Raw genomic sequence first — 72089 nt, 5'->3', positions numbered from 1 at the left:
GCACTAATAAGGATATACTGTACTCACAATGTGTTCTTGCAGCTTAACAATTTTATTCTTCAAACTGGTTATTTCATATTCTTTCTTTTGATTATCTTGATCTTTTGTCTTCAGGATATCTCCCTCTTCTTGCAATTTCTTTTTTAATTTAGCAGATATACTGTCCATTTCATGTACGGTTTCTTGTAGAGCTGCATTTTTATTCTCTGACTGTTCCTGTTTCATGGCACTGAAATTTTAAAAGATTAATGAACCACGAACTCGGAGGAAAAAATTAATATTATACCTGTACACACACACACACACACATCCATATATATATACTGTGGAACCTCAAGTGACGAGCGCCTCAATCTACGATCATTTCGAATAATGAGCACACCACTCGGCAAAAATTTGTCTCGATTGACGAGCTTTTGCTTGATTAACCCTTTAACTGCGCAACTCGCCTGCAGCCCCATGTCTGGGGTGCGCTACGTGCCTCCAGGTATTTGTATTTTTCACGTTCCATTCAAAACTCCTGCGGCTACGTGGGGTTCACATCAGCTTCCTCAGGGCTCTTGTAAACAGATGCCATCTTTAAAAAAAATCATGGTCCACATTCCCGGGTGTGAGAGCCTCAGTAGTGAGTGAGCAACCAAGGCTGGCGCATGCAGCATGAGCGCACATATTGACGCTCATGCACTGCTGTTCAGCGTGTGACTACAGCATCGCCTAATAATGTCAAAATATATATAAATATAAATTGTAACAGTACAACTACAATTCAAGAATGTAGCACTCAGCGTAGGCAGTTCTAATCGTCTCCAAGACGCTACAGCTTCGACACAGAACTGACTGCAGATTAGGACCGTATCGAGCTACAACGCTCTCCCACATAGAGCTCCGTGACTCCGGCCACACTCAGCTCTCTGCTCTGCTCTAAGCTCTGTCTCAACGTCTACGACACTGCTGCATCCAGGACTACTAAATAAATATGACTCACTAAACACTGTGTATCTAATCTACCCAACAACGTAACAAATGTACGTTACAAATTACACGATTTCAATATTTTTGTTTATTTATTTATATAACAGTTCTTACATTTTTGAACAGCCACTAGCACACATACCGTTTCGGTCAAGTCCTTAATCCTTATTTTAACAAACATACATCACCAGGAAGCAGCCTGTAGCAGTTGTATAACTCCCAGTTACCTATTTACTGCTAGGGAACAAGGGCCTCAGGGTGAAAGAAACTCTGCCCACTTGTTTCCGCCTCCACCGGTGATCAAACCCGGACCCTTAGGACTATGAACACCGAGTGCTGTCCACTCAGCCGTCAGACCCCTTAGTTATTAATGTTTAGAAAAATAGTGTATAGCAATATATAAATGTCATTCAAATTAATTCAAGCATAGTGTTAATCGGACATGCTAAAGATTTAGGCCTACCAGGAAACCCAATGACTTAAGCACTACACTGTTGATTTGATGTTGGGCTTAATGCCTACAAACCACAGTAGTTGGAAAGCATTAATAAAGTTAATAAAGTCGTGACACTTGCTTAATGACCAACCATCGAGTATACTTCAGTTAAGGACATACTCCAGTACTAAAGTAAACTCAAATGTATGTACACCTAGAAGTTGGTATACCTCCAGGTGTATATATATCCCTTATGATCTTACAGTTGTCGTAGTTACCACATCTTGAAATATAATGAGTGAGTGTTGTCGGTGGCTGTGTAAGGTAGTGAGGGTGATGGCAGTTGTCAGTGAGGTGAGTGGAAGCATCAGCTGGGTGTTTACCAGCTCCCACATGCCAGAGACGGCCCCCTCGCCCACACTCTCACCTCCCTCCTTACCTGATCTTCACCTCCGCCTGCAGCTTCTCCACTTCCTGTTGTAAGTCGGCATTTTGTGAAGTCAGTGTCCAATAGTTAAACCCCAAGATAAGGACAATTAAGACTAGACCCACCAAAATAAATGGTGGAGTCCGGCCACTGCCTCTCCGTATCATCTTCACTGCCACACAGCCACTTGCTGCGAATGGCCTGTCAAGCGTCTTATTGCCAATATGTAAACTTATTAACTTTCACATTTGCAGCATTATTGGTTCTTTATAATAGTATTACAATCATGATTCATGAGACAATATAAGCGAGAAGTGGGAATAATGGGGTAATAATGAATACAAAGAATATGAAAGACTAAGCCAGGGCCAGGCAAGAGGTGCGGACACTGTACACAGATGACAACACAAGGTGCCTGGCAACATAATAGTAACAATAGTTTGTTCTTTATCTATTCAACAAGTTTTGTGTCTCCCAGTAGTGCTGATTAATATTAAACAAAGCGCTGCGGAATGATCTTTCAGCATAGTTTGAGTGTTTCTCTTAATCCAAATGCAAAGCAGGCATATTAATAATTCCATTATAAATTACCAAGTCTTTCCATAGTACACTGGGGTATATGCACTCATAGGAATGCCATGTGAAACATTTAAGTCTACCCTGACAGTGACAGGACACTTAGTATGTAGCTTGTTGAAGTCTCCCTAGAGAATGGCGGGGTTTTGTTCACCCATTCACTGTTTGACTTATAACTGTGAACTTGAAATCCTTTAATTATAACTCCCACGCAGCACATTCACTAATTGTATTGGGTGGCACAGGAGCGACCTTGCTTCTTGCGGGGTCGACGCTCGATCGCCGATATTCTAATTAAGTGGCGTAGCACCGTTTCTTCTCCCCATCTCAATATCTCAGCTCTTATTCTATCTTCATATATTCCTTCCAAGTGCTATATAGTATATTGGCTCAGAACTTTCTTCTGTCATCTGATAATTACCTGATAAATGAAAAACCAGCATTTCCACAATATACATATTATATTTATTTTTAAATTTAAATTTTGCCCCAAGCGGCTTTTGACACTATCAGCCACCAAAACTTTCTTCTTAAATTACATCATTATGGAGTCAGAGGTCACTCCCTGCAATACCTCAAATCTTACCTTACTGACAGGCTCCAGTATGTTTCTGTGAATAATTAAATTTCTCCCAGCCTACCCATCAACATTGGTGTTCCTCAGGACAGCATACTTGGCCCTCTCCTCTTTCTCATCTACATTAATGACCTTCCAAATGCCTCCCAACACCTCAAACCAATTCTATTTGCTGACGACACAACCTTCATTTATTCCAGTCCTGACCCCCTTGCTCTTAATGTCACAGTGAATACTGAACTAAATAAAGTCCATCTTTGGCTAACTGTCAGCAAACTCACCCTCAACATTGACAAAGCTTTCTATATTTTGTTTGGCAATAAATCCTCAAATCAAATAAATCTCAGAATAAATAATACCCAAATTTGTAACAAAATAGATGGCAAATTCCTTGGCGTACTCATTGACCACAAACTGAATTTCCAGGGACACATTCTAAATATATAAAAAAAAGTTTCAAAAACTGTTGGCATTCTTTCTAAGATCAGATATTATGTACCTCACCCTGCCCTGGTGACGCTCTATTACTCCCTCATCTATCCTTATCTCAACTATGATATTTGTGCTTGGGGTTCTACTACCCAAAATCATTTACGTCCTCTAATTACTCAACACAAAGCTGCTATTAGGACAATATCCAACTCTGGTCCCAGACATCACTCAGTACCCCTACTCAAATCTCTGAATATGTTGGATATTAAGTCACTGCACATCCTCTCATGTGTATTATATATATAAAAAACGCTGAACTGTAATGCCAATCCTGACCTTAAAAGCTTCATTGAAGGTTGTAACAGAACCCATGAGCACCACATCAGAAACAAATACCTTTTTGATATTCCAAGAGTACGACTTAATCAAACTAGAAATGCTCTACAAATCAAGGGGCCCAGAATGTGGAAAGACCTTCCCAATCATGTTAAAGACTGTACCTCTCTCAACCAGTTTAAGATAAAAACTAAGCACTACCTAATTAACTCCCTGTAACCTACCTTACCCCTATAATGTCAACCCATGTCTGTTATTTTTAATCAATGCTGTTTGTCGACCAAATTGTATTTTTGCTGCTTTTTTTCTGCCATGTTCCCCCCTTTTTTATTTTTATATTTTCTCAACACATTTTATACTTTAATCTCAATTAGTATTAAGTTTTAGTCTTTAGTATTTTTCTTGCCCAAAACGCTTTGCGTAACAGTGGCTTTATAAATCTCCTTTTCTGTTTAGGGTGTGATAGTGAAACTTGGACCAGTTGCAGCCCTTTCTATAACCATTTCATAAATAAATTTATAAGCAAATTGAACAACTTTTAATTTAAAAAGATTATGCCCCCTTTAGGCATTGTATGTACTAGCTCTATCTATAAATTCATCAATATTTGTATCACCCCTTGTATGTATGTACTTTACCTAAATAAACATTTGAATTTTGAATTTGAATTTGAATTTGGAACTAGCTCATCAAGATTGTAACTTACTTAGCTAAATGAACTGTGGGGTTCAGTCCCTGAGCCCATTATGTGCCTCTGTAACCCTTTCCACTACCGCCTACAAGATGGGTATAGGGTGCATAATAAATGAACTAAACTAAACTTATAAAGTTATAAATGAACTGTTGAATGAACAACTTTTACCTCTGCAATGACATTAACACATTATAACTTTGTGCTCGAAAAATAGGTGAACTGGGAAAGGAAATCTTAGATTAAAGAGAACAGAAGTGCTTACATGTACCAAACGCAGCTCAGATGTTTGGAACACTTGTGGCAATTTAAACAGCTGCTACTCTCGAGTTCAGTATTGAGTCACATTGGTGGTTGCTAGTGACACTAGCTCTCCACATATGTCAGTTGCTTAATTTAGAACCTGTACTTGAGGTCGATCTCGAACCCACTGTTGATGTGACGACTTATATTGAATTTTGGAACTAGCTCATCAAGATTGTAACTTGCTTAGCTAAATGAATTGTGGGGTTCAGTCCCTGAGCCCATTATGTGCCTCTGTAACCCTTTCCACTACCGCCCACAAGATGGGTATGGGGTGCATAATAAAGAACTAAACTAACTAACTAGTTATTCAGCAACACTCCATACTGCTAGTTATCGAATCCCCCTTGCTATCACATTAACTTGCTCCTAACTCAATGATCTTGCTATTAGGAAATACACTCAAAATTGCTCTTCAATAAAGCTGGTTTAAGGGTTTATTTAACTTGTCTTAATGGCTGCCCTGTAAGGGGAGGGGGGAGCTTCACAACCCTCTGAGGAGGAGGGGGGGGGGGCTTGACAACTATGTGAGGGGGGGGGGCTTTACAACCATGTGAGGGGGGATGGGGCTTCACAACCCAATGAAGGGAAGGAGGGGGCCTTCCAGCCCGTCCTCCAAACAAAGATCCAAAAGTGATTCCATGCACCCGCCAAACCCCCTGTTTATGAATGAAAAGCGGTTTACACACGACTCACAACTGCTGACGTTCGAACATATCCGGAACAAGTGTTTCACTGACGAATTTTGTTCGAATCACAACGCTATAAATGCTTCACCCACGTACTACAAATACAAATAATCGCCAACAGAACCTAAACACCTAACCTAACCTATCCTATGCCTATATATACACAATATGCTAATATATTATAATATTAATTTACACTTGAGAAAATTCCCGTTTTGAATGAACACCATGTGAAAACTTATGAATGCGTCTGTGGGGTCGACCGCTGAATGTAATGGACTTGAGTCGAGGACGGGTTGAAAATTCAGTACACATCGTCACGTCATCAATGGGTTCGAGATCGCCCACGAGTACGTTTTCTAAATTAAGAAACTGACATATGTGGATACAGCTGCCAGCTACCACTTGTCCTTTGGGGTGGGGGTTCCGCGCCAGCTGGCCTGGCTGATGGGGGGTGCCACGCCGGACCCCCCAAAAGTAGTAAGCTTCACTTCTGGATGTAGACGTAGTTGCATAGCTTAGTTAAAATACCCTAACTCATCTAACACTTAATTATTCACGCCAATGTTTAAGGCTTTTAATGTTTAAAATCACTCTGCTCAAATATGAGTTATGGACACTGCTTGAAAGAAAGCGGAGAAATTTCTGTGGGAAGAAAAAGATATGTTCAGCGGTTTGCGTCAAGTGCTGCGTGCACAACAAGTAGGGGTACTTAAACGCGGGCAGCGGAGGTCACGACTTACGGGCTATTCATGCCCGTGCCACCTCTTGGGATGGCTTAATCTTCGTCAATCAGTCAAGTCACGACCTCTTTTCACTCCTGTGAAAAGGAGGAATGCTCTACAAATCAAGGGACTCAGAATGTGGAATGACCTTCCCAATCATGTCAAAGATTGTACCTCTTTCAACCAGTTTAAGATGAAAACTAAGTACTACCTAATTAACTCCATATAACCTACCTTACTCCTAATGTCAACCCATGTCTTACTATTATTTAAAAAAAAATGCTGTTTGTTGACCAACTTGTATATTGGCTATTTTCTACCATGTTCCCCCTTTTTTATCTTTTATTATTTTTTTTCTTTCAACGCAATTTATACTTTAAGCTCAATTACTATTAAGTTTTAGTCTAAGTGTTTTTCCCCCACCTCACCTTGCCCGAAACGCTTTGTGTACTAGTGGCTTTGGGTATTGTATGTACTACCTCTAACTTTAAATCAAACAATGTTTGAACTGTAACTCTGCAACTATGTATGCACTTTTCCTAGATAAATTATTATTATTATTATTATTATTATTATTATTTTTGAGAAAAAGTGGAAAACTGGGTAGAGCGAATGGTTAGATTCGTTGGTTCTAACCATGATAATGGTTAGAGGTCATCAAGAACCTGCCACGTGAAATCTAAGTAAAGAGAAGACGAGCAAAGAGAAAGATCAAGACAGGAAAGGGTGCGAGTCCGAGAGTCCAAATGCGTGGGCTCACCAGAATTCAGAAGACAGGGAAGAAGAGAGGATAAACGGCTTAAGAAGGCGACCCCGGGTGTTCGTCAGAACATCACCCCAAAGGGAATGACGACAATTCAACGACATGACGACAACCCAACGAATGACGTTGGGTTGTTTGTGGACCTGCGTAAAGCTTTTGACACTGTCAACCACCAAAACCTTCTTCTTAAATTACATCATTATGGAGTCAGAGGACACTCCCTACAATACCTCAAATCCTACCTTACTGACAGGCTCCAATATGTTTCTGTGAATAATACAATTTCTCCCACCCTACCCATCAACATTGGTGTTCCCCAGGGCAGCATACTTGGCCCTCTCCTCTTTCTCATCTACATTAATGACCTTCCAAATGCCTCCCAACACCTCAAACCAATTCTATTTGCTGACGACACAACCTTCATTTACTCCAGTCCTGATCCCCTTGCTCTAAATGCCACAGTAAATACTGAGCTAAATAAAGTCCATCTGTGGCTAACTGCCAACAAACTCACCCTTAACATTGACAAAACCTTTTATATTCTGTTTGGCAATAAATCCTCTAATCAAATAAATCTCAAAATAAACAATACCCAAATTTGTAACAAATTAGATGGCAAATTCCTTGGCATTCTCATTGACCACAAGCTTAATTTCCAGGGACACATTCTAAACATATCAAAAAAAGTTTCAAAAACTGTGGGCATTCTTTCTAAGATCAGATATTATGTACCTCGCCCTGCCCTGGTGACTCTCTATTACTCCCTTATCTATCCATATCTCAACTATGGTATTTGTGCTTGGGGCTCTACTACCCAAAATCATTTACGTCCTCTAATTACTCAACACAAAGCTGCTATTAGGACAATATCCAATTCTGGCCCCAGACATCACTCGGTACCCCTACTTAAATCTCTGAATATGTTAGACATTAAGTCACTGCACATTCTCTCATGTGTATTATACATATATAAAACGCTAAACTATAATGCCAATCCTGATTTCAAAAGCTTCATAGAAGGTTGTATCAGAACCCATGAGCATCACACCAGAAATAAATACAGTTTTGATATTCCTAGAGTACGACTTAATCAAACTAGAAATGCTCTACAAATCAAGGGGCCCAGAATGTGGAATGACCTTCCCAACCATGTTAAAGACTGTACCTCTCTCAACCAGTTTAAGTTAAAAGCGAAGCTATACCTAATAAATTCCCTGTAACCTACCTTACCCTTCTTTTGTCAACCAATGTCTGTTTTTTTCTTTAAAGAGCGCTGTTTGTCGACATAATTGTATTTGTGCTGCTTTTTCATCTATGTTTTCATTTCTTGTTTTCATTCTACTCATTATGTTCAATTAGTATTAAGCTTGTCATTTAAGTTTATCATGCCCGAAACGCTTTGCGTAATAGAGGCTTTAGGCATTGTATGTACTAGCTATACCTATAAGTTAAACAATCCTTGTAAATATTTATTGTATGTATGTACCTTACCTAAATAAAATTGTATTGTATTGTATTGTAATTGAAATCACCCAGCTGTGCTCCGGCAAGGAGTCCAGTAGGTGTTTCAGATCTGGAAGAGAAAGCGGGACACTCGGGGAGAGATAAATGGAACAAACGGTGTACCATTTTCCCACAAAGATACGAGCAGCAGAACAATGGAGAGGCGAAGGAAAATGTAAGGGGACAAAGGGACCATCCGAGCGAATCAAGAAAGCAGAAGAGTTAGGAGCCCCAGCAACAGCTGGAGGGAGAGGGGAAGAGAAAGGAATAGCCACGAAAGCTACCAGAACGAGCACCAAGCATCGGGTCTTGGAGACAGACACAAAGGGGCGAAAACCGTGAAATCAGAAGTTGGAGTTCAAGGAAATTGGCATAATAACCCCGAACGTTCCATTGAAGAATAGACATCGACGAGAAGAGAAAGGACAACAACAGAGAACAAGGAAGAAACAAAGGCGAAAGAGAAACATAGCACGTTAAAGAAGATCAGGGTCAGCAAAGTCAGGGTTAGGGGGCATGGGTAAACTGAGCAAAGACGGAGGGAAGGAAGCGGGAGAACAGACCAGAGGTGGGCGGGCGGGGTCCGGAGGAGGAGGAAGAGGAGGAGACAACGGAGAGGAGCAGTCAAGGACAGCAGCAGGAAGAGGAGTAGAAAGAGGGGAGCGCACCACAGCAAGGGCAGCAACCGAGAGGGAAGCGGGGGCCAAAGAAACCTCCATGGTAGGAACAGGGGGCGCAACCGCCGAAATGGGAGGGGAAGGAGCGAGAGAGTCAGAAGTAGGGGCCGAGGAAGAAAGCGAAGCCTTCTTACCCGCCAGGGAGGAGGAAGGAAAGGAGCCAGGCTTACGCTTCTGACTTAAAGAGACCGGTGTCCCAGCAACTACGTACTGGGCAACAGATTCCAGCGTCTCAACAGGAGAAGCTGAACGAGAGCACACACGACGGCTGTTGGGAGAGCGATGGACATCAGCCCGCACCGACAGGCGGCGGGGAGAGTCAATAGACGGATGGGAAGGAGGATCGGAGGGAGACAAGGAAAAAGACACTGGAGACATGACAGACCGGGCAGAAAGAAGGGGAACCCCAGACAGAGGACCAGGAGGGGGACCCTTGGGACGGAACTCAAAGGAACAGAGGAGGGGGCAGTGGGCGTATCAGGGTCCAAGGCTCTGAAACTGTTGAGAGTCTGAGGAAGGTGGAAAGGATGAGGAGAGGAAGAGCGCAACACGCGAGCATAAGAGACGATAGCATAAGGCGGGAGCCGGCGAACCTGGCGCCTCGCCTCAGGAAAAAACAAACACTCCCGATGCTTCTAGTTGAGGACGGCTGCCTCAAACTTGTAATGTATACACGCACGGGAGAAGGTAGGGTGGGCCTCACCGCAATTGAGGCAGCGAGCCTGAGAAGAAGTGCACTCCGACTTAGAGTGACCTTCGACCCCACACAAAGGACAGAAAGAGACAGTTCCAGAGCAACGGGGGACACCATGCCCAAACCTCCAGCACTTATTACAAAGCCAAGGAGAGGGTAATGTACTCCTGGACAGAGCACCTGGCACCAGCAAGAATGACAGGATGGAAGGGTCCGACCATCAAAAGTAATCTTCACAACCCGATGGGGCTGACGGCGACAACCACGAGGGGGACGAGTAAACGTGTCTACCTGGAGGACAGAATGGCCCTGGGCCTCAAGGATATGCCGAATATCATCATGGCAGTCCTGCAGATTCTGAACACCGGTTGCAACATGGGGCGGGAGGAGAATAGTGCTAACACTGGCATTCAACCGAGCGTTCTTGGAGACCCGAACAGGGGTCTCGCCAAGGCAGGATAAAGCAGCCAAGCGGGAGGCCGCATCCTGAGAAGGAGCAGCAATGACACGTGTACAGAGACGGGTGGGGTTGAAGGTGACAGAGGTATCTACGGAAACAACAAGGTGCCTATGAAGGGAGAAATCGTCAGGAGGCGCAGAATCAAGAGGGAGGAGATCAAAGTATTTGACCCACGAAGCGGGACCAAACAAGGCTTGATATGCATCAGAACGGGAAGGAATCGAGCGAGTGCGTCCATGTCGAGGACGGCGTTGAGAACCCCCAGAGAGAGAGAGAGGGGTTAAAAGGCGCAGTAGTCACAACTAGAGACTGAGCCGTGTCAGGGGACGAGGTAGTCACCACTGGGGGCTTGGGGCTCGACCCAACCACAGAGGAGGGAGGGGAGCCGAGGGGAGTAGTCAGAAAGGCCAAAGGAGGAGCAAGGTCGGGGCCCAATGCAGGATCAAAATAACAGTCGAAAAGTGAGAACCCAGTTCGGTTGCGACCGACACTGGATCCACCACAACAGAACCACGGAGGTTTGGCCGTTCATGTTTAACAAATTTGTTATCTTTTTATTCTAGCATTGTTGAGGCAGTTGATAGTGGTAAGGTTTGCGATGTTGTGTACCTTGACTTTAGCAAAGCTTTTGATACAGTGCCACATGAAAGACTGATTAAAAAGATAGAGTCTCATGGTATTGGGGGTGCTATATTAAGCTGGATTAGGGCATGGCTATACCAAAGAAAACAGAGAGTTAGTATAAATGGAGTCAAGTCAGAGTGGGAAAATGTTGTAAGTGGGGTGCCTCAGGGCTCTGTCCTGGGACCTCTGTTGTTTATAATATATATAAATGATTTAGATTCAGGTTTGAGTAGCAACATTTGCAAATTTGCCGATGATACGAAAATCGGTAGGGGAATTAATTCGGAGGAGGACTCACTATCACTTCAAGTTGATCTAGATAGAGTTTTGAAATGGTCGAAGGATTGGCAGATGCAGTTTAATGCTGATAAATGTAAAGTTCTGAGGTTAGGTAATGATGATAGGGTTACAAGATACGAGCTAGATGGTGTTGAGATTGCGAAGTCGAATTGCGAAAGGGATCTGAGAGTTATGATTAGCAAGAATTTAAAACAAAAGGATCAATGCATAAATGTTCGTAATAAGGCAAATCGGACACTTGGATTTATTAATCGCAGCGTTAATAACAAGACACCTGGTGTGGTTCTCAAGCTATATCTTGCTCTAGTTAGGCCCCATTTAGATTATGCAGTTCAGTTTTGGTCGCCATATTATAGAATGGATATAAATTCACTTGAACGTGTCCAGCGTAGGATGACTAAGTTAATTCCCCAAATTAGAAATCTTTCATATGAAGTTTAACAAAGCTTAATTAACAAAGCTTAAGTTGCATTCACTGGAAAGGCGAAGAGTTAGGGGTGACATGATAGAGGTTTACAAGTGGGTGAATGGACATAACAAAGGGGATATTAATAGGGTATTAAAAGTATCAACACAAGACAGAACACGAAACAATGGGTATAAATTGGATAAGTTTAGATTTAGGAAAGACTTGGGTAAATACTGGTTCAGTAACAGGGTTGTTGATTTGTGGAACCAATTGCCGCGTAACATTGTGGAGGTGGGGTCCCTCGATTGTTTCAAGCATGGGTTGGACATGTATATGAGTGGGATTGGGTGGTTATAAATAGGAGCTGCCTCGTATGGGCCAACAGGCCTTCTGCAGTTGCCTTTGTTCTTATGTTCTTATGTGAAGGATTGGCGAGACATCTGGAACAAACCCTGATGTGGTAAGGGCAGCTCAAGGCACCAGCTACAAGGGAAGACATCTTTACAGCAAATGACCCAGGGAACCACCATACTTATACTCGGCTTTCAATTTGCATTAGACTTGTACTCGGCTGTCAATTTGTTTGTAATCTCTTGGATTGTAAAAACGTTGTAGATAATTTATCTTTTGGTGTGTGGTTTGGTCATCATCCTTTTTGTTACACCCTCAGTTGCCATTGTATTTCCACTCTAAATTATTAGCCCTTCTGATATTTCCATTATAAACACCAACCAGTAATTGACGCTCTTCTATTTTTTCCAACACAATATTAGGTCACCATTTTCCACTGTGTTAAATATGTTCCACTAATTACATAAGAATTTAGATATATTGTAGGTTTAAAAATAATATCATTGTAATTCTTTATTGTAAGTAATTACATCAAATGCCCCCACATATGCTGCAATTTACAAAACACTTGAAATGACTACAAAATAAAGGTGTGGTCCACATGAACAGCAAAATATGTATCCACTATATTTAAACAGGCAGGTAATAGATTCTGGTTCAAAGTCAGGCACTGAGATTAGTTAATCACTCAGTGCTGCCATATTTTGAATCCAGTGTGTAAATTCTAGTTATGATTGAATAACATGGTATGAATTTTCAATATGATAGTATTGTTTATATATTTAAGCCTGCAAATATAGCTATATCGTACAATATATCTGTAAATGACATATTGCAGTCAATGCATCTATATAATTTTTGGGTATTAATTGTAGCTAAACAGTGTCATAATAAGTACCTTTCCCTACATCACAGAAAATTTTGTGCACAGACATGACTAGATTTAACTATCACAAACAAATAATTGGCATGCATCATGTCCAGTGCAATTCACACAAAGTTCCTTTAATTGTACAGTACCTACAGAACATCTAAAAGATTACTTAATTTCTTTAATTCTCACAATGTCATCCTGCAAATGAAAAATAAAAGTTTTGGGCTAAACAAAATTTTGAAATGTGTTTTGGATTCTGTCACATATAAAACAAATTTGAGTAAATACAGTACTGTATATTTGTGCTGATATGTGCTTCAGTCCTTAATGCAACTGGGGCTTGTAGGCATATTGGCTCGGGACACAATGAATGACAAAAGAAAAAAAATTATGTGTATAAATTACACTGTTCTATACTTTCCTAATGTTATAATTATTAGTCTTAGATTTAACAATTTTTGGCATAAGTGGCAAATTAAACATATCATGGTGCCATCTCAGCCTATTCTTGACAATACAGCACGGTATTTAAAAACGTTTATAACATTTTAAAATTTGTCCCTATATTTAGATAAAATTCTTAAATCCAAAGCATTTACAAAGTTTAATGTAGTCACTATTTGTTTAAATGGAATATAATTTCAATATTTTGTTATTCAAATAGTCAATATATACTGTATTAAAATTCAATACTGTAGTGTGACACAATGGGTGACATGCACTCATGTCAAAGTTATGAGATACCCAAAGGTTAACTCATGTCATGAAGTTAACTTGACCTCACTCAAGTTAAGGCCAACACTGTTAGGGTGAGTGCTTGGACAGCCTTACCATTGGGTAGGGGGCCTTGATAAGCTGAAGGCTACCAATCTAACAATGGTAAATAGAGAGAGAAAAAAAGTGCCGAGACTTCCTGAGCATTTTGTCCCACCAAACCAAAATATAAACATCAATTAATTAACAGCTGACTTCAATGACAACTTGGCAATGTAGCACTCATTTTGCCAATAAGGCATTTATTTATTTAATTTATTTATTCACCTCAACTGCTGGAGAAGAAAAGTACAATACAGTCATATTAAGAATGTCATATGACAATATGTTCATATGCAACAAATGCAGCATCAATAACATACCCATGTCTCTTAAAATATAAATTCAATTCATACAATTTGGTATTATCAACATATTCTCTCGTTCTTCACAGGAAAGAGGAGCTTTGTGACATATCAAACATTAGATTCACTGCAAAATGACAGCAAACTTCTCTTAATATTTGTTCACTGATCCTAATCTGTATTCACATGTGTAACATTTGCCACTACTTCAGTCAAAGATAGTTTGTTCCTTTATAAACCATGCAGTTTACAGATTTATTCTATAACAAATAAGATTATACTGCACTGGAAACAAATTTAAATGAATCACAGTAATAAATACAGGTATAAGAATATCCTGTATACTTAGATCCAAGATCTTGCTAGTCTAGATGAATGCATTAAATTTGTGATGAGAATACTGTACTCTAGCCAACAGTTTATGCAAATGAATATTTAATTGGACTTACAACACAATGTAAATTTCTTTTTTAGAAAACTGACATATTATTTTTAAAACATTTAATCGAGCTAACAAATTTAAATTCTAATTTTGTATGTGCTGATCTTGCTACAACAGCTTGACATTTTCTTTATTAATATACAGTAGTCATCTATGAGGCAAAAGTACTACTAAAAATAAGCTTAAATGTTAGGAAAATTAAATTCCATGACAGCATGTGTAACATTTGTAATCAAGTTTCACATTCTCGATACTGTTCTTAAATTTTCCTGCAATGCTAATGACTATGAACCCCAGTGATTATGTGGGGGTTATCATCATACTGGCATCGAAGAAAAACTACTGTATATTCTTCATTTTATGTAACTTGGCACTTCACTTCAAAAGTTTTAAAAAAGCTAACATCAGAGCTTTGGTAATGATATTCTGTATAAATATGCAAAATGTAACTTGTTTTACTGAATACAGGTTTATGGATTTTCATTGTATTTTAATTGTTCAAGTACCAAAGATATGGTCTATATCATTAAAGCCTATGTCTAATAGAACAGTACTCATTTTCCGTTAAAAGTTTGCAAAAACACATTCAAAACATTTTGAAAGCCTACTACTACCTGTCAAACTAACAATGAATGAAATCAATGCTTACACTTTTACAGCATAGCAAAATTAAAATTCTGGCAAACCTTTTTAAATAGCAGTGAATTTTATCTATCGCATAAAAATAATGATGATAATGATGAGATGACAGACATCATCTGCGACATGAGATGTCTCGCCATAGGTTGAGTAACGTACTCAACCTATGTCTTCAAGGGATAACCTGGTTAATATTTGCACTTGTGATGTTTACATCCAGAAAAGTTATCCTTCTGAAAGTGACTTCTTGTATAAATAAGATTGTAAAACTGGAAATTTATAAACTTGGGCTGTTAAAAGTATTCAAAAATAGTACAAAATTTAATTTCTATCATTTTAGTCATTAGATATTTTTTTGTGTGAGGTTTGGAATTTATTCCAAATTCTTTTGTCCTACCACAGGGTTAGAAACTGGTGCCCTTGGTTGCATGTGAAATGGCATAGACAACTACACTACAAAACCCAAAATTCCTCAGCTTTTAACATGTTACATACCAAGACTGCTTTTGTAACAAGGACATAGTCTTGTCATATAGTTTATTAATTCAGAAGCTCACAGTGTTTGGGCAATTCTTGGAAGAAATTTACTCAAATACAAAATAATGATACTGTAATATTTAAAAGTAGAAATTTTGGCGAAAAAGACAGAAAGCATATTTAAGACGTTAAGACGGGCAATCAACAAATCATTTTAAATTGAACTTTACAAATAATAATATTTAACTGCAGTATGGTGTAACCTCTAAAATTGAGATCTCTCTCAAAATGTATACATGACAAAAAATAGTCTTCATATCAGAATACATTTAAAATTCAGATTTTAATTTTGATTAGTGCAAATACTGCCCAGATTGAATATACATTTGTCAGTAATTTCTTGCAGATGATATTTATTAATTTTTGTGCAATTCTTGTGTTAAGTAGAAAAAAATAATATAATCTTTCACCTGTGCTGGCAATGTTTACTCAAGAATTTGTATGCATTTTTCAAAATTTAAAAAAGTTTAGTCATAGTATTTTCTATGCCCAAGCTGGGTATTTGGTTATATATCACATGTTTAACAATTTGCCCCACCACCCACCCACACAACATTCTCTCCCTCTGTCTCTCCAACACTCATACTACCACACAATTCAAAGTACAGTATTATAATGTGCTCAATAATTGTATTAATAAATTTAAGTACAGTACTCATTCTTTTTATTTTGATTGAAAGTTTTAGATTATGTCCTGCAATTAGGTAATTATATTTCAATAAATGAGAACTCTTACTTTTCAAATACCAGTACAGTACAATAAAGATTTGAGTAACATTCACATTTGTTACAACAACACTGGATTGATTCTCCATAGTCTAGAAGATAACTCGTATGATTGCATTAAACAACACTAAGTGAAGTTCCTTTCAAAGGGTTTAACTCGAGTGACGTAGTGAGCACTTGTTTCCTCCCAACACGCTGGGAGGGAAATATATTGGAAACATGTAAATACTGAAGTTTTCTATTGGTAAACTACTTTTTTATAAGTATTATTCCCTTGGAATGTTTAAGGACTGAAACCTAACATGATAAATTCTGATACAATACTGTTTTTACTGGCACCTTACACACACAACAATGAAGCAGACTATCAATATCAATTCAATATGCAGTACCAAAAAATAAATATTGATATTATTAATTGTGCATAGCCTAGTCATGGCCTTAATTAAATACATGACTGCACATTACTGATAATAGAATCTGAGCTCATGAAAATCGCTTCAATTTTTAAGTAATAAAATAATAAATAATTGCTATATATAGAATATACCGTACTACTAAAATATGTACGTACCAGTATGCATGCATGTATGTATGTGTGCACATGCATGCATGTATATTACATAAATATATTTTATTTTTCACTCGTACAATGATGTGTATTCATGGGAAAACCTGTCTTCAAGCCAAATACCTGTAGTGTAATTAAACCATCAAAACAATGCTAACTATCATACATGTGTTTGTATGAACCAAGAATCAAAATGTCAAACTGTTTTGTTTAGATTTGTTAGAACCTTCATAAATGTACGTCTTAGTATGGAGGGACAGAGGAACGAGGACGGGCTACGTGAGCAATTAACCGCTACATGAAAATGGATGTCATATTTGTTTAGTCTGCAATATTTTGATTTTGTTAGGTGTTGTAATGACTAGTCAAATTTAACATTAAAATACAGTATATAAAAATAAGATATGGCAGTAACTATTAGTCATCAAAGGCACCAAAAAGAGAAGACTGAAGAAAAAATGACTACTTAATAGCTAAAATTCAAAGTACATATAGCATTACCAAACATCTAGTGCGTATGTATTCATTTACATTAGGAATGTTCCTAGGCTATTTGAGCTTAATATATCTCAAACCACTTTAGTGATAAAATATACACTTTAAAATAACATTTCACAAAATTTTAACGAATTTATAAATATTTATTATTGTTTTATAATGCTTGTAGTTGTGTATGAATATTAAATAAAACAAAAACACAATGGAGTCTAGCATCTAAAACAAAAACCAAGATTGAAAAACATGCAAAATCTAAGGTTTTAAAAGAACTGTATTGTACTGCATTAAATGAAAAAAATTAAACAAAAATGTACCATCAATACAAATAATTTTAGTACAAGTACTTTATTTTTCTTGTAATGTCAGAAAAATTTAGGATTTAAAAGAAAATGGCTCGTATCACTCAAAATCCCATGCATACTTCTGTGTAATCTCAATAGAATGGACTACTATACATAATCCAAGTCATACAATGTTTAAAACACGATAAAAGTTACTGAACTTCAATTGTGTATCCAGGTGAACCTTGTTTAACATTGCCCTAGTTAATGCCATTTTGTTTTTACATTAGAAAAAATAAATATATAAATTTAACATCAGGTAGGCAAAACGAGTTCTCCTTAAGTATGTCAACATAAGAGTGAGAAAATGGTGTGTAAACCTATAATACTTGTAGAAAACAAAGTACAGTACAGTATATGAATGCTAACTTAAATAGTCTGCAAACAGCATTTATACTGTAATAATAGTATAAATAATAGAACAAAACACAGTATTTTTCATGGTTTTTGTCAAGATTTGCCACATTTGATGTGAAATTGTTTAGTTAGCTCACACAGTTGGTTTTGAAGAAGTTGATGAAGATGACATACAGGAAATACTTGATTCACACACACACACAGCCAATGAGGAACTGATTCTGCTTGGCAAAATGTGAGCAGAAGTGAAGAAGACACTCAGTCTGAGACAACACAAGTTAAAAAAAGAATATTTTTAATCAAAAGTTTTCCATGCACTTGACAAACTCTCAGCTGCCATAACTGAAAATGATCCTGACAGAACGTAGCTGTACAGTATGCAAGAATTGACAATTTAGTATTGACTGTTACAAGGAAATTCATAAACAGAAGAAAAAACCTGCCATTCAGAGGACATTAGATGTTTTAGTCAAGAAAAAAGATCAGCAGAAGAAAGAAGACAATAAAGGACAGAAGAAGAATACAACCTGCCATGATGAGGATCAAGAAGATGAAAAGGGCAAAAAAAATGAACATAAAGAAGAGAACAATAATAATGATGATCATGAACAGAAAGATGTGCAGATTACATTTGAACCAGATGAACCAAAGCACATGCTTCAATCAGACAAATAATCCCACAACGGCCACACCACTCACCCTACATATTAGTAGTAATAAACAATTTATTGTGTTGGAGGACAGGCAGCCAGTGTATATACACATGCTAAGCTTATGTCGTAGTTTCCCCCTTAATGGTCAAATTACTGATCCTCCCCAGGACACAACCCCACAACTAGCTAACTCCTGGGTGCCAATTTACTGCTAGGTGAACAAGGGCATTAGGTGATAGAAAGTGCACCCAACCATTCCTGTCCCACCCAGGAGTCATTTAAGTCAAGTCCTAAATATGGTATTGTAACATTTTATAAATGAAGTTTACAATTAAATCATGTTTTTGTTTAATTTTACTACCTTTTTGAACAATACCAAAATGCTATGGTGAGAAAATGACCAATCATCATCTTTCTTAATACCCTAGGGATGTAACCCTTGTTTATATCACTTCGGTTTCACTTAATGTGATTTCAGTTAAAGCCACAGTTTTCAAGAACCTAATCCTGACATTAAATACATACATGTGAACCTCATTTAATTTTGTTTTACTCCAAATTATATCAATTGTATATGCACACATTAATAATATTCAAAGTGGAGAAGTTACTAAAATTCTCTATATTTGTCTTTTATCTTTGTCTCACTTATATAAAAATGATGAAAACTATTTTTCAATAGTCAACACACTGATCCCCCAACACACTATCGGAATACAATTCAATTTTGAAATGAGTGCCGACTTGCACAGACACTTGGTCAAAAGTTCTCTCTTTGTTCACAGAATTGTAGATTGTTGGAACAATTTATGAGAGGTGGTCATGAATGCCAAAACCATCAGCAGTTTCAATGCATCATATAACAAAGATTATAAGGAACCTAGGGTATGGAAAGGGGTTGAAGACCTTAAGGAGAAAGATCTAGGGGTGGTTTTTGTAAGCTGCCATCAAGAACACTGTAAGAGGAGCTTAAGCAAGACCTTGCCAATTTCAGAATCAGTTAAATTCTTGTACAGTACGGAAAAGTGCTAACAAAATTCATGACATTCCACAGACCCTAATGATAAAATGCAGCATTTGTGTGGTGAAGAAGAGGAGGAGGAGGAAGAAGAAGAAAAGGCAAAACGCTTACCACTTGTTGAATTTGTAATAACCACTCTAAGTCAACATGTCAGGATATCAACAAAACATAATTGATAATAATGAACCAGCAAGACTTGACCCGATATTCACTCTGAACTAGTCAGACGCAAGGGAAGCCAATTTGGAAGCTCCTCTGGGAATTAGTATAAGTATATGGTGGAAGTAGGAATGAACTGTTCTGGGAAGAGATCAGGAGGTAAAGACTGGCATGCTGAGGGTGAAAATATGAATAGACGAGATAATTTATATTAGGAATAACATAGGAAACAAAAAACTCAAGTGAGAAGACTGTTCAAGACAGGATGGACTACCTTACATACAAAGTATCAAGAAGCAGTCAAGTTTTTGCCTTATATTTATGTTGTTTTGATGTAGTTCCAAGGATCAACATCCATGTGGCTCAGTCTCTGACCAGGGGCCAGATTCACGGAGCAGTTGAGCAAGTACTTACGAACGTGTACATCTTTCCTCAATCTTTGACAGCTTTGGTTACATTTATTGAACAGTTTACAAGCATTGAACCTTCCCAATCAACTGTTGTTATTTTTATAAACAGGCACCTGGTGTTTCAGAGCTCAATAACTGTTTAATAATTATAAACAAAGCCACCAGATTTAAAATAGATGCATAGGTTTATAAGTGCTTGCATAACTGCTTCGTGAATCCGGCCCCAGGCCTCTGTTATTGTTTGCCAGGAGAGTGCCCTTCCTTATCATCATCATGTAATTGTACTTCTGGGGGTTCCCTCTCTTCTCTGTTTACAGACAGGTTTAGTGGGGTTGTGCACTGCATGACAGCTACTGGAAACCAACTCGTTATCCTTTGCTACAGATGACATGCGTTTGTATGGTCAGGTGTCGAGCATTTTTTTCTTGAATAAAGTGTTCGAGTGTTGAATTCTTCAAGTTCAAAGCCGTTCGACTACTGAGGTATCACTATATATGTAAATGATCTCCCAGAGGGAATAGACTCCATCCTCTTATGTTTGTTGACACAAATATTATGAGGAGGATTAAAATGATGGAAGATTTCAAGATATTACAAGATGAACTGGACAAACTGAAAGATGGTAGAAGTGTCTAGTTGTCTATTAATTTAACTCAAGCAAATGCAAAATAATGAAGTATGCAGGAAACATGAAGCTGAACACAATACAATATGGTAGGTTGGCAAACATAACACTAAGTTACTGGAATATAGAGGAGTCAGGGAAGACATAATTACTACATAAAAATACTCTGGGAAAGAGACAGGCAAACTATTTGAGATGGGTAGTAAATAAGGGGACACAGGTGAAAACGAAGTCCTTAAATGGGCCCAACACTCACAAAATAAAAACAACTCATAATAGTAATGTAAACAAATCTGATGTTCTAAGAAGTGAAATGGTGGTGGTATACTTCATATGCAGCTTCAAATGCCAGAGTCCATAAGTTGATAGCCAGGACTCAGGGGCTGAAGTTGAGCCCTAGCAAACACAAAGAGGCGATTGAAGAAGGCTTCAAACATTTGATGGGGGAACACTTTTTTGAGACACCCACGAATGGTACAACTGGGAATGTTAAGACAAAGAACTCAGAAGAAATGGAAGATAAGTTTGCCAACAAATACTGTACAACACTATTTGGACAAATTAAATTGTGAAAAAAATGGAAAAATCAAGTGACAAATAGATCTAGTATTTACAGCATACCCAAGTGTAGCTACAGGGAGAGAGCCATGCTCATGGTGTCCTATCTTCCCTATAATCTTTGTCCAATGATGCTTTAAAGCTTTTAATGGTTTGCACACATCACCCTCTCATCTTTATTATTCCCTCCACCTACCACTCCATTTGCGAGAGTGTACAGTTTGTATGCATGTTTTTTGGCACCTATATTTTCTCGGCTTGAATTTACAGCTCTTGTTTTCAATGTGGCAAATACAAAAATTCATCCCTATCAATTTTGTACATGGTGATCTTCTCACTTCTTTTTCTTTGGCCCACTAGTGTGGACATTAGTGTACATGAGGGTAAGTTATATTGATGCAAAACTAAACAGGTCACAGCAGGACAAAACTGTGCATAAATGGTGTTGGCTCCTGTGTTCAGGGATGTCTGGCAAAGTAGTCAATTATCCTTAAATGTTGATGACAAATTTATTAGTAAATAAAAAGTTGCATGAAAATATTTGTAATGAAAACTACAAAAATAGGGAAAATATGAACTGCAATACAACGCATTATTTTTTTTGCTTACAAATGCATGGCAGTTATAGCATGTGGAGTTTGCATGTGATTTGGAGTGTTGAGGGGTGTTTTCTTTCAAATAAACTTGTAAAAGCTTTAGAATTTGGGGCATTTTTTTAATTTATAATTTTTTAATTTACATGCTTAACTGTAATATGTCTGGAATATCAAAATATTGTATGACAATAACAGTAAAACTTAAATCTGTAATTGCAAAGAGTAGAAATATTGTGCATCACAGAAGCATTGATTTTGACATCTTCCAGACAGTTGTTCCATACAAGTTGTTCCCTTTGTTATATAAGTGATGGAGATTATAACAAACAAATATATATTTGTGTGAATGTACAGTATGTATGTATATGCAGTACGTATGTATTGTAATAATGATTATCAGAGAATGAATATAACAAATGCAAAAATTAAAAATCTTCCCAATAAAGTCTCCATTGACACCCTTAAACTATCACCTTTCTTCTGGAAATTTCAAGTATCTGCCACAAAATTTAAATTAAAGTAATGCTTATTACTGCTGAATTCAGTTCTCCTATTACAACTTAACTTTGTATTATTGTCACTCATTGAACATCAGCCTGTGCTTTGCACATCAGGAAACTTTAGCATTTTGTGCAGCACCTGCGAAGCATCTTGCATTCAGGAACTGATGCAGGTCACAAGACAAACTCTGATACAAACCTGTAACTTCTTCTCAAATATGTATAAAAATAGTTTCATTCATAGCTTGTGTTAGTAAACCATCTTAAAGCTTGTGATTATCATGAATGTGTTTTAAATATTTTAAATGTCAACACTTATGTTAATACACCTAAATCTATTATATAATATATTAAAGATAAATATTTAGACAAAAAATATGTAATATAATATTCAAAATATTTAGCCATGATTTTAAACACTATCATTTTTGGGTTAATAAACTAATATATCTCAAGCCACTTTCAAAACAACCTTCAAATATTTTCATCATAATGGCCACATTTACAATTTATGATTTTTTAACTAAATCTATTTTGCAGTTTCCAAATACTGGGAGTTATGAATATTACACACTCAGGAAAGCTCACAGCTTGCAACATTGTAGTTGTCAACATAGCCAATGAAGCAAATAGATTATTAGCTAGGAATGACTGATCCTCAATTAAACAAATATTCATGACTGTAGCAATGTAGAACATCACTGATTGTAGACTAGTGCAGTAGCAAGTGAGATGACTGTGCGGTCCAACCATGTGACTGCTCGTGGAATGAGATATCCGCCATCATAATAACCAAGATGACCTCCATGTTCCGTTTCAATGTACAACGAATTCTTGTGGGTGTCTGGAAAAGGTACATTCAATGTATGTATTTCATCTTCCTATCATAACAACACCTCTTAATTAATGTTGCCATATTTTGCATTTAATAATAATACATTACTAATTATTATTAAATATTATCGATATATATATATATATATATATATATATATATATATATATATATATATATATATATATATATATATATATATATATATATATATATATATATATATATATATACACACACATACACACTGTACAAATGTAATTTTTAAAGAAATTAAGCAAATATGGTTTGGTTACCCATGGTTGGGGACAGGAAGCCTGTTAGGCTCATCAAGGCCCCCATAAGCTCCTGACCAACTACTAACCTACCCCCGGGATGCAATCCACAACAGTTGTATAAACTTCTGGATACAGTGCCTATTTACTGAAATGTGAACAGAGGAATCAGATTAAACAAACTGTTGGCCAAATCCTTCTGGCCTTTAGTGTGAATCAAACATGGGGGACCTTTTGACTTTTAGCCGACTGCACTGACTATCACTAAGAAACTGTGGCGCCAGTAATGATGAAGGATATACTGTAGGCTACTTTATGTTCAAATTTTTAGCTTTAGTGCTATTATAATGGTAGTGGAACCTCTAGTGACGAGCAGCTCCATCTACGAGCATTTTGAGTAACGAGCGAGCCACTCGCCGAAAATTTGTCTCGACTGACAAGCTTCCGCTCCATAAATGAGAAAACCATATGGTGCTTCCTAGCGTTCCCACTGGTTCTCACAAATTCTCAGACGCCTCCGACGATGCAAATTAATGATTTTTTTTTTTAAGATGCTAATGATGCTGGGATGTAAAAGGGTGACTGCTGTAATGTTTCAAAGCATTGATTTTTTTGTTAGAAATTAATTTAAAAAAAAAATTAAAATTTTGAAAAAAAAAGAACAAATGTCAAAAGGTTCGTTCAGTGTATGTCAGGTAGGCTGCTCCATTTTCTATAAAAAATGAAAAAAATGAAAAAAGAAAAAATGTCAAAGGTTCCTTCAGTGTATGTCAGGTAGGCTGCTTCATTATTTAAAAAATTGACTATCATATTGATGTTTTTTGGTGGTGGAATGGATTAATTTTATTTCCATTAATTTAAATGGGGAAATTCGTTTAGAAAGGCGAGCATTTCACATGACGAGCTCGGTGCCGGAACGGATTAAATTCGTTAATCGAGGCTCCTCTGTACATTTACACTGACAAGTATTTAATACTGACGATAACAGCAAACAAATGAAATAATCAGGATGAAATAAGACATTCCACCTGGTGTAACAATGTTTACATAATGTTAATAAGTCATTTCCTTGTTTCTGCTTTAAACTGGTCAAGAAATGCCATGTAAATAACGAATCCTAAATTTTGGAATGACCTCCCTGTACTGGCATTACATTTTCAATTTTATCTAAATACTATGAAGGCAATAATTTTACCCACTTTTGTTAGGGTAATAAACACAGTATATATATATCCATATATATATATATATATATATATATATATATATATATATATATATATATATATATATATATATATATATATATATATATATATATAGTACTTACTGACAAAAGCTTGTGGAATGGCGAGCATATCTGGATGCACAAGAGGATCATCCTTGGCATTAATGAACACAATAGGAACATGGACATTGTGCATGTAATTTGCACAGCTGTCATTTCGATACAGTTCTTCTGCACTTCGAAAACCATGGATTCTCCTGTAAATACAATTTTTCATATTTTGAACAATTTTCACAGCAGTTTTATCATAAATTTTATATGTTTATACTTGATACTAAAGATAAATGGCATACTGTATATTTGATTCATAAATATTAAAATATATTAACTTGCATCATATACCACAATGAATTTTTGAACTTGCCATTTACCAACTAAAATTTTAACCCAAACATTTAAAACCTTCAGTTTGGTGTCTTATTTTTATATATTTATTTATATATAATTATATATATACTGTATATATAATTATATATATATAATTATATATATATATATATATATATATATATATATATATATATATATATATATATATATATATATATTTATAATACTATATATATATAATATTATATATATATAATATTATATATATATATATATATATATATATATATATATATATATATATATATATATATGCGAACAAGCCTGAATGGTCCCCAGGACAATATGCAACTGAAAACTCACACCCCAGAAGTGACTCGAACCCATACTCCCAGAAGCAACGCAACTGGTATGTACAAGACGCCTTAATCCACTTGACCATCACGACCGGACATAATGAGGTGATAGCCGAGGCTATTTGAACCACCCCACCGCCGGCACTCGGATAGTAATCTTGGGCATAGCATTTTACCAAATCACCTCATTCTTTGGGGCACACGTGAGGAACACAAAAGTTCCCTTTGTGTTCCTCACGTGTGCCCCAAAGAATGAGGTGATTTGGTAAAATGCTATGCCCAAGATTACTATCCGAGTGCCGGCGGTGGGGTGGTTCAAATAGCCTCGGCTATCACCTCATTATGTCCGGTCGTGATGGTCAAGTGGATTAAGGCGTCTTGTACATACCAGTTGCGTTGCTTCTGGGAGTATGGGTTCGAGTCACTTCTGGGGTGTGAGTTTTCAGTTATATATATATATATATATATATATATATATATATATATATATATATATATATATATATATATATATATATATATATATATATATATATATATATAGTACTTACTGACAAAAGTCAGTAAGTACAAAGTCAGTAGTCAGTAAGTACTTTATAACAAATAAAGCCGCTGTAGGTATGATTGGAAACTTCATATTTTGATTGGGTTTGCTAACTCAAGTGTATGTGGGACACAAGGAGCATTTTTGTTTCCTAGAACTGATAAAAAAAAATATACAGTATATATATATATATATATATATATATATATATATATATATATATATATATATATATATATATATATATATATATATATATATACATGTACTGTATATTTTATATATATATATATATACTGTATATTTTTTACTGTATATTTTATATATATATATATATACTCTATATTTAAAAAAAAATATACAGTATATATATATATATATATATATATATATATATATATATACTGTTTTTTTTTTATCAGTTCTAGGAAACAAAAATGCTCCTTGTGTCCCACATACACTTGAGTTAGCAAACCCAATCAAAATATGAAGTTTCCAATCATACCTACAGCGGCTTTATTTGTTATCAATTTACTTCCTGTTTAACATTATAGTACAGCATATAATAACAGTATTCATAACAACACGGACATTTCAAATAACTATTACGAAAGTATGAGAGTTAGCAGTATTGTTTGAATTAAAAGTTTAGTGTAATTTATAAAATGTGAAATAATGCCTATATGAATTGTTACTGAAATTTGGTTGTCACAGTGCCTATAAATAGTCTTGTAACATTACTAAAATATACAAAGTGTATAGATTATTTTCCCCCACATGTCAAGAATAACTGTAGGCATATTTTCAGCATACCATTCCCAGCAATAATTTCATCCTTCAAATTGTTTGTTACCACTTATTTTCTGCACATTGCTGCTTGGATAAGGACCAAGATGCTCTATCAAGACATTTTCTATTAGCATATAGAGTACAAATGTGAAAATTACAATCTTACTTATGTGCTCATCAAATGAGAATGAGGAACTGAAGGGTTCTGGAATGGTTGGGCACATTTCCCTTTCCCTGATGCCTCTGTTCACCTAACAGTAAAAGGTACCTGAGAGTTAGGTATATTCTGCTGTATATTCCGTCATGGGAAAGGTCGGTAGTTGACCAAGGGGGAACCTTGATGAGACTAAGTATAAGTTTCCTGGCCCTGACAATGGAAAACCAACAAGAAACCATAAACATCTAGTTCTTTTACCAAACTAACAGGCTGAAAACTAGCATTATCAAAATTTACTGTAACATAATTGCTACTCTACCCCCTCTCTGAGATTACCCTTCAAAACCAAATTATGTCTCACTTATATTTAACTTAATTTCTAGCAGTAATCCAAATCCAAACAAAGTAAAAAAACACAACTTCTCTCTACCCACTATCCAGTAATTTTATATAAAATAAAAATATCATTTACTGACCTGGTGTAGACTTCATCCAGTTCTTGCAGTGTAGCAGCCGACATAACTCGCCGTTCATCAATGTTGTATTTGCGCTTCACTTCTTCTGTAAGCAATGCTTCTTTGTGTTTAATAATCACTGATCTCATGTTCTCTGTCATAGAGAAGAGATAGATGCGTGCCAAGTTGTGCCATTCCAGTAAGTACTTGAGGCCTCTGTAGGAATGAATTCTGTATATATTACATGCAAAATTTTTATTTATACTGTAATTAAAGCAGCACAACCACTAATGTTAAAGGACAACCACAATTACCTAATTAAAGGCTGAATGCGAATGTACAATCTGAATGCTAGTTCAACTAAAGTGAACAATTGATATCAGACCTTCTAGTAGTACTGAACAGGTATTTAAAAAATTATCATACATGCACTAAACAATTTGTTTGAAAAATAAAAAAATAAAAAATCCGCTTAAATGTTTGAAAAGATCCTGCACTCACACATAACCTTACTACGTAAGTAATGTACAACTTCCTGAGCTAATAGACATCTTAAACATACGTGTGGCCACATATGAAATCTTTCCAAAACATTCCAGCAACTGATCAGCTTAATGCGTTCATCATAAAATCCTGAAGGTTAATGCAATGAAACCCAAGACAGCTTTAGTCATGTGAAATTTTAACGTGTGCGAAGCATTCTCAACTTACGCAACAGCATCATAACCCTGGCAGATAGCAATGGCTCCAATGATGTTGCTTGGACGGACTCTTGTGGACTCTCCCAGATATTTTGTCACAATGTTTCCTCCCATGCTAAATCCCACTACCAAAAGTTTTGTATCTGGGTAAGACTCTGAAAACTTTGTCAGCATCAAGTGTAGCTCATCTGTTTGACCTGTGGATATTGTAATTATTATCAGCAAAGGGATTTGTATCCCAAGATAAGGGGGCAGAGGAAGCAATCATAATTTCATACAGTATGTACTTTGAATAGCAGAGACTCAAGAGAGCAACAAGATCTCAGAGGAGTCAAAACAAATATAGATAGCTGCAAATGGGTGTGTTTTCATCACATTTTATTGCAGAAAAATATACAAAGGAACTGGAATAAGAATGCAGAAACAACTTAAAGGGCATTACAGTATATGTACTGAATATATATATGTACTATATATTATATATATATATATATATATATATATATATATATATATATATATATATATATATATATATATATATATATATATATTTTATTAAATATGACCGAAAAAGTAAGATTAATAATTCTAACACGAATTTTCTCAATCTTTCGTACATTATGCTTCACTGTTGGAGGTAAATCAAAAATCACTTCTCCAAAATTCATTTTTTATTTCTAGTCTGACGCGACACGGGCGCGTTTCGTAAAACTTATTACATTTTCAAAGACTTCACAAATACACAACTGATTAGAACTTGCGTTTCCCTGATTTTATATCTACATTTGAGTGAGGTGGGAAGGGTGATGTGGCATTACATTTGAGTAAGGTGGGAAGGATGATGTGGCATTAGAGGATATTAATAGGGTATTAAAAGTATCAACACAAGACAGAACACGAAACAATGGATATTGAATAGAAGTGTTTGTAGAAAGCCTATTGGTCCATATTTCTTGATGCTTCTATATTGGAGCGGAGTCTTGAGGTGGGTAGAATATAGTTGTGCAATAATTGGCTGTTGATTGCTGGTGTTGACTTCTTGATGTGTAGTGCCTCGCAAACGTCGAGCCGCCTGCTATCGCTGTATCTATCGATGATTTCTGTGTTGTTTACTAGGATTTCTCTGGCGATGGTTTGGTTATGGGAAGAGATTATATGTTCCTTAATGGAGCCCTGTTGTTTATGCATCGTTAAACGCCTAGAAAGAGATGTTGTTGTCTTGCCTATATACTGGGTTTTTTGGAGCTTACAGTCCCCAAGTGGGCATTTGAAGGCATAGACGACGTTAGTCTCTTTTAAAGCGTTCTGTTTCGTGTCTGGAGAGTTTCTCATGAGTAGGCTGGCCGTTTTTCTGGTTTTATAGTAAATCGTCAGTTGTATCCTCTGATTTTTGTCTGTAGGGATAACGTTTCTATTAACAATATCTTTCAGGACCCTTTCCTCTGTTTTATGAGCTGTGGAAAAGAAGTTCCTGTAAAATAGTCTAATAGGGGGTATAGGTGTTGTGTTAGTTGTCTCTTCGGAGGTTGCATGGCTTTTCACTTTCCTTCTTATGATGTCTTCGATGAAACCATTGGAGAAGCCGTTATTGACTAGAACCTGCCTTACCCTACAGAGTTCTTCGTCGACTTGCTTCCATTCTGAGCTGTGGCTGAGAGCACGGTCGACGTATGCGTTAACAACACTCCTCTTGTACCTGTCAGGGCAGTCGCTGTTGGCACTTAGGCACATTCCTATGTTTGTTTCCTTTGTGTAGACTGCAGTGTGGAAACCTCCGCCCTTTTCCATGACTGTTACATCTAGAAAAGGCAGCTTCCCATCCTTTTCCGTCTCATAAGTGAAACGCAGCACGGAACTCTGCTCAAATGCCTCCTTCAGCTCCTGCAGATGTCTGACATCAGGTACCTGTGTAAAAATGTCGTCAACATACCTGCAGTATATGGCCGGTTTCAAGTTCATGTCGACTAAGACTTTTTGCTCGATGGTACCCATGTAGAAGTTTGCAAACAGGACACCTAGGGGAGAACCCATAGCGACCCCATCTACTTGCTTATACATGTGCCCATCCGGGCTCAAGAAGGGTGCCTCTTTAGTACAAGCTTGGAGTAGTTTCCTCAGAATACTTTCTGGCATGTCAAGAGGAGTACAGGCTGGATCACGATACACTCTGTCGGCTATCATTCCGATTGTCTCGTCCACAGGTACGTTGGTAAACAGCGATTCTACGTCCAACGAGGCTCTTATCCCTGTGGCCCGTGCGCCCCGCAGTAAGTCCACAAATTCCTTTGGAGACTTCAGGCTGAAGGCGCAAGGAACATAAGGAGTCAGCAGGCCGTTGAGTCGCTTCGCCAATCTGTACGTGGGTGTGGGTATCTGGCTAATGATTGGCCGAAGTGGGTTTCCAGGCTTGTGCGTCTTGACATTTCCATACGCATATCCAGGTTTATATTCCCCAATGATCTTTGGCAGGTGGAGTCCGGATTTCTTGGCGTTCACAGTTTCGATCAGTTTGTTGACCTTTGCTTTTAATTCGGCTGTAGTGTCCTTCGTTACCAAAGGGTAACGAAGGGTAAAGTTCCAAAGGGTAACGAAGGACACTACAGCCGAATTAAAAGCAAAGGTCAACAAACTGATCGAAACTGTGAACGCCAAGAAATCCGGACTCCACCTGCCAAAGATCATTGGGGAATATAAACCTGGATATGCGTATGGAAATGTCAAGACGCACAAGCCTGGAAACCCACTTCGGCCAATCATTAGCCAGATACCCACACCCACGTACAGATTGGCGAAGCGACTCAACGGCCTGCTGACTCCTTATGTTCCTTGCGCCTTCAGCCTGAAGTCTCCAAAGGAATTTGTGGACTTACTGCGGGGCGCACGGGCCACAGGGATAAGAGCCTCGTTGGACGTAGAATCGCTGTTTACCAACGTACCTGTGGACGAGACAATCGGAATGATAGCCGACAGAGTGTATCGTGATCCAGCCTGTACTCCTCTTGACATGCCAGAAAGTATTCTGAGGAAACTACTCCAAGCTTGTACTAAAGAGGCACCCTTCTTGAGCCCGGATGGGCACATGTATAAGCAAGTAGATGGGGTCGCTATGGGTTCTCCCCTAGGTGTCCTGTTTGCAAACTTCTACATGGGTACCATCGAGCAAAAAGTCTTAGTCGACATGAACTTGAAACCGGCCATATACTGCAGGTATGTTGACGACATTTTTACACAGGTACCTGATGTCAGACATCTGCAGGAGCTGAAGGAGGCATTTGAGCAGAGTTCCGTGCTGCGTTTCACTTATGAGACGGAAAAGGATGGGAAGCTGCCTTTTCTAGATGTAACAGTCATGGAAAAGGGCGGAGGTTTCCACACTGCAGTCTACACAAAGGAAACAAACATAGGAATGTGCCTAAGTGCCAACAGCGACTGCCCTGACAGGTACAAGAGGAGTGTTGTTAACGCATACGTCGACCGTGCTCTCAGCCACAGCTCAGAATGGAAGCAAGTCGACGAAGAACTCTGTAGGGTAAGGCAGGTTCTAGTCAATAACGGCTTCTCCAATGGTTTCATCGAAGACATCATAAGAAGGAAAGTGAAAAGCCATGCAACCTCCGAAGAGACAACTAACACAACACCTATACCCCCTATTAGACTATTTTACAGGAACTTCTTTTCCACAGCTCATAAAACAGAGGAAAGGGTCCTGAAAGATATTGTTAATAGAAACGTTATCCCTACAGACAAAAATCAGAGGATACAACTGACGATTTACTATAAAACCAGAAAAACGGCCAGCCTACTCATGAGAAACTCTCCAGACACGAAACAGAACGCTTTAAAAGAGACTAACGTCGTCTATGCCTTCAAATGCCCACTTGGGGACTGTAAGCTCCAAAAAACCCAGTATATAGGCAAGACAACAACATCTCTTTCTAGGCGTTTAACGATGCATAAACAACAGGGCTCCATTAAGGAACATATAATCTCTTCCCATAACCAAACCATCGCCAGAGAAATCCTAGTAAACAACACAGAAATCATCGATAGATACAGCGATAGCAGGCGGCTCGACGTTTGCGAGGCACTACACATCAAGAAGTCAACACCAGCAATCAACAGCCAATTATTGCACAACTATATTCTACCCACCTCAAGACTCCGCTCCAATATAGAAGCATCAAGAAATATGGACCAATAGGCTTTCTACAAACACTTCTATTCAATATCCATTGTTTCGTGTTCTGTCTTGTGTTGATACTTTTAATACCCTATTAATATCCTCTAATGCCACATCATCCTTCCCACCTTACTCAAATGTAATGCCACATCACCCTTCCCACCTCACTCAAATGTAGATATAAAATCAGGGAAACGCAAGTTCTAATCAGTTGTGTATTTGTGAAGTCTTTGAAAATGTAATAAGTTTTACGAAACGCGCCCGTGTCGCGTCAGACTAGAAATAAAAAATGAATTTTGGAGAAGTGATTTTTGATTTACCTCCAACAGTGAAGCATAATGTACGAAAGATTGAGAAAATTCGTGTTAGAATTATTAATCTTACTTTTTCGGTCATATTTAATAAAATATGTCTACAGGAAAGACTGCTACCAAAATATACTAATATATATATATATATATATATATATATATATATATATATATATATATATATATATATATATATATATATATATATATATATAATAATAATTTGTAAGTAACCATGCACAATCTATATGTAAGAGAGAATGTCTGTGTATGTGTCTATCCAAAGTGGGAGGCCATATGCTTGGGTATAACCTCACCCAACTTTGCAGAGTGAAGGTCTGGTGTATGGGACAGATGTAGGCCGGTCAGGGTTCCCAGAGCTCAAGAGAACATATAAAACCATTATTTATACATCATTTGTTTGTTTAAATATGCATAATCACGTATTGTATCACGTAAGAAAAATCGTGATAAATTTGGTTATAAATTCAGTCGCAAAAAAAATCGCCAATATTAATGAAAATCCAGATCAGACCCAGAATGATATAATCCAGATTTTGGAAGTGACATTGCATTAGGTTTGAGGTCTTAGACCTGGTACTGGAGCCAGCTTGTTTATTTAGTACCATGCTTTTCCTAGAATGCTATTCACCAATTGTTTTACTTTCAGGTCCCCAACTACTAGGGTTGCAACCAAGCTCGTTCTCACTTGCAAGGTGCTAATTGTGAGATATTGATGCAGCAAGGAAGTGCTAAAAGTAAGTAATTATCAAAAGAAGACACCAATCCGGAGAGACTATGTAAAAAAAAAAAAAAAAAAAAAAAAAAAAAAAAGTGCGGAGAAAGTTTACTTTTTTTCTATGTACTGTAAACGATGTAAAGATAATCCGGTTGCTAGTACAAGAAATTCAGTACATGGAATTTTCAAAGCATTTCAGATGGAATATATCCTGCAAGATTACATTCGTCTAACTGCACAAATGGAGCAATCTGCAAGCCTAATGAACATATTTGATTGAAAACGTGAAATATGTTGGACAAGTTGAAGATTAAAGATAAAAATTGTAATACAATTATAAATCATGATTACAATCATTTTAATGCTTAAAATACCCACTTATAATTTTTTGCAGGGACACATGACATTATGAAGAGCTCTGCAGGAAATCAAAATAAGCTCAAGCACCACTAACCATATCGAAAAATTCTTGGACTTGTTATTTTGAGGTGTGGCAAGACTCCCAGATGATTGAGTACAACACATCGGTAACCTTGGGAACATGCCAGAGATACCAGAGAGCGAACATAAGTACTCTCACTGCTGTTGGCTATACCTGGACACACAGCAATGGTGTAATCCTCTGCAATATAACAAGAGGTAAAAGTATAGTATAGTACTGTAGATGTAAGGTTTTTATTTGTTTTATAGTCTAAAAATGGCAAAGGAAGAGGCCTATTATAATAGTAACACATACAAATTTGAAATAATTTTTGTCTCTTGATAAAATTTAAAATGTTTTCATATTTTTAAACATAAACAATTATTATTTGTTCATAAAATAAATTTAAAATTCCTTATATTTCATTACCATCATTACCTAATTTAACCTATTTTGGGGGTAGGGATGCAGTTACCTAGAGAAGACAAGAGCATTATAGAAAAGTTGGTTAAAGCTATTTAAATGACAGCCATCAATTCACTATACCTTCTTTAGTGTATTCAACTATCACACTTGCACACCATATCTACCCATCATCTAGCCATTACTCTTTCTCCTACCCTTAAAATCACTCATTTATTCAGCTGATCAAAACATCTTTGTTCCAGCTTCTCAGTCTTTTCTCGATGCCATCACTACTTGCAGCATATATCCTAGCACTGTATGTTATATTCAGATATTCCATAAAGGAAACAATTTTCGCCTTTGTTGTTTTAGATTCAGAACAAGAAGTCCCAAGCAGCACCCGCCGCACTTACCTGGCACAGGAGATGTAATTTTCAGCTAGGTTAATGCTTAAATGAGCCCACGCATCTGGCCTTAACCCACCCTTGTTGATTTCAACATGTGTAACAAACATTCAACTGTTACAGTGACATCAACTGTATATCACAGGATTGAGAGCAGTAACACCACCACCACCCATAACTAGCCAATAGCATTAAATGATCTTGGGCATCAGCTATAGCGCTGGACCTCACATTGTGACTCATACAACTCCTAGCTTCAACTCTCTGGTTTATCAGTCTTTAATCCTCAAAACAGTTCCCATTCATGGGGTTTATAATGGGCTTGTGGACGACCTCTAATTTTCCGCTGACTGGCATGAGCTGCAAGTTCGATATGTGATACATTCAGTCTTGCACAGATGGTACATACTGTTCACCATCGTATGGAATCACTCGCTCCAGGTGAAAGTGGCTCCATTTTTCTCTGATCCAGATCCTATTGTATATAACGAAAAATTTCTTGTTTCCAAATGACCGGTTTGGCTCTGTTCCCTCTACTATACCCGGTTTTAAGTTGGCCAAATCTGATCTCATGACTAAAACCCAGTGAAGAACAAATGCATTTCAAGACAAATTTCGTGTACTGTGCACACAATACTTACCATTAAACTGGGAGGGTCCAGTAGGGTCATACACATCCCAGGTGACAGTGGCCCCATCCTCCTGTCGAGCAGCAATGCGTCTTGGCACTACATTGGGACAGTATGTCCGCCCTACTGTGGCATGCACAATTGTCTGCAGGTGTCCGCTGCAGCCCCATAATCTCACTGGAACATACCTGACAAATAGGAAATGTAGATGTTTATCTCTCAGAATGTTTGGTAATATGTTTATTGTTTGTGATGTGTTTATATGTATGTATTAACACGATGTACTGAACGGGGTGAGAATAGCTTAAGCTACCTCATCCCTCTGTGTGTATTTTACCTCAATAAACTTATTTCAATTTCAATACCTGACAAAACAAATTTTTTATTGGTGTACTATACCTTGGAATAAAAAAAAATTGTGTTTGGATTTACCTGAGGGTAATCGTCTTATTTTTACGTATCAGTTAATACGGAGAAGGAAGGTCTAGCTCTACATGCCTCGCTTACTGGCCTTGTTGTTCCCGTTACATTACAATTTAACTATCTTCATGATCAAAATTTTTGTTGAACCTGGCCTTAAAGATGTGGCTTCCACAGCTTCTTTTTTCCTTACATTTATTTTACCCACGTGCATTTCCAGTTTCCACTGATGTCTTAGTAGCATTATTTTTCAGCTTCTAGAGTGTCTGTCAACCTTATCTATTACCCCTTAGTTTATCAAATAATAAACACGTGTTACCCTCATTATAACTCCCTCCCTCCCCTTTGCCTATCACACGAATGTGCTTTGTTGTTGCTGTTTTAGATTCAGCTACTTGGAACAAAAGTTCCAAGCAGCACTATTTACTATTTGTCTCTGCAGAATCGAGCTATTAGCTCTCGGACCCCGCCTTTCTAACCAATCTATTTTTCCTCTATATCTAGTACATAGATACTAGATATAGTATCATGGGCTAGGTGAGCTATGGAGAGCCCGTAGCACTGATATCTCGCGCAGACGAGCGCCGATATCTCGCGCAGACGAGCGCCGATATCTCGCGCAGACGAGCGCCGATATCTCGCGCAGACGAGCGCCGATATCTCGCGCAGACGAGCGCCGATATCTCGCACAGACGAGCGCCGATATCTCGCGCAGACGAGCGCCGATATCTCGCGCAGACGAGCGCCGATATCTCGCGCAGACGAGCGCCGATATCTCGCGCAGACGAGCGAGGGACAGTATTCACGTGCCGATATATGAGCGTGACAGGAATTACAACTTCTTGTACTGTACATCAGTCACACCACCCTAACGCCACAATGTACTTATAGGCACTTAATGTTCCCTCTCCACCCTGGTCATCATTCCTCCCTACACCCTCCATCCCCCACCCCTACCCTCAACCCCTACCCTCCATACCCACCCCCAGATACCTGAGTACCCCCCCCCCTTCCTTACCCAAGTATTTGCACCCTGATTAACCATCCTCTGAAATTGGGATATAATTAATAATGCATTGTGTCGGGGGACAGGCAGCCAGTTTATACATACAGTACCTGTTAGGCTTACATCGAGGGTCCCACCTCCCCCCATCCAGGGTCAAATTACTGACCCCCTCCCCCCTCCAGGGTCAAATTACAGCCCCCCCTCCCGCTCAGGATGTAACTCCACAAGCTGACTAACTCCTGGGGTACCGATTAATACTACGCGAACAGGGCATTACGCGATAGGAAACGCGCCCAAACATTTCTATCCCGCCTGGGACTCGAACCTGGAACTCGACTGTGAATCGAGAACAAACCCGACTATTCTGGAGTATATTTAGCATCACATGGTTAGCTCTTAACACACACAGAACTAACCCGTCATATAATCTATAGTCTAGGGGTAGCCGCATAAATACAAATCTACCGAAATAGGTTAACACAACAAATGCACCCACCGACCTAGTGCTTCTCTCTCTCCAAAATCGATCGCAGTCTCCGCGGGGGACCAAGGTCACCTCGGCCACACAGAGGTAAATGATCAGCACATGTTGCCTCCCTCCTCCTCCTCTCTCTTCTCCCTCCTTCCCCCTCTCTTCTCCCTCCTCTCTCTCTCTCTCTCACCCCCTACCTCCCTCAATGTCACGCACGTGCGTTAGTGGTGCGAGATGAAAACCTCACACTTGTGAAGTCGTCCCTAAGGTCATATCCAGGATTAGTGTTATATATATATATATATATATATATATATATATATATATATATATATATATATATATATATATATATATATATATATATATATATATATATATAATGTGTGTGTGTACATGTATATATGTACATAAGAAATGAATTTAAAATCTCTCCAACTGCTCATATTATTAAGCTTCGTGGGAGGAAGAATTAAGGAAACACCGCTGACGTGTCGCCCCCCCCCTAACAGTAACAATATCATGCATACCAACTCCATTTTTGATATATCGATAATTTTCCAGTGCCTTATGTAAGTACACCCTGGGACATAACTCCTCCATGAGATCATAACACAGACTAAAAGGTAGCGGAAACGATTTATGTCGGTCTCTCATTGTCGATGTCGGCTGGGAACAAGTACAAGTGGCGCCATGGTCAGTCGTCGATGGAGCTTTGATCTGACTACACTAAATCATGCACGATCTGTACGACCGTTGCTGTTTGCTTGGTTACTAGGGTTATAAGCAAGAAATATGCCCACAAACCTTGCATAACAAGTGCATTTAATACATCAAGGGCAGAATGCTGCTTTTTAGAAAGTACTTAGAGGCCCATTACTTTTACAAATACTCAAAAGCAGCAAACTTTGATAAAAGTCAAACGTGTATGAATACAATCTGGCTTCCTGTCTCTCGACACAGTCAATTATTATTAGTAGTTACATAAATAATATGATTTGCAAATGCTTGTGCTGTCACAACATTCAGTGTAAGATGGATAGGAAGACAATTGTCATGTTATCTAGTTGTTTTCAGTTCACACGAGATTTTGCAAAATCTCTCGAGATATCCTAATGGGTTGAAATAAAAACCAATGACCAATCAGGGTACAGCAACTGTGTGCTTCAGCCAATTAGACCATTTCTAGAAAGAGAGCTTAGCAAGAGAGCTAGTTGGTATGGACACAAAACATAAAAGAGGTATGAACAGTGATACAGAATGGATGAAATAGATCTATGGGAAATAGTTTGTGTAGTGGAGCAAGTACACGCTGCCATCTGGCTACACACCTGGTGATGGCGCGCGGGCTGCAGCTAGCCCATGGCGCGCAGGTATGACACACACGATGATTACGGCATCTTCAAGTGTTCAGTCACACAGTTACTGAGCACTGGTGAGCTATAGTTAGCCTTGCATGTGGGGCACAGCAACCCACGCCACCACTACCAAATTAATACGATCACATTACAGCAGATTGACGAAGAAAAGGACCCTCGCGTCAAAATCCACCACTCACTAAAAGCTGCACAACAGGTAGAAGCAGTCAGAAAAGCTAACCAAACCATTGGAATAATCAAGTGTACCATTTGGATTACTGTATCCCAGCATGGAGACCTCATTTTCAGGCCATAGTTGCTCTGGAGAAAGTGCAACACCGGGCAACAAATGTCATTCCAGAGTTAAGTCATCTCTCGCACCAGGAACGGTTGATGGCCACAGGGCTAACACTGCACACCAGGTGATGACCAAACCACACAACAGAAGATGAAGAGACGACGACTTTTCGGTCCATCCTGAACCATTATCAAGTCGAATGCAAGCCAGGCATGACAGGGCGGATCTCACTGAAACGTTTAAAATACGGAACAAGTTGGAGAATGGTGATCCAGACAATTTCTTCAAACGGTCGAGCATCAGAAATATTACAGGAATAACCGTGGACATCTTCAAGAGAAAACTAGATTGTTTGCTTCAAGGAGTGCCGGACCAACCGGGCTGTGATGGGTATGTGGGCCTGCGGGCACCAAGCAATAGCCTGGTGAACCAAACTCTCAAGTCAAATCTGACCCCGGGCCGGGCTTGGGGAGTAGAAGAACTCCCAGAACCCCATCAACCAGGTATCAACCAGGTCAGATGTAACTCAAACAAGGAGCAATGGTTTCAGACTCAAGAAGCTTCAATGTAAGACAGAGAACAGCAGATGTTCTCTTTCACCCACAGGGTTATAAATCCATGGAATCGTCTACCCGCCGAAGCCGTAAATGCCAAAGCTGTTAAGTTGTAAAATCAAGCTATGTTTGTGTAACTGCAATATATAAAGTGTGTAATGTAACTGTAAATATGCTGTTATATTTTTGTTGTGATGTATAGGGTGATCCAGGGCATGGCGGGAGGAGACTCATCTACTGGTGCATGGTGAACTATGGGTAAACCTGTGGCAGCAAGAGGTCAAACCAGGGAACATATTAGTGTGCTTGTGTGTATATTAGTGTGTTATAACAGGTACATGTGTGTGTTACCCTGAGCGGTGGTAAGTCACTGCTTAAAGCAGACCTGTCACACTCACTCCCCCACACACTGGCTGCCTGCCTCAAGCTGCTCTGCTCTTCCTAAACCACCACCCTCAAGTTCTCCCTCACAACACTTGCCAATCTTCCCATCCTCCTTCCGGCTTCACATCACCGTCTTGGACCTACGGAGTCCGACACCTTCCCTCCCCTTCATTGCTCTTATGACACTTTCTACTCACACACAGCGCCGCAAAACACCTTGGAATTAATACCAAAATTTCTTCCCCCTCGACACCCAACCACTTGGGCTGGACGGTAGAGCGACGGTCTCGCTTCTTGCAGGTACGGCGTTCAATTCCCGACCGTCCAAGTGGTCGGACACCCTTCCTGCCTCCGTCCCATCCCAAATCCTTATCCTGATTCCTTCCCAGTGCTTATAGTCGTAATGACTTGGCGCCTTCCCCTGATAATTCCCTTCCCTCCCCCTTCGACATTCCCCCCCCCCCCCAACTATGAGGCATTTCACACCCCTTGATGGCTCGTATGACCTGCAACTCTTATGACTAGTTTACTCTCCAATTATTTGTCTAGCACCGTATAAGTGAAAATTTGTGAGGGTGTATTGAGTGTGTTCCCAGGTAGTCAATACCATTCTATCCGACACACACACACATGTCCGGACATGTGTGTGTGTGTGTCACTGTTGTATTCGCCTACATGGGTGAAGGCCTGGTCGAGGACCGGGCCGCGGGGTCGCTGAGCCCCGAAATCACCTCAAGGTAACCTAGTTGTATTCACCTAGTTGTGCTTGCGGGGGTTGAGCTCTGCTCTTTCGGCCCGCCTCTAAACTGTTACTAACTACTGTCCCCCCCCCACACACCCACCCACCCCCACCCAGGAAGCAGCTCCGTAGCAGCTGACTAACTCCCAGGTACCTATTTACTGCTAGGTAACAGGGGCATTCATGGTGAAAGAAACTTTGCCCATTTGTTTCTGCCTGGTCCGGGAATCGAACCCGGGCCACAGAATTACGAGTCCTGCGCGCTGTCCACTCAGCTACCAGACCCCTTATGTTGTGGAACGAGTAAGAAGACAGTGAGGGGGGGGGGGGAGGCAGGTGGTGGTCTGGTCGTTGTCTCCAGTCACTTGTTATCTATTCAGCGACATTAATAACATGTCTAAGATGTTACAAACCCCAGAAAGGTCTACCGCCACCACTTTATAATCACTCGTTAGGACAGACAAGCGCGCGCAAATTAAAACACTCAAATCAGTATAGGTAGTGACTGATGGGGATAATGAAGACTGGTGAGGACAACTAACTGGTCAGGAAAGTGACTGATGAGGAAAGTGATGAAATACTCCATGGCGGAACTTTTATTCGTTCTCTCAAGCTTTTACGCTCATACGATAAATAAATGTAAAATTTAACTTCATTTATCTCCATTTTTTATACAGTGGAGGACAGAATTGAGACATTACAAGAAATGTGCGATATTATTGGATCGTAATGCCTTGGGCAAAGATCCAGAGAGGGGAACGCGTGCACACGGTACCTGATTGATTGATGAAGATCAAGCCACGCAAGAGGTGGCACGGGCATGAATAGCCTGTAAGTGGTAGATTTGCTTTGGAGTGAATGTGAATGTGATCTTTGGTCCTTAAAGGATATACTGCGTGCTGTGCTCGCATTTAAATCGTCAGTCCTTACTATGTGGCTGCTATCGCGGGGAGGATACTGCTTGACAGTATTTATGAAGGTCCAGAAGCTGCTGGACACCTTTCTTGACCCGAAGAGTGGCAGTGTTGATGGCTTCAGGAAGGTTACTGCAATATTCAGAGACTCTTAAAGTTCTTCTAGTGTCCTTGGGTTGCTTCACATTCCAGGAGATAGTGAAATAGTGGCTTTTCTGTGATTGTTTGGCAGAAGATGCATTCCCACTCGCTGGGCTCACAAACTTCTCAGTTGCATCTGTATTCTAGACGTAGTCTATATAGCCATTACTGTGGATTACTTTCGGGATATTTAACCTGTCTAACCTGGTGGCCTGAAGACACCATATTGCAGAGGGCGAACGTTCTGCTACTCTCTGGTGTAGATGGGCTGTGTTGAGGTGTGAGAGGTTTCTGGTGATAAGTGTTTTTTATGTACTCCAGGCTGGGTTGGATTCTTTTGTGGATCACTGGATGACGAGTTGCCAATTTAGCAGTTTCATCGGCTCTGTCATTTAATGGGATTCCAACGTTGGATGGGATCCAGTTTAGAGTGGAGTCCTTTGCCTTTAACTACTGCTCCTTGATACAAATTTGTGGTAATTATTTCCACGTTGTCTTTCCACTTCTGTTTTCCTAATATTTGAAGAACAGCTTTTGAGTGTGTGTATGACTGCATTTTGAGTGTTTTGTGCAATGCCTGTTGTATGACAAACACCTCAGTTTGGGCTGATGATACTGGTCCTCCCAGTCTCCAATATGCCTGTTCACTGTCCGTGCAAAGAGCAGCGCCAACACACTCATATTCTGTGTCCACCGATTCGTCTGGGAAGACGTGGGTGACTACTGCAATGCTGCTCATTGGCTTTCTATGATGCGCCATATGATTGTTGGATCATAGGCAGCCTTTTTCATCAGACGACCTTCTATTACTGTAGGCTCCCCCCCCCTCCTTATGATACCTGGAGATTACATTACTTATTAACACACGAGGTGAGTGGGAGAGCCCTGAGGGAGCCCAAGCCAGAGGCAGCTACACATCCCGTTATCACCACCACGCACCACACACACACACACACACACACACACACACACACACACACACACACACACACACACACACACACACACACACATCAGTCTCTGTGACACTACCACCCACCAGGGCACTACCTGGTGCCTACCTGCCTACACAACTACCCCATGACACCACCATTAGTATTCATTCGGTAACACAACAACTACCAAAGTCATGCCCTTCCTCACCCTCCCAACCTTGGCTACAGTGTGGCAACAATTACCACCTCCTCGTCAACACCACACCCTCCTAAAACATTAACATATCCACAAGACAAGGAGCTACACTACAGGGAGCTACACTACAGGAGCTACACTAGCTTTCCACTACAGGGAAAGTGAATGTTACTAAACTTAGAAACCCTGAGAACGATGTGCTTCGCAGGCCCTCAAGTTTTATGTTTCAATAGCAGCCTAATGTAATGTTTACTGAAGGACTAACTCCTCGTGCTTGTGTATAGACTACCTGTAAATATCTGCCAACTTGTCTGCTTAAAAGTGTGAAAGATCCATGGATGAAAGAAAACTGTTGGTTGGCATTTTGCCTTTCCTGTCAATGATCTCTGTTATGCTCACGCGCGGACACTAATCTCTTATTTATAGAAACACGGATAGATTTAGTGACGAGGCCATTGGGGAGAGAGGAAGAGCAGTGAGGGAAGGAGAGGAGGAAGACCCGGGTACCCCATCTAGTAGCTTTTAAGACGTACTTGTAAACTGCATTGTTTACAGAAGCAGCTGGCAAAACCCAACCTAACATTGTCAATACATATTTACAAGATCAGATTACTACACACACACACACACACACACACAGGGCTTAAATAAACCCATTAGGAACATAATTTCCTTACACCCGATGCTTCTAGTCACCCTAGCAGCAAATAGGTTCGCTGGAGTGAGGCAACTGTTGTGGCTTCCAGCCTAGAGAAGACTGGTCGTTGGCGTAAGATCCTAGATGACCTTGATGAGCCTATCGGGCTTCCTGTCCCCGAGAGTGAGAAACAATTACACCATTACCAACTATTATGGAATGCGGACCACAAGAGCAGACAACCTTAATACAGTGTTGCTCACGTTAATTGTTCTCCCCCCAGACCACAGAGGTGGGAAACGGGGTAATGTTTATCTCTGTAAGTAACCATTCTTATCTTGGGAGTGACCTGGACCACAGAGGGACGCTGTCATTACTACCTGATCTTCTCTATTTATGGCGCGTGGGGCATCATACCCTTGACAGTGGCCCAACACACTCCTCACACTGTATAAATAAATCACATTAACGTGGATGTATTAATGAGAACATTGATTTTCTCATTGGTACATAACGTTAATGTGATTTCTTTGTGCATTTGAAGTAGAAGTAGTCCAGGATGTAGTCCAGGATGTAGTCCAGGATGTAGTCCAGGAAGTAGTCCAGGAAGTAGTCCAGGATGTAGTCCAGGAAGTAGTCCAGGAAGTAGTCCAGGAAGTAGACTTCCTGAACCACAGGACAAAGTGCATGGCGGCATTATATTCTGATTAGGCTTCAGTGGTAGCCTCAGGAGCCTTAGATGATTCAAGTGAATCCCAGGTTGCAAAGCTTTTGATCGTGTCGTGGTGTAGTGGTCTAAGGCGTTTGCTTGCCAGTACCCAGAACATAGGTTCGAACCCTCCTCACGGGCTCCTACTAATTTTCCAACACTCGCATTATTATTGTGAATAATTCGGTTCGCTGAGTTAATCATAGTTCCCTTCTTGTGTATTAGCTTAAGTTATGAGTACATATCTTACCCATCAACCCCCACTCATAATGAGTCGTATGTCTCATTTTTGAAACCCCCTCCATGTCGGCTCTGGTATTGAATAATAACTCACCGCTACTCAATATAAATGTTGAGTGAGGTAGTGGAAACCTACACCGGGTTGTACAATCACTTCTCTGGCTGTTACAACTTCCGACGACGACCCCATCATACACTCTGGTAATTACCTAGGGTAATCACCTAGGGTAATTACATGCTTGCCATGCTTCCCTGTAGTGCGAGCTGTGTGCAGTCTTGCTGGACCGTGGCGACAAGTGACACCCATTTATATTCATAGTTCTGACACTGGCCCCGAGCTATATTTGACAATGCTCCCCCTTTTGACTTTTCATATTGTTTAATTGTGAAAGATGTCAAATGAGCGTGCGCGCGCGCGCGCGTGTGTGTGTGTGTGTGTGTGTGTGTGTGTGTGTGTGTGTGTGTGTGTGTGTGTGTGTGAGAGAGAGAGAGAGAGAGAGAGAGAGAGAGAGAGAGAGAGAGAGAGAGAGAGAGAGAGAGACAGAGAGACAGAGAGACAGAGAGACACAGAGAGAGAGAGAGAGAGAGAGAGAGAGAGAGAGAGAGAGAGAGAGAGAGAGAGAGAGAGAGAGAGAGAGAGAGAGAGAGAGAGAGAGAGAGAGAGAGAGAGACCGAGAGACCAAAATGGCGACAAGTACACACACTCAAATGGCCTCAGTGTTTGAGAACAAGTGATGAAACTGAGAAAAGGGGAAAACAGATAGACAGAGAACGACAAGGTGTGTGAAGAACTCGACAAGAGATTCCAGGTCTTCACAATAGAACAAGGAGAGGTCCCTGCACTAAATGAGGAGGCAAACCAAGCAACCTTGAAGGAATTTGACCTCACCAGTGAGGTCAAAAGGAATCTGTTGGAGCTGAATGTGACAAAGACTGTTGGGCCTGACAGAATCTCATCATGGATACTAAAAGAGGCAGGACCAAAGATCCGAAGCTCAACCCCCGCAAGCACAGTCATGCACTCGGGACGCACGGTAATGGCGAACCACAAGACGGGCCAGAATCACTCATGAACGTTGGCATGGTACGAGCGCCTACATACAACATTCCTCCCTTCCTGCTGACTGACAATTATTAGTGTTGCTGCTGGTGAGAATTGCATGTGTGTGTTACTTCACGTTGCTTCCTCCGTGAGAGTAGGCCCATGTGTGGCATCATACCCTCTCCCCCTCGCAGCCTCCAGCATCACAGTATTGACCAGACCTGCCGGTCCCAGCCGCCCGCTTACTCCACTACTGCAATACGCGTCTCCCTCACTCCCTCCTGCCTCGCTCTCTTAATTCTCACTCTCCCCTCCCCGCTCTCTTTATTCTCACTCTCCTCCCCTATTCCTCATTTTCTCCCCTAGAGCCCTCTCCGCACCTCTCCCATAGCTCAATAACAAAGCCAAAGTAACTAAACAAGAGATGACAAGTACTGCATGTTGCCAAGACCTGTTTCTGACTGAATGGGTGTAGAGGATAAATATAACAGTATAGGGCGGTGTTATTCGATGCAGGTTCGAATCCTCGTCACGCCCCTTGTGGATTTGTTCAGTATAGGGGTGGTTTTTGCGAGTTGTGGTAGTTGTAGCTAGAATACTGTCTCGGCTTACTGGTGTCACCTCTCACAATTGTCAACCATATCCACACAAGACTTTTCCTTTATGGCATATAGGAATCTTGCTTTTTAATATATCATCAAATATTTCCAAAGAAATCTCAAACATTGAGGCCATTTGAGTGTGTACTTGTCGCCATATTTGGTCGCACACGCACACACACACAGGCTCAGGAATCTGTACACCTGTTGATTGACGGTTGAGAGGCGGGACCAAAGAGCCAGAGCTCAACCCCCGCAAGCGCAATTGGGCGAGTACACACACACACACACACACACACACACACACACACACACACACACACACACACACACACACACACACACACACACACACACACACACCGAGAGAGTATGACTTCACCAACCCTGCCATCCAAATGCAGGTGGCGGGGGATGTGTGTGTAATCATTTAGTTATGTTAGGGTATTATGGACCGTCAGACCGTCCTGTTAGTGGTGGCGGGAATGTTAGTCTCACACACGTTAAACAATTTACATTTGTGCGTGCTTAACAGAGCTTACCTAGTTGTGACTACGACGGATGTTATCAACTGCCTGCCTGCCTGCCACCCTATTTTGTACTACTGTATTTGTGTATGTTATGACCACAATACCCGGTCACTTGGTGGCCCACTGAAGGATCTACACCCACCGAGACAGAGAGAAAGGACAATCAAAGGGTCTTCCAGACTTACACCCCCTAAAGCTCCCCCTAAAGGATGAAGGATGAAGGCAATAATGTTTCGGTTGAGAAGACACGGAGGCTACACGCCCACGCCAGCTACACGGATGCCACGACACATTCCTTCAGCGTGAGGCGGACAAGAAAGTGGAACGACCTGGAGGGTACACGAGAGATTTTCTGCACCCGTAGTTTTAAAAACAGAAGTAGCAATACAACAAAAAAGTGTTCGAGAATCATTCAATTAGACGACGGATAGTTGGATAGAGGGGGGGGGGGGCTGAAGGTCGGTCCTGAGCACTGTTAGGTCAGTACACACGTTTTTATAAATTAAAAAATTGTAAAACCTTTGCTTTATTCAAAAGTAAAACCAAAACGTACCGAATTTCGTAGTCATAGTTTCCTACTTTGTGCTTTAAACTCACACTGTGGGCCTGCGGGCCGCTCCAAGCAACAGCCTAGTGGACCAAACTCACAAGTCAAAAGGCCGGGCTTGGGGAGTAGAAGAACTCCCAGAACCCCATCAACCAGGTATCAACCAGGTAACTGCTTCTTACTACCAACTTCCCCAATATTAGTACCTAAGACATGTTTCTTCACCGGCGTGTTTCTGTCATTTTATATTGTAGTTATACGCTGATGCAAAATTTTGTTACAATGTACCTTTTCATCTAACCTGATATGTTAGATTAAGGACCGGCCCGAAACACTATGTGTTAGTGGCTCTGCATGAATGTAAAAATACGAATCTTATGTAATCTCAACAACCCATTGTACCTTCTTGTAAATAAAAAATATTATTATTAATTAGTATTATGATACACAGACAAAGGAGTGTGGGCGGTGGAAGGGTGGGTGGGTGGTGGAACAAGGCGTAGGGTTAAAACTGAAATAAGTTTATTGAGGTAGGGTGGTGGAAAAATGCAACCTGCTCTCGCACAAGGCAGCACATATATGACTTGTTGCTTATAGTCACTAATTTGCTTATAAATAAGTACATATGCGACATATTCCAAGCCATATTTGGCCATTTGCAAGATATTGACTATAAGCAAGTGCGAGAACGGGTTGAAAAAGGGAACCGTGAAGGTAGAGATAGTACTGAACTACAAATTAGTCTCGTTAATAAGTACAGTTATTAAATTACTGTAGTAATGTTTAAGAGGGCATTCTTTAGCCTACTAAGTGGTGTTGATTAGTTAAAGGTGACTAACAAGTTCATGTACGTTTATTGAGAGAATAAAATGTCTAACGTTGTCAACGTGTCTAACGTTGTCAACGTGTCTAACGTTGTCAACGTGTCTAACGTTGTCAACGTGATTAACGTTGGTGGAGTGTAGCACAGATCTTGTGATTGAAGTTCAGGAGAAAGTGAGAGTTAGCAAGACGGGGAACTGGGAGAGTTTCGGCTCAAGGCTGCAACTACAACACACTCTGCAAGTTCAATAGCATAGCAAGACAGCTCCGTGCCCTGACGACCGTTATATGGTGACAGCTCCGTGCCCTGACGACCGTTATATGGTGACAGCTCCGTGCCCTGACGACCGTTATATGGTGACAGCTCCGTGCCCCTGACGACCGTTATATGGTGACAGCTCCGTGCCCTGACGACCGTTATATGGTGACAGCTCCGTGCCCTGACGACCGTTATATGAAGACAACTCCGTGCCCTGACGACCGTTATATGAAGACAACTCCGTGCCCTGACGACCGTTATATGAAGACAACTCTGTGCCCTGACGACCGTTATATGGTGACAGCTCCGTGCCCTGACGACCGTTATATGAAGACAGCTCCGTGCCCTGACGACCGTTATATGAAGACAGCTCCGTGCCCTGACGACCGTTATATGGTGACAGCTCCGTGCCCTGACGACCGTTATATGAAGACAACTCCGTGCCCTGACGACCGTTATATGAAGACAACTCCGTGCCCTGACGACCGTTATATGAAGACAACTCTGTGCCCTGACGACCGTTATATGGTGACAGCTCCGTGCCCTGACGACCGTTATATGAAGACAGCTCCGTGCCCTGACGACCGTTATATGAAGACAGCTCCGTGCCCTGACGACCGTTATATGAAGACAGCTACGTGCCCTGACGACCGTTATATGAAGACAACTCTGTGCCCTGACGACCGTTATATGGTGACAGCTCCGTGCCCTGACGACCGTTATATGACGACAGCTCCGTGCCCTGACGACCGTTATATGAAGACAGCTCCGTGCCCTGACGACCGTTATATGAAGACAGCTCCGTGCCCTGACGACCGTTATATGAAGACAACTCCGTGCCCTGACGACCGTTATATGAAGACAGCTCCGTGCCCTGACGACCGTTATATGAAGACAACTCCGTGCCCTGACGACCGTTATATGAAGACAACTCCGTGCCCTGACGACCGTTATATGAAGACAACTCCGTGCCCTGACGACCGTTATATGAAGACAACTCCGTGCCCTGACGACCGTTATATGGTGACAGCTCCGTGCCCTGACGACCGTTATATGAAGACAGCTCCGTGCCGTGACGACCGTTATATGAAGACAACTCCGTGCCCTGACGACCGTTATATGAAGACAACTCCGTGCCCTGACGACCGTTATATGAAGACAACTCCGTGCCCTGACGACCGTTATATGAAGACAACTCCGTGCCCTGACGACCGTTATATGAAGACAACTCCGTGCCCTGACGACCGTTATATGAAGACAGCTCCGTGCCCTGATGACCGTTATATGAAGACAGCTCCGTGCCCTGACGACCGTTATATGAAGACAACTCCGTGCCCTGACGACCGTTATATGAAGACAGCTCCGTGCCCTGACGACCGTTATATGAAGACAGCTCCGTGCCCTGACGACCGTTATATGAAGACAGCTCCGTGCCCTGACGACCGTTATATGAAGACAACTCCGTGCCCTGACGACCGTTATATGAAGACAGCTCCGTGCCCTGACGACCGTTATATGAAGACAACTCCGTGCCCTGACGACCGTTATGAAGTTGTGTGTTCAAAATGCGCGTTATTTCGAACACAATTCCTTGATTGGTCGAATGCTTATGATTCTTGAACCATTTATAATGTCCCAAATTTTACTTGAAACACAAACACCGTTTTCTTACAAAAATCTAGCCCTGGCGGTGGCCCCTGAGACATGATAAATTCACGATATAAACATATACTGTACATCAGAGACAAATATGCACGCATGCCATCCTTGACCTAAAACTGCACATCATGCAAGGTAGTTCACATGCCAATGTGTTCAATGTTGTTATAGATTCAGCTACTAGGAACAAGTTCCAAGTAGCACGGGCTATGGTGAGCCCGTAACTTACCTGGCACAGGTGCGGGGCAAGCAGCACGGCCTATGGTGAGCCCGTAGTGGACTTACCTGACACAAGAGCGCGCTAGTTTACCTGAATGACGAACGAGTCTATCTTTCCTTATAAGCACTTGCTTAGTACATGTAGGTTACCCTTAGTGAATACCGTCTTGCCTCCCGTTTTTTGTGGAGGGGGGGGGGGGCCAGGGAAATTCCTGCACGGGTCCTAAGCCTCTGGCTGGCCCTCTAAGTGTTGCTTGTTTCTGTTTTACTTGGGCGGAGTGTGAGTATTTATGACTCGTATGGTCGCTTCGGTAAGATTTTGCTCCATGCGTTTAACAACTTCTGTTCTGTTGAATTTACGCTGAACTCTTATTTGGGTTGTAACTGTGCACTGTTTTAGATAATGTTCCGGTGGTCTCTCGGGCATTTCTCCACAGTGCTGATATTTCCTTTCATCTTCTGGAATTTGCTTACTGTAGGTAATGTATGCACATGACTGTAAAGCTGCCGCCCAGTTGGGTGGGTGTGTGGAACAAGAATAATAACTGTGTGATTCACCATAGATGTAAAGTGCCTTGTATATAGTGACTTGTGAGCCTCTTACTGAATCACTTGTGACACAAAAGATTATTGATGAGTGTATTTGTGTGGGTGATTAAATATGTATGTGTATGTATATATGTATACGTATATTTATATGTACATGTATGTATGAGTATGTGTACATGTATATATAACATTAATAATTTTGTAACTAGCGTCAAAAGATTGTTATTTGCTTAGCTAAACGAACTAGAGGGTTCAGTTCCTGAACCGATTATGTGCCTCTGTAATCCTTTACACCACCGCCCACAGGATGGGTATGGGGTGCATAATAAAGAAATTGAATTGGAACCTATAAGCCTGTTTCCCATGCACATGGGTATCCAAGCCTGATGCGATGTAAGTGTACTTCTGTTGCTCTACTTCTCCCTTTCATCAAACTAAGTGGTTCGTAGTTGGTTGAATTCTTGTACCAACCCGCAGATCTTGATGTTGCAACTGCTGTGTTGTGGTCACTGTACATCTTCTGCATTGCTCTATTTCTAATTACTTTCTTAATCTGTGATAGACTGTGGTATATAAATGTCAACATTTCTTCTCTTAATTGCAAGTTTTGCAGCTTCGTCTACAATGTCATTTCCTATTATTCCCATATGACTTGGCACCCAGTTGATAAGTACCCGACGGCCTTGACGTTTGAGTGTTTGCATTAATGATATGACATTTGTTATCAGATGAATGTTGTCATGTATGTGTTCTTGTTGTATGTCTCCCGTTGACTTGGTGTTTATAATTTTCACCAGTAGCGCAGTGGTAACACTCGCCCCACGCTTCGCCAGCGACTTAACCTAGGTTCCTATCCTGGCCGGAGAGGACAGACTCCTTAAATGTACGCCTTAGGTCACCCAGTAGTGATTGGGTTGTTAAACGATTGGCAGGTCGTATTCCAGGGAAACTAGTAGGAAAGGCTGATCACGAGTTATGAGACGAGACAGCTCTCAGCCTGCTTACAGGATTCTAGCAGTCGTATGTTCCTGTACCCACGTGTATATAAAAAAAAAAAATAACTCGCAGGTATATGCCAGGTTTTTGGAGGAGTTACCGGATCAGCCTGGCTATGACCTGGCCCTCTCCCACTCCGGAGTATGCGCGCCCCTCGGAATTATTATTATTCCAGTGCTAACCAGCTGTGTTGTCCGGTTCCGTGAAGTGTTTATGCCAACCATCGACCTGTGTACGTATCCCCCTAACCCCCCCCCCCGTCATACCTCCCACATGCCTTCCCGCTCGTGTGTGTGCCATCCACACACTACATTACACCCGTCGGATGACTGGGTTGGGGAAGGGGGAGTGGTCTGTATACTATATTGATAGTGAAAGTGAACGAGGTAATTTTTATTGGTATGTTCTCTCTACAATTTGAACTTATCGCCATCTTTTACATGAATTTACCTGAGGGCCTCTAACACTTTAGTGGCCTCGTCGAGGACAGGGAAAAGGGGGAAAGAGAGAGATAAGGGGACAGCCGGGGACCCTTATCTGTCCCCATAGTAGAGCCAAAATATATACAAAATAAATATTCCCTGCAAGACAATGATCAGCGGCCCTTCCCAGGGTCCCAGCAGCAACAGGTGATTTGAATCTGTAGTCAGCAACAGGTGAAGGTTAAGAGGATTAGTGTAGGGAGGGACAGACAGCCCTGCGTGTAGAGGACACACGGCCCTGCGATAGACAGCCCTGCGTGTAGGGAGCACAGACAGCCCTGCGCAAAGGAATCAACACAGAAGCGCGCACAATCAGGTACCCCTGACCCCGCTGGGTCATGTACCCACAGATCACGTGGATGGTGGTGGTACACCTCGTCATCACTGGCCCTCACCAGCACCTATCATTCCAATGATACAGGCATTACGCCCCGTCACTGGCACCTCCCCCCCCCCCTCACCACAGTCCCACACCCACATAATCACCACCTCCCTCACCTCCCCAAGGTCACACATCACGCCCTTCGTCACCAGATCAACTCACCACTTGAGTGGAGGCGCAGTGGTGAAGGTCCGCCGCCCGATAAGAAACGGTTTCATAGACGCGAGTTTAACACAACATTTATCATCATTCGGTTTCACAAAACGCTAATGCGATTAATGTGACCATAAAATAAATACATACATTCGACAAAAAAGTATATAATTCACAGGCACGAATTGACACGTACAAAATTAATATCTTTCGAGCAGAGGATTACGTCATTTACGTCGGTTTCTATGGCAACGACACGCCAAAACAAAAGCCAAACGACACGTGCAAGCGTTCGGGAGCCTTGGTCAATACTGTTGATGGCGGTCTATGCATTATTTCGCGCCACGTCTATTTACTCTTCCTTTACGGGGATGAAATAAATACTTTGTCTACATGCTGGAGAGATCTCAAGGGGTCATCAACCAGCGAGCGCCGCTGGTACAGGCGGCCTGACAAGAATGATAAGTCAAGGTTGGTCACTTTTGGCAACTTTCTTGATAACCATTAAATACCACTGCGCGCTTTCACAAGCCGTATTCATATTTGGCAGCAGTCTAACAAGTTGACGTACATAACACGGACGCAAAGAATGATGCAAGTGTAAAATTTTGACAAATACTTGTACACATAAACAGCAGAAGCAGTACCAACCTGCCCTGCAGCACGCCCCGGGTACCCCAGCGGTGGCCATGGGATCCCACCACCTGTCCCGCCTTTTCCTACCACCTTCCACTTGCTCTCGTGAAACAATCTAAATTCAAATGACCTTGTCTGGTTTGTCCCCCCAGTGTCTAATTTGTATTTTAATCGTCAGACACACACACACATCCTGGGACTTTAATATACACAAACCGCTTTCCAGCAAAAACAAATGGAAATGTATACACTAACACGTGGTGCATAGAGCCGAGCTGGCTGGTCAAGGTAGACACTATAAACACTGGCAGAACACAGTAGCTGTAACGTAAGTTGTTACAGTCACAGTGTAACTCGCGAAGGTGTAGTGTGGGGGTGTAGTCACGGGCGCCAGGTGTAGTGTGGGGGTGTAGTTTTTTAGTGGAATAAACACTCAAAATGTTTAGTGTTAGCATTCCTGACGCTCTCACCTCATTCACAGTGGTGTGTTTACACACAGCAATACCCAGCCGTACCTTGCATCCCCTCCCACGCACACGCTAACAAGGGAAGAGCATATTTAAGGCTTACTGATGAAGCTCAATGGTCTCCAGTGCTCCTAGCTGTCTGTTACACACTCACTGTCTACCCTCCTCCCTCCCTCCCTCCCTCCCTCTCTCGTTCCTCTTCACTAACTCATTCCCCCAATTCCTTCATCTATACATGTCAATATATCTAAGTTTATCTTTCTCACCATACCACTCCGCCTCGTACAAAAATCTCTCACCTTTACTCCTAAATGTCATAAAAAGTTCCTTATCGTGTATGATATCCCCGTATCATATCTTTCTATTGAACAATGCCCCTTTGACAACTTGAAAAGTAAGCCACTTCCCGGCACCTCTCACTCTTGTGGATTCCTTCCCATATTGGTCTCCGAATGCATGATAGAACTGATGAGTTAGCCAAGACTTTTGCTCGTAAAGAGAGAACTGATTACCAACTTGGACTGCCTTTAAGCAGCCTGAGGGCAGCAATATCCCAGGAACATCAACTAAATTTCGGAGACTTGAGGCAAAGTGAAATTCACACCAGTTACTCCATCTATGATCATTCTATTATGCAGGAAGAACCGCACGTCTATGGGTCATCCAATAACGTTAGCAGACTTCTAGATGTTACCACTGCTAGGCTTAGGCTCGGCTACAAGTACCTCTGGGAGTTTGTAACATCTGATGAAGATTTGACTAAATGTAAACTCTGTCAGCAGAACTATTCGCATACTTTGCGTCATATAATGGAATGTGAAAAATATCGTGGAATTTAGAGATAACACCATCAATAGTGTTCAAGAAATATGTAAGTATTTCATTCATAATGATGTGCTGCCCGAAATCTTAGCGAAGTATCCAAAATTTGCTTACTGTAGGTGCAGCATGCACATGACTGTAAAGCTGCCGCCCAGTTGGGTGGGTGTGGAGCAAGACTAGTAACTGTGTGACTCACCATAGATGTAAAGTGCCTTGTATAGTGACTGTTGTGAGCCTCTTGTTGATCACTTGTGACACAAAAGATTATTGATGTGTGTATTTGTGGGGGTGATATGTATGTATATATGTATACATATATGTACATATATGTATGGTATGAGAATGTGTACATGTATATACAACATTAATAATTTTGTAACTAGCGTCAAAATTTTTTTATTTGCTTAGCTAAACGAACTAGAGGGTTCAGTTCCTGAACCGATTATGTGCCTCTGTAATCCTTTACACCACCGCCCACGGGATGGGTATGGGGTGCATAATAAAGAAAATTGACCTCTCACCCATATAACTACTTTGTACTTTACAGTCCTGGTACTGAATGATGTGTGGCGAGTAACTCCAATGATTCGCGAATGTATGTAATGAATTCAACGATTCTTCGCGGCGGGGATCGTATTCCAGGACCTGCCCGAAACGCTACGCGTACTAGTGGCTCTACAAGAATGTAACAACTCTTGTATATATCTCAAAAAAAAAATGTATACCAAGCCATGCGTATATCGTGTACACAGTAAGACAACTATCTACCGCCCCCCCTTCCAATCACGTGTAACAGATAAGTGTCTTGTACAAAACTCTCACCTTTACTCCCAAATGCCGTAAAAGGTTCCTTATCGTGCATGATATCCCCGTATCATATCTCTCTGTTGAACAATGCCCCTTTGACAACTTGAAAGGTAAGCCACTTCCCGGTACCTCTCACCTATGCTACCTTGTCCTGGTACTGAATGGTGTGTGCCGAGTAACTCCAATGACTCACGAATGTACGTGTACAAATCCCATGCGTATATCGTTTACGAAATACACGCAGCTGTCTACCTCCTCTTCCAATCAAGTGTAACCGATAAAAAAAGAACTATGGCGTTTGGTAATAGTATCCCACAAAGATCTCCGAGCAGAGGACGTTTCCCGTGCAGAGAATTTGAACGCGGGCGTTGTACAGTGTCTGGGTCCTGTGTGATGCAGGAGGCCCTTCACGATTAGTAATATTGCCTCCATGCTGCGCTCCTCTCTCTAGTGTGTGTATATAGGTATGTTTCTTGGTATATTGGTAATCCTACGGGTCTCTCGTTGTGTGGATGTGTGGGTGTGCGCACATCACACCTGCACCTCAACTACAAGTGTACATGCACGAATGTATATATTAATGTATATATTAATATATTATATGTATGTATTAATGTATATATTAATATATTATATGTATATATTAATGTATATATTAATATATTATATGTATATATTAATGTATATATTAATTACTATGCTATGTATCCTCACAATCCCAATGTACCTTCTTGTATATAAATAAATAAATAAATAAATATATTACCACCATTACAGTCTAATAATATACCCACGATTCCGAAGGGTCTTGTTAATCCGTTTTATTAAATGAATCGATAAAAAATATAAAAATACTGTACGGTCGTATATATAAAATTCAATTTAATTAAACTGATATGACTACATTGTAACAACAATAAATTACCAAACAAAATATTCAAAATCGCGCCATTTTAAATGACCATGCCACGAGCCACCACCACGAGGTCAATAATTACTGGAACACTGAGTGTGAACCAGTTGCTTCTAGAGAGCGAGAGGACCAGCGGTAATAAATGTAGAGCAGAAATGTTTAGAGCAGCTGAATGTTGAGTCAGAGCGGCCAGCAATGAATAAGTAATGAAATGGTCTGCGCTGCTGATATGTTCCCACAGAGTACAAGGGGGGGGGGTCCTGTAGCACAGTGGTCGACGTCCTCGGCTCATAACCCAGAAACTCCGAGTTCCAATTACCAATTTTGCCAATGATTAGTTGAGCATTTAAGCCTATGTAAAGCAAATTACTTTGATCACATTGCGGGGTTCTGGGTATTGCGCATTTCAGTGTCGAGGTGCCGGGCGACCACTCCCGGCCAGTAACCAGGAGCTACCAACACACCAGTAACCAGGAGCTACCAACACACCAGTAACCAGGAGCTACCAACACACCAGTAACCAGGAGCTACCAACACGCCAGTAACCAGGAGCTACCAACACACCAGTAACCAGGAGCTACCAACACACCAGTAACCAGGAGCTACCAACACACCAGTAACCAGGAGCTACCAACACACCAGTAACCAGGAGCTACCAGTAACCAGGAGCTACCAACACACCAGTAACCAGGAGCTACCAATACACCACTGGCAGCCAGCATTCCGGCACCAACCAGTACACGTGAAAATTAATGCATGACACGAATGTTCTCTAAAATATTTTATTTATCACCCTCGATATCTATAATTTATTAATCTTGATAAGTGATGACTTAACATTTATTCCACTTGGGATTAGGCCTTTAATGCTTAATCTGACACGTTTAGGCCCAGCTTTATTACGATATTATTATTCAGAATTATCTTGAGATTTGTTTATTTTTTTTTTATATATACAAGAGTTGTTACATTCTTGTACAACCACCAGTACGCGTAGCGTTTCGGGCAGGACCTTAATCCAATGGTCCCTGGAATATGATCCCCGGGAAGAATCGTTTAACAACCAGGTACCCATTTTACTGTTGAGTTAAACAGAGGCTACAGTTAAGGATTTGCGCCCAGTAAATCCTCCCCGGCCAGGATACGAACCCAGGACAAAGCTGGTGGAACCCCAGGCGAGCGTCATAACCACTACACCACGGGGGCTGTCTACTTATCTACAAACATCTACGAGAATGTCACAGTAAATTCAGTTGTCCACTGAAAGGTTTGAGGTTTTGGATCTTTTGGAGCTCCTCAGCTTCCGGACAGAAACCGAGGACACAGCCAGCGCTTCCTCTATGGATCGTCAACACCGATGAGCTGAAACTGGAAATTTGCAGCTCTTGGGTCTCTGTTAATGTCAATGAGCCTAGAACCCAATTCTCGGAGAAACCGAGCTTGAGTGGCGCTGCCCAATAAACTCGCCCCACGGGGCAAAATTAAAAAAAATTTAAATTCGCGGCGGGGATCGTATTCCAGGGACCTGCCCGAAACGCTACGCGTACTAGTGGCTGTACAAGAATGTAACAACTCTTGTATATATCTCTCTCTCAAAAACAAGTCGAAATGAATAATAAAAATGAAAATGAGACGATGTTGTCTATGCCTTCACATGCCCACTTTTAGCCCCAACAAATTCAAAATATACGCAAGACAACATCTCTCTCAAGACACCTAACAATGCACAAGCAACAAGACCCTATTAAGGAACCTGTAGCCTCTATACATAACCAGACATATTCTGGCATCAACAAAATAACCGACATAAAGCAAGGCATTATACATAAAGCTAACCAAGTTACGCATCAATAGCACCAAATGACACTGGTAATTTCCTGAACACAACAGAACACACATCATACTGCACCAGCCCTCATGCTAACAGGAGAGTGACAAGATTGATGATTGATGAAGATTAAGCCACCCAAGAGGTGGCACGGGCATGAATAGCCCGTAAGTGGTGGCCCTTTTGAGCCATTACCAGTATCAAAAGATGATACTGGAGATCTGTGGAGGAGAGTGACAAGATATAGTGAACCTACAAGTGATGCCTGTCTTCACCTCGTCACCTTCACCTCATCCTCGGGGACATATCATGCACTAAGACAATTTGAAATTTTCTTAAGTTTCAATCATGATTAAGTTTCAATGATTCAGAAATTAAACATCTGAATCATTAGTGACCCCTTAGTCAATGTTATGAGATGAATTACATGATAACTCTGCCAAAATAGGTGAGTAAAAATAACTCGTGTACTGAAGCATAATTTACTCGGGCATATCAACATAAATGAGTATATGACAGCTTGTAATTTCTAGCTCAATATAGGCGAAGAGTCACAAAATCGTGGCTAAAGTAAGTTGATCAGACCACACACTAGAAGGTAAAGGGACGACGACGTTTCGGTCCGTCCTGGACCATTCTCAAGTCGATTGTGACAATCGACTTGAGAATGGTCCAGGACGGACCGAAACGTCGTCGTCCCATCACCTTCTAGTGTGTGGTCTGGTCAACTAGCTCAGTCCACCTTCTTAAGGGGGCGTTTCTTTTATCCTTGCTGGCTGATTTCTTCTGAGGGTGTGCGTGATAGTCAAGTGTAATTATCCCATTTGTCTTGTCAAACGCTCAATGAAAATTCCCCCAAAATATATAGATGCGTGTATCATGAACATGACAGTGTGTAGTGAATTATGTTGTGCTTTTATTTTCTTTGCGAAACTCATTAACTTTTTGTCGAAATTGCCCATCCGTTGTCCCTAGTCTATCCAGGACCTGTCTCCATGAAATTGTTTATGAAATAATCTAAGATGAGGTCTGATAAAGACCTTTTGTGCCCTCTGTAATGCTTTTGCGCTACCGCTCACAGGATGAGTATGGGGTGCACAATAAACTAATCAAAATCATCTGGGAAGACATTATACAGACGTAGAGGAGTGTAGTGTGAATGAATAAGTGATCACTGAAAGGTGATCACTTATTGTATGTACAGAGGCAGCTATGTACGCATTATAATGTCGGTAAAGATCGGATGAATAGGTTATACAGTAGAGATTCCTCCCCCTCATATGTTGCAAAGAGGGGGGGGGGGGGGAAGGGGAGGAGTTTCGTATAATGCTAGAATTGTCCTGGAGGTAAAAGTACCATGTAAGATTTGGGATATTCCTAGTGAACCCCAAGTAGGGGTACAATTAAAAGCAGCAACAGTAAGCTGGAATATAATGAGAATGAAAAATGTTCCAACTTAGATATAATGTGAGGCACGTCTCATACTCATAAGGGTCCCAGTAGTACAGTCGGGTTCGTTCTCGACGCACAATCGAGAATTTCGAATTCGAATCCTGGGCGGGACAGAAATGGTTGGGCACATTTCCTTTCACTAATGCCTCTGTTTTCCTAGCAGTGAGTAGGTACTCAGGAGTTAGTCAGCTTGCTATGGGGGTTGCAGCCTGGGCAGAGTCAGTAATTCGACCTGTGGCGGAGGAGGGGGGGGGGGGGGCTCGATATAAGCCTAACGTACATTACATTTGTGGTCTATATTCCAGTACATTCACCAGCTTCATTAATTACCATCAACACATGCTAACGTTGCCAAAAATATTGATGATCCATGTATGCTAAAAACAGCCACAAAATATATACTCTGACCTTTCCATTAATTAATCAAGTGAGCCGTTGCGGAAGACATCAAATGCTCAGAAATTAAACCCAAACAGCGTCAGTACTTTCATGGAAAGCTGAAGTGAAGCTCCACAAAAAAAAATCCACCCTTTAATGCAGGCGACGAGTCACAATAACGTGGCTAAAGTAAGTTGACCAGACCACACACTAGAAGGTGAAGGGACGACGACGTTTCGGTCCGTCCTGGACCATTCTCAAGTCGATTGTGACAATCGACTTGAGAATGGTCCAGGACGGACCGAAACGTCGTCGTCCCTTCACCTTCTAGTGTATGGTTTGGTAATCATCCCCCTTTAATGTTTAGTGCTCCATCACTATATATCACGCATGCACGTTCGTTTTCTGCTAGTCTTAACTACTAACTACGAACCACAATAGCTTGTGCGTCAAAGGCATCTCGATAGTCCAACATAATATAGAGCTTCAGCAGTAGCCTATTAGTATTATTATCTTGTCCAATAAGCGATACTAGCAAGAGATTATTTATAACACGCATCTTAGTTTTGGAAATATAAAGTTACCTGTTGAAAGGAAATGTGTATTAATTTCCTGAAATGAAAAGCTGAAAAGTTAATGAAATGCTGTCAAACTTTTGCCTTATTCAAAAATAAATCCAAAAAAGAATCTAATTTCATCTTCATAGTTTCCTAAATAGTACTTGAAACTCGCACTGTATTTAGTGCTACCCAATTCCCCAATATATGTACCTATGCCATACAACTTTACCATCGTAACCATTGCTGTTATCTTATATCATGTTACACACACAGTTTGCTTCATTATATCTTGTAATAATCCTCAAATTATGCTAAAATGTACCTACTTTTTTTTCAAATTTCTTATATAGTATTTTTATATATTTTCTTGCAATGCATTTTTATACCTATTTACAATGTATTTTTATACTTTTCTTACAATGTACCTGCAAACATTTTTTTTTAAATTTGCAAGAAATTATCTTCTTAAAATTACGTTAGATTCAGGATCTGTCCGAAACGCTATGCGTGCTAGTGGCGTTACAAGAATGTAAAACTTCAAGTCTCTGTTCACTAATAAATCCAATGTACCTTCTTGTATATAAGCAAATAAATAAATTCATATAAAGAAATGTAAATGCTAGTTTTGTTCAAAATCGCTAATCTCCGAAAGTTCTTCACCGATTGCTTTGAAATTGACACGACGTTCATTCGAATATGTGCGTATTTTTATATACCTACTATATAGATGTCACATCTGTGACATGCTTTTTTGAAAATGTGTTTTTTATGTGAATTTTCAAGTGAGGGAAATCTCTGAAAGCTCTTTACCGATTGCTTTGAAAACTTGACTAAATTCCATTCGAAAATGCCCGTGTTTTTATATACCTACTATATAGAACTCACCCTCACACACACACACACACACACACAACAGGAGCCTCGCCCACACACACACATACAACAGGAGCCTCACACAAACAGGAGCCTCACACACACACACACACAACAGGAGCCTCGCCCACCCACACACACAACAGGAGCCCCACCCACACACACACACAACAGGAGCCTCGCCCACACACACACACAACAGGAGCCCCACCCACCCACACACACACACAACAGGAGCCCCACCCACACACACACACACACACAACAGGAGCCTCGCCCACCCACACACACACAACAGGAGCCCCACCCACACACACACATACAACAGGAGCCTCGCCCACACACACACATAAGGAGCCTCGCCCTCACACACACACACAACAGGAGCCTCGCCCACCCACACACACAACAGGAGCCCCACCCACACACACACACAACAGGAGCCTCGCCCACACACACACACACAACAGGAGCCTCGCCCACACACACACACACAACAGGAGCCTCGCCCACCCACACACACACACAACAGGAGCCCCACCCACCCACACACACACACACAACAGGAGCCCCACCCACCCACACACACACAACAGGAGCCCCACCCACACACACACACACAACAGGAGCCCCACCCACACACACACACACAACAGGAGCCCCACCCACACACACACACACAACAGGAGTCCCACCCACACACACACACACACAACAGGAGCCCCACCCACACACACACACACACAACAGGAGCCCCACCCACACACACACACACAACAGGAGCCCCACCCACACACACACACAACAGGAGCCCCACCCACACACACACACACAACAGGAGCCTCGCCCACACATACAACAGGAGCCTCGCCCACACACACACAACAGGAGCCCCACCCACACACACACATACAACAGGAAGGAGCCAGTCTCACACCTCAACCATTTTCAAGTTTTAACTGTACTTACGTTTCATTCAGTTGTGGGCAGTACTTTAATATGAGCTCTAGGAATTTGGAGTCGCTGCATACTAGCCGAGGAGGCCTAGGAGGGCTGGTGACGTTGAGAAACTTGAAGATTGTACAGATGAGAAGAAAAACAGCAAAGACAACAACGGCCGACATCTTCCCCCCGGCACGGCTGGAGTTACACTGACTATGACGTCATCCGTTTTGACAGTCGCCAGCAAACGTTGCCAGATATTGCCGTCTCGGGAACGTTTCTTCTTCTCTTAGCTTACAAACTAAACGTTGCTTAAACTACCCCCTTTCAGTATATCTTAGATTGTATGTTTTTTTTTTTAATTTATTCAAGTACATAGAAAGCCATTTGTTTATTAACTGTATTTCCAAAGCCATGACGTCGGTTCCGGCCGGCCGTCGTCTGGCCGTGAAGCTGGTGGGATGCCAGCTGCAACTTATAGCATTATGCAACTCTTAGTTTGATAATGCCGGGTGCCATACATTCTGCTATAATTGACATTAGTGAGGATGACAACAGCTGTATATATGGTGTTATAGTATGTGTACATTAAAGGCAGATTTACATTAATATTACATTAGTACTTATAGACCTATATATTAATTCATTGGGCTGCATAGTTTACTGGATGCTGGTGTTGCAGTGGATGTGTTGTTGTCAACACCCGCAGGGAGAGATGAGACTTCACTCTTACTGCTCCAGTCACCATCCAAGTTATCATTATCAAGCTTATAAACATTTACATTAATTAGCTTAACTGGTGTTGCTCATATAAGCCTATCAATCTATATCTCTATAGGGTTATTAAGGCCACCTCAATAGCTTAATTACTAACAACCAGCCAGATTACTTCAATTAGTTCTGATTTAATATAAGTTCAGGACAATATTAAACTAACTAAATTTAAACATTATCACCTAAACCTTTCGCGTGCTTTACTTCACTATATGCAGATGAATTTGAAAACAATCAAAGAATTAGAGACAACATGAGGAGTTCACTGTATTAAGAATATTAGGTGATATTTAGCGCCCTCTGATTATTTCGAACTTTGATGGTGCTACGTACATAGCCTTCCCGGTTTGGTGCCTTGTTTTGATAATTACCTTACCTTAAAACTGTTTGTAAGCCTAATTAACTAGTTAATATTTATTACAATGTGCTGAAAAACTGCTAAAACCTCTGGAAAAAATGGAAAACTAATCCGATTTCAGGCTATGAAAATCACAGCGGGTCACTATAGACACTAATATTTCATAAAAGGTGGCATTGGGGCCGACCTGGCTAGCCTATGACACTTCCCTACCCCTCCCCCCCCCTCCCCTATCTAGGAACGTTGGGTGAGGTTAGCTCCAAACCTCCAGTCTCGGACAGCCAGCCAAATACAGACATTACATTTTACAGATATTAGACAAATATATAAATAGTTCTTAAAATGGACCGATAACCTAGAATTATAAGATCTTTTCAGTGTGGTTTGGTTTCTTATTTTCAGGAAAAAAATGCCTGTTCGCCTTATGTAGGTCCTGCCCTGCTAGCCAAGATCAAGGGTCACATATCAGTCACTATAGCCTCGCCCAGGGGTGCTAATATCGGCTGGGTCGACTGAGTGGCGCACACCAGTGTTGCCAGATTGGCCTACAAGTAGCGAATTGGGCTACTTTTGAGTGCTCCGCGCTCCCAATTTTTTAAATTTCGCTACTTGCTACTTTTTGGGCTAATTTAAAAGCAAGATGGGCTAATTTGGGCTATTAATGTTAAAAAACTCAATGATGATTATTTATGGTCAGATGCAACACAAGCAAGCGCCCCGCGATAGTAGCCACTGACTGATGATTTAAATGCGAGCACAGCACGCAGTATATATCCTTTCACAACCAAAGATCACATTCACTCCAAAAAATTCTTCCACTTACGGGCTATTCATGCCCGTGCCACCTCTTAGGTGGCTTAATCTTCATCAATCAATCACAAATAAGCGGTTACAGCCCCGCGCCTGTGCCAAGTCCACTACGGGCTCTCAATAGCTCGTGCTGCTTGGAACTTTTTGTTCAGTGTAGCTGAATTTAAAACAACAGCAACAACACAAACTAGGTTATGGGCTGTTTATGGCCGTGCCACCTCATTGGTGGCTTAATCTTCATCAATCAATTACAAACAAGGAACAACGATTTCAGGTTCAACAAGCCACAACTTAGGACAGAAAACAATTTTTTTTTCACCCATGTGGGGCATAACAATGCACAACAGTAGTAGGGAGTAAGAGCCACAGGCTCCTTTTTTTTTCTGGGAAAAAAGGTACCTGTGCGCCCCAAGGGTTTCAGGTAAATTTAGAATATCCCCTGTGCGCCCCAAGGGTTTCAGGTAAATTTAGAAAATCGTGTATAGCGCTTGGGGGTTTTCAGGTAAATTTTGTCAGTCGCAGATTTTAGAAGTAAGGATTTCTTATGAGAAAAATAATTTCCGAGACTTAGAAGTTTGTTAAAGCCTTATGGGAGAAATTCAAATAACGTGTGTAGCACTTTAGGGCTTCCAGGAGAACTCTACGGACATATTTTACATGTTTTCAACTTACAAAATCGTCTGTGTAAGCCATAGTTTTCATATAAATTTAGAAAATCACCTGTGTAAGTCATGGTTTTCAGTGTTTCGTACCTCACACCCCCCTCCCTCCCCCCTTACCTCGCAATCTCTCGCGTCACCTTTATTTACTTTACGCCCGGACAGCCAGTCGGCTCTTAATCTTATCTTATCTTCATAATATCTGGACCGTCCCTCCTCTCTCTCTCTCCCTCCTCTCTCTCTCTCTCTCCTTTCATTCAGTTCAGTTCAACTATTTTCCAACATCGTATGTTTTCTCCTTTTCATTAAGCAAGTCAGTTTTACACAAATAAATCATGTTAGTAAGCATGTTCTAGCTCACGTTCCCCCACCTTAGTCCCCTGTCGTATAATGAATACTATCATTCCAATCCCTCTAAAATTTAAAAATAATCATATTTCAAACGTAGTTCAATACAGTAATTTAGTTACCAAGCTCCAGCGCTTGTCCTCCGCCTTAGCTCTCTCTCGTATCTTCGTTAGTATCAGTCCAATTTCCCTGAAATTTTTACCCTCTGTATTTCAGGCACCATAAATAAGATCAAACAGTTACCAAGCTCCAGCGCTTGTCCTCCGCCTTAGCTCTCTCTCGTATCTTCGTTAGTAACAGTCCAATTTCCCTGAAATTTTTACCCTCTGTATTTCAGGCACCATAAATAAGATCAAAACAGTTACCAAGCTCCAGCGCTTGTCCTCCGCCTTAGTTCTCTTTCATATCTTTGTAAATAAACCACCAATTTCCCTGAAATTTTTACCCTCTGTATTTCAGACACCGTAAATAAAATCAAGTCAGTTATCGAGCTCCAGCTCTCGTCCCCGCCTTAGTTCTCCTTCGTATCTTTGTAAATAACCCATCAATTTCCCTAAAATTAAAAGCAGACATACTTCAAAGTTAGTAAATAAGATCAAGTCAGTTACTGAGCTCCAGCTCTCGTCCCCGCCTTAGTTCTCTTTCATATCTTTGTAATAAACCATCAATTTCCCCAAAATTTTTACCCTCTGTATTTCAGACATAGTAAATATGATGAAAACAATTATAAAACTCTAGCTCTTGTCCTCTATCCAAGTTCACTCCGGTAAATTCATTACTATCAGTCCAAATCCCCCTGAGATTTAAACACTCAACTACATTTTCAGACATAGTAAATAAGATCAAGTCAGTTATCAAGTTTCAACTCTTGTGCCCCAGCTTAGTTCATTTGTACAAGTTCTTTATTTTCCAACTAAATCACCCTGAGATTTAAGATCACCGTATTTCTAACGTAGTAAAATTAATCGGGGCATTAACCAAGCTCCATTTCCTCAGCCTTAGATCATCAGACATAAATATATTCGATCAAGTCCCTCTCAGCCTATCTGTTTATCAGAGTATTTACTTTACCCTTCTCATCCCCAACGTATCCAAACCTTCAATAATCATACTGTATTTGCATATTTTCTCTATATTCAGCTGTGTTCTTCACATTTTGTCCATGTTTTCTATGTTCACTCCATGTTCTTCAAATGTTCACAGTCCCATTCAGTTTATATTTTCACAAGTATCTCCATTTTTCTGTAATCTTTCTCTTAGTCTCATTACTTTCTCTACAAATTCTAGTCATATTTTCTATGTTTTCATGTTCATCACATGTTCTCTTTACAACTTTTATACTCAATATTCATGCTAACTTCCATATTTTGTGTTCTTTGCAATATTCATGTTCCTCTACAAGTTCATGTTCCTCACAAGATCACTTCGTTTTTTTCACCTTCACTTACATGTTTTCTACATTCTTTGTCATATTCTCCATGTTCTTCACAAGTCCATTATTCATTCTTTGTATTCCCTATTCTCCTTATCATGTTTTCATGTTCACTGTATTCATCAACTTTTCTTACATATGTTCTTTGCCATGTTCCCCATATGTTCTCTGGGTTTTTCCCCTTACATGTTATCTAACGTTCCTTAACTAAAAAATCTTTCACCAATCAACTAAAACATAGTCACTTTCGTCATTTCTCAACTAAACTTATTATCCAGTCAACTAAAAATAGTCAGAAATAGCCTCGTTCAACACTGTTCTTAACTAAAACAACCTTTCTCTTAGCTAAAAATTGTCAAAGGAAACTTTTTTCAGCACTTTCTTAACAGGCGCTATGTTTCATCAAGAAAAAATTGTCAAAGGAAACTTTCCAAAACTGTTCATAACTAGCTTTTATCCATCGTCAATCAACTAAAAATAATAACTTTCATCATTTCTTAACTAAACATATTCCCCATTCATCAGAAAATAACCGTGTTCTTCATGTTTCATTGTCATTTCATAACTAAAATTATCTGCCAATCATCAGAAAAAGTCATGTTCATCATGTTTTGGCTTTTGCTCAACTAAAAGTATTCATCGGTCAACTAAAAAATAGTTACTTCATCATGTTTCCTTGTCATTTCTTAACTGAAATATCACTTCTCTCATCTGAAAATAGTCAGGATTAACCTCATTCAACACCGTTCTTAACTAAAACAGCCTTTCGCTTAGCTAAAAATTGTCAAAGGAATCTTTTCAGCACTGTTCATAACTAAAATTATCCATCAATCAACAGAAAAAGCCATGTTCATCATGTTTTGTCTTTTTGCTTAACTAAATTATGTTTTGTCAAGTAAGAAAATATAGTCAAAGATATCTTTCATCGCTGTTCTTAACTGACATTATACTTTGGGGAGCACAAAAATAGTCTCCCTCGTCATATTTTGTCTTTTTCCTCAACTAAAAGAGTCAAATGTAACTTTTTCAACACTTTCGTAACTAAAATTATATATCGCTAAGTAAGAAAAATAGCCAAAGGTGCTCTCCTTTACACCAAAGTTACTCTTTGAGAAATCAAAGACACTCTTCAATACATTAAGGACTTACTCAAAGACACCAAAGTTACACTCAAAGACATCCTTCGAGACATCAAAGACATCCTTAAGACTTCAATGGGACTCTTCCATTCATCAAAGACATTCTCTAAGCCCTCAAAGTTATTCTCAGAACAATCAAAAGTTATTCCAAGGCAACAAAAGTTATTCTCAGAACAATCAAAAGTTATTCCAAGACAGCAAAAGTCATTCTCAGAGCTATCAAAATTATTCTCGGAGTCATCAAAGGTATTCTCTAACTCACTTTGGTCATTAAAGTTAATTTCTATGTTATAAAAGTTTGTCTCAGAGACATCTAAAGTTAATCTTAGAGTTATCAAATGTAATCTCTAACTCACTTTTGTTCATCAAAGTTGATCTCAGAGTTAACAAAGGTAATCTCTAACTCACTCTCGTACATCAAAGTTGTTTCAAAGACATCAAAGTTAATCTCAGAGTTATCCAAAGATATTCTCATGTCCACAAAAGTTATTCACAGAGTCGTCAAAGTTAATCCAAGACATCTTCGTTCTTAAAAGTTATTCTCAGAGACATCTAAAGTTATTCTTTAAGACAACAAAGTCTTTCTCAGAGTCATCAAAGTTATTCTCAGAGTCACCTTTGTTATTCAAAGAAGCCTTCCGAGACATCCTCGTTCAACAAAAACTGTCCTCAGAGCCATCAAAAAGTTAAATACAGTCGTCAAAGTTATTCTCTAAGTATCTTTTCGTTCATCAGAGAAGCTTTCTAAGACATCTTTGTTCATCCAAGTTGTTCTCTAAGACATCAATCTTGTTCTCTAAGACATCAAAGATGTTCTCTAAATCATAAAGTTAATCTCTAAGTCACCTTCATTCTTCAGAGAAACTTTCCAAAACATCTTTGTTCATCAAAGTTATTCTCAGAGTTAACAAAGGTAATCTCTAACTCACTCTCGTTCGTCAAAGTTAATCCAAGACATCATCTTTCATCAAAGATATTTTCAGAGACATCTAAAGTTAATTTCTATGTTATAAAGTTATTCTCAGAGACATCTAAAGTTAATCTTGCTCATCAAAGTTGTTCTCTAAACATCAATGTTGTTCTCCAAGACATCAAAGATGTTCTCAAAATCATAAAAGTTATTCCCAGAGCTATCAAAGTTATTCTCAAAGTCATCAAAGTTATTCAAAGAGCTAACAAAAGTTATTCTCTAAGTAACCTTTCGTTCATCAGAGAAGCTTTCTAAGACATCTTCGTTCATCAATGTTGTTCTCCAAGACATCAAAGATGTTCTCAAAATCATAAAAGTTATTCCCAGAGCTATCAAAGTTAATCTCAGAGTTATCCAAAGATATTCTCATGTCCACAAAAGTTATTCCAAGAGACGTCAAAGTTGTTTCAAAGACATCAAAGTTAATCTCAGAGTTATCCAAAGACATTCTCAGAGACATCTAAAGTTATTCTCTAAGACATCAAAGTTGTTCTAAGAGTTATCAAAAGTTATTCTCTAAGTAACCTTTCGTTCATCAGAGAAGCTTTCTAAGACATCTTCGTTCATCAATGTTGATCTCTAAGTCACCTTTGTTCATCAAAGAAACTCGCCTTCTTCCATCAAGCTATACTTTAAGACAACATTGTTGTTCTCTAAGACATCTTCAGGCATAAAATTTCTCCCCAAAATGTAACTAGTTCAGCTTTTCATACCAAACCTGCATTTCTGTTAAAACATATTTTCTTAGTTGCTTTACCCTAAAACTGTTCTCTGAACTACACTGTTCAAACCTACGTAACCTATCCTCTCCACCCAATGTTACTTAGTTAACGTAACGTTCCTAAACCTAACTTTACCTATCCTATCCTAACATAACTTACCTTACCTTACATACCTTTCCTAACTTAACCTGCTTAACCTATCTTACCTAACTTTACCTATATTACCTTACCATACCTTACCTATCTTACCTGACTTTACCTATCTTACCTAACTTAACCTGCATAACCTAATTTTACCTATGTTACCTTACCTATCTTACCTAACCTAACCTAACCTAACTTTACCTATGTTACCTTACCTTACCTATCTTACCTGACTTTACCTATCTTACCTAACTTAACCTGCATAACCTAACTTTACCTATGTTACCTTACCTTACCTACCTTTCCTAACTTAACCTGCTTAACCTATCTCACCTATCTTACCTAACTTTACCTATCTTACCTAACTTTACCTATGTTACCTTACCTTACCTACCTTTCCTAACTTTACCTATCTTACCTAACTTACCTACATTACCTAACTTAACTTAACCTGCTTAACCTAACTTACCTTACCTAACTTATATAACTTATCTTACCTATCCTAACGTAACCTAACTTGCTTTACCTAACTTAATCTTACATTCCCAAACTGATGTATCCTAACTTATCTAGTCCAACCAGACATGATCTAACTTAAGTATTCCTTCTTGTCTTTGTGTTTCGTCAATCATTGTCTCATATTCATTTACTCATTTCATTAGTTAATTTCTCAAATGGACGTTTTTGCATTTCAAGTGCTATTTGTTAGAGATTGGATATTTAAGCATTTCAAAGAATTTTTGTTATATATGGGCATTTACTCATTTCAAGGGATAATTTCTCAAATGGACGTTTTTGCATTTCAAGTGTTATTTGTTTAAGATTGGGTGTTTAACCATTTCAAAGGATTTTTGTTATATATGGGAACTTACTCGTTTCAAGGGCTAATTTCTCAAATGGTCATTTTTGCAGATCAAGGGTTATTTGTTAAAGTTCATCAAGTTGCCCATAAGTTGTATTTATTATGTTTGTTATCTTATGTTCTTATTCCTCAACCCCTTAACCTAACCTCTTGTAATCTTAGTGTATTTAGTAGGTTCTATCTTATGTTCTTATTCCCCAACCCTTTAACCTAACCTTTCAGATGTAGTTTGTTGAATATATTATCCTTTTCCTAACCTTTCAAATGTAGTTTATTGTGTTTTGACATATTTGTTGAATATATTATCCTTTTCCTAACCTTTCAGATGTAGTTTTGTTTCTCCTTTTTGTATATTTTTACCCAAACCTTCTTTCCTTCTTTACTTTGATTCTCCTACTCCTTCTAACCCTCCTTTTCTATCTCTCTCCCTTATTCTCTCTCTTCCTCCCCCTCTCTCTCCCTCATTTGCTCAAATGCTCTCTTGTTTCTCAAATTCAAGTCTTATTGCTCCCATTCTCACACCCTCATTCTCATTCACTTAGTTTTTCTTTTTCTCAAATTCAAGTCTTAGTGCTCCCATTCTCACACCCTCACTCTCATTCTCTCTTCTTTAGTCCCATTTTCTTCCGCCCCCTCTCTCTTACTCCTTGCTCTTCTTTCATGCTCTCACTCACTTGCTCTCTTGTTTTTCTCAATTTCAAGTCTTAGTAGATCTGATTCTTTACTATTGTAATTTTATTATTACTAAGATAAAGAATGAACTTATATGTGAAATCAAAGTAAAAGAAGGAAAGAAGGTTTGGGTAAAAATATACAAAAAGGAGAAACAAAACTACATCTGAAAGGTTAGGAAAAGGATAATATATTCAACAAATATGTCAAAACACAATAAACTACATTTGAAAGGTTAGGAAAAGGATAATATATTCAACAAACTACATCTGAAAGGTTAGGTTAAAGGGTTGGGGAATAAGAACATAAGATAGAACCTACTAAATACACTAAGATTACAAGAGGTTAGGTTAAGGGGTTGAGGAATAAGAACATAAGATAACAAACATAATAAATACAACTTATGGGCAACTTGATGAACTTTAACAAATAACCCTTGATCTGCAAAAATGACCATTTGAGAAATTAGCCCTTGAAACGAGTAAGTTCCCATATATAACAAAAATCCTTTGAAATGGTTAAACACCCAATCTTAAACAAATAACACTTGAAATGCAAAAACGTCCATTTGAGAAATTATCCCTTGAAATGAGTAAATGCCCATATATAACAAAAATTCTTTGAAATGCTTAAATATCCAATCTCTAACAAATAGCACTTGAAATGCAAAAACGTCCATTTGAGAAATTAACTAATGAAATGAGTAAATGAATATGAGACAATGATTGACGAAACACAAAGACAAGAAGGAATACTTAAGTTAGATCATGTCTGGTTGGACTAGATAAGTTAGGATACATCAGTTTGGGAATGTAAGATTAAGTTAGGTAAAGCAAGTTAGGTTACGTTAGGATAGGTAAGATAAGTTATATAAGTTAGGTAAGGTA

The 72089-nt window shown here is 40.0% G+C and overlaps 2 protein-coding genes across 32 annotated transcripts in view; both read right to left on the bottom strand.

The window, feature by feature from the left end:
- Nucleotides 1-2040, bottom strand: part of LOC123763178 (protein GOLM2) — a 55874-nt gene extending 53834 nt beyond the window's left edge. For 27 of the 31 annotated variants that reach the window (XM_045750287.2, XM_069301890.1, XM_069301834.1 and 24 more), the window contains exons 1-2: nucleotides 1848-2039; nucleotides 28-229 (exon numbers count right to left, since the gene is read on the bottom strand). In XM_045750287.2, the coding sequence (XP_045606243.1) occupies nucleotides 28-229; nucleotides 1848-2002 (357 nt within the window). In that variant the 5' untranslated portion in view covers nucleotides 2003-2039. Of the gene's footprint in view, nucleotides 1-27; nucleotides 230-1847 lie in introns of all 31 variants that reach the window. The other 4 variants (XM_045750306.2, XM_069301865.1, XM_069301911.1 and 1 more) reach the window with 2 other exon arrangements.
- A 10405-nt stretch (nucleotides 2041-12445) lies between these two features.
- Hydr2 (abhydrolase domain-containing protein 2) lies at nucleotides 12446-62542 on the bottom strand. The gene is made up of 7 exons (XM_045750175.2): nucleotides 62340-62542; nucleotides 35405-35580; nucleotides 33988-34155; nucleotides 28311-28497; nucleotides 27621-27815; nucleotides 25011-25165; nucleotides 12446-23414 (listed from the first exon to the last, which is right to left on the bottom strand). Exons 1-7 carry the CDS (start codon nucleotides 62492-62494, stop codon nucleotides 23269-23271), a joined length of 1182 nt encoding a protein of 393 aa, XP_045606131.1. The 5' UTR covers nucleotides 62495-62542; the 3' UTR covers nucleotides 12446-23268.
- Nucleotides 62543-72089: the final 9547 nt, after the last annotated feature.

This window comes from Procambarus clarkii, chromosome 5, assembly GCF_040958095.1.
Source record: "Procambarus clarkii isolate CNS0578487 chromosome 5, FALCON_Pclarkii_2.0, whole genome shotgun sequence".
NCBI classification, from domain to species: Eukaryota; Metazoa; Arthropoda; class Malacostraca; order Decapoda; family Cambaridae; genus Procambarus; species Procambarus clarkii.
Note: the sequence above shows the minus strand (reverse complement) of the source record. Positions and strands in the feature narration are given on the sequence as shown.

Coding starts and splice junctions, on each gene's coding strand:
- Hydr2 (XM_045750175.2), bottom strand. CDS start 62,494: ATGTCGGCCGTTGTTGTCTTTGCTGTTTTTCTTCTCATCTGTACAATC. Junction 28,498..33,987: donor TCCAAGAATTTTTCGATATG/GTTAGTGGTGCT, acceptor CAATATCCACAG/GTCAAACAGATGAGCTACAC. Junction 23,415..25,010: donor CATTCCACAAGCTTTTGTCA/GTAAGTACTATA, acceptor TACCTTTTCCAG/ACACCCACAAGAATTCGTTG.